Source organism: Arvicanthis niloticus, unplaced genomic scaffold (assembly GCF_011762505.2).
Source record: "Arvicanthis niloticus isolate mArvNil1 unplaced genomic scaffold, mArvNil1.pat.X pat_scaffold_78_arrow_ctg1, whole genome shotgun sequence".
Classification (NCBI taxonomy): Eukaryota; Metazoa; Chordata; class Mammalia; order Rodentia; family Muridae; genus Arvicanthis; species Arvicanthis niloticus.
In genome coordinates this window covers 72,906-144,994 of record NW_023046387.1, presented here as the reverse complement: position 1 = coordinate 144,994, position 72,089 = coordinate 72,906, and the positions used below count along the sequence as shown (strand labels likewise).

General features: G+C 41.6%; 1 protein-coding gene and 2 pseudogenes across 1 annotated transcript; 2 read left to right on the top strand and 1 right to left on the bottom strand.

The window, feature by feature from the left end:
* Positions 1–27,364: 27,364 nt before the first annotated feature.
* LOC117702429 (ribosome biogenesis regulatory protein homolog) lies at positions 27,365–28,415 on the top strand (annotated as a pseudogene).
* A 2,409-nt stretch (positions 28,416–30,824) lies between these two features.
* LOC117702426 (disks large homolog 5-like) lies at positions 30,825–54,911 on the top strand. The gene is made up of 7 exons (XM_076928199.1): positions 30,825–30,961; positions 31,794–31,956; positions 33,107–33,238; positions 33,925–34,111; positions 48,174–48,346; positions 48,753–48,828; positions 54,855–54,911. Exons 1-7 carry the CDS (start codon positions 30,844–30,846, stop codon positions 54,909–54,911), a joined length of 906 nt encoding a protein of 301 aa, XP_076784314.1. The 5' UTR covers positions 30,825–30,843.
* Positions 54,912–60,618: 5,707 nt separating this feature from the next.
* On the bottom strand, positions 60,619–70,377 carry LOC117702430 (uncharacterized; annotated as a pseudogene).
* Positions 70,378–72,089: the final 1,712 nt, after the last annotated feature.

The following is a 72,089-nucleotide window of genomic DNA, read 5'->3' as shown; positions in this document are numbered from 1 at the left end:
GCAGTGGTGTGGTGTGTAGTCAACCTATCTCCCTTAAGAAAATGCAGATTCTAACAGAACAGGAGTGTTTGCTTGCCACACATGCAGTTTTCTTGAAAAACGCTACCTCTACAGAAAGCCTTGTCAATGGTCACATAAATGAACATTTTGATGAGACCTAGGTGAGGGCCTAGAGAAATTGGTGCACAGTTACACTGGTTTGTCCATGTTTCTGGTTAGACATGAGGACAATCTGCCTCTGATGTTTCATCCTACCTTCTGATGCTTGGCACTTGGGACATAGATGTTCTTGTTGGCCTCTTCACAGAAGCTCTTCTCTTCCCCACAGAACAGTTGTGGCTCACTCTGCTCTACCAGCAGATTTCTCTCCTCTTTCTGCAGCATTATCCTGATATTGTCTTTAAGTTGAGAACATTCTCTAAGGAGGTGGCAGTGCCTGATGCTGAACCACAAACAAAAAAAATGATGATTCCCATTCAGCTTCCATTTGCCTGCCATTCTTCCCAATACCTACATCCCTGCACATGCTCTGGTCTATAGACAGCCTCAGACTGGAGTCCTAAGTATACATATCAGCACCAATTAAAGGAAGGTCACATTCAGAGACCAGCCACATTCCACCAGACTGAAAGTACTTCTGTAAACTCTGACAGCAAGAGGGTTTATGTTCATCATGGAAGAGGAAAAGTTCCTCAGGGTGCTTATATGTCCCCGGTACTATAAAACCATCAGCAGGTACAAGGCAAATCCCCTCTGAGAGAGAGAGAAGACCCAACAGGAATACACTCTTTCCATTTTTTGTCATGGATCCCAGATCTTTAAATCCTAGTCAGAGCCCTAGAGGTTCAGTGTTTCTTGATAGTCAAATCAAGGTGAAAATGTTTTCTATGTAGAGCATCCTGAATTTGGAAGAATAAAGATTGGAGGGTCTTACAAACTTATACACTTATATACTCTTCAGATTTAGGACACCTGAGTGCAAGATGTACAAATCCATGACTCTTGCCTCAAGGCAGGGTTCCTGTTAAGAAACAGATAGTATAGAACCAGAGCCCTTAAACTTTTGTTCAAAGTGCAAAAAGCACTGAAGCATAACCTGCCCAGTGCAGGTGTCTGAGCTGTCTCAGTCACTCACCTGTAGGAATAGTTTTCTTCTATGAGCTCCTTGTATTTCTCCATGGCATCACTTATTGACTCTGTAGTTTTCTGAATATTAATAACGGTCATTTTGTGTTGGCTTTTAATGATGTTGACCTTGTTCATCCTGTGTTAGGGCATGGCCCAAGGAGCAAATAATCCTCTGAAATAAGAATTTAAGGATCATGTGCAAAACGGCCGTATCCTGGACTACCCCAGCCAATATATGCCACCGACTTGCTCTTTGGACATGGGTCCTATTGGTGCTGATTAAACTCATAATCCTGGGTGCAGGACAGCAGAACCAGGGAACCAAATGGAAGGAGCAGACCTTCAAGAGCATTCCTTGTGAGCCTGAAGGAATAAACTGGCTCTTTGAGAAGTTTCTCCTAGTCTCTGCCACAAGCTTGGACCCAACAGATATCTGTGATGACTTTTATTTTATTTTTAAGGCAGGCATCTCAATCCTTGGTTCCTATTGTTACATGAATTCTCGGAGGACAAGAGTAGTATTTCCAGTGAGGGGCTTAATAACACTTCCTTTCCCAGGAGATTATTATGTGAAACCAGTGAAAACACAAGGAACAAAGTAGCCTGTGGATCGATTTGGGCCTCTATGGACTCAAAACTATCATGACCTGCAAACTGTGCATCCGACAAATCCTCAAGCCCCATCGAAGGTCCCAGAGCCTTGAATCCTGAACAGTACACACACACACACACACACACACACAGACACACACACACAAAAAAAAAAAAAAAAAAAAAAAAAAAAAAAAACTACATTCAGACACATAAACACTGTGGGGAAGAAATCTCGCGGGCTGGGGAAAAAGGGAGTCTGGAGGGGCTGGGTCTCATGGCGGTCTGGCACCAGGGTCCTGGGCTGGTTTCCCACATCACCAGCGGAGGGTCCCACATTGGTACATTGGTACAGCCGCAGCGGGCTGGCAGTGGGCAGCTCAAGTTTCCAAAGGCTGGGAACCTGGCGGTGGCAGATCAGGCAGATCAGGCAGATCAGGCAGATCAGGCAGATCAGGCAGATCAGGCAGATCAGGCAGATCAGGCAGATCAGGCAGATCAGGCAGATCAGGCAGATCAGGCGACATGTGGAGTCCAGTTTCCAAAGCTTTTATTGTTCATGGCATGTTAAATGGATGTAGGTGGCATGTGCTTCCCCCGTCAAAAGCCAGGGGAGCCTAATTTTATAGGAAAGGGAAAAGGGGAGGGAATAACTTAATTAGCTATGCCACTGGCCTTTTGATAATTCATTAATACTTAAATCTCTGGAGGTGGAGACTTGTTAATCAAGCCCTCTACCTATGTCCTACATGACTGAAGGTGGCAGGTTAAATGAAGTTACCTCGTCCAAGGCCCAACAAAACACCAACTCACATACAAACACAATTAGAATGCCCAATCTCAGGATCATTTCAATTTGCATTTCCCTGATGACTAAGGATTTTGAGCATTAATTTAAGTGCTTCTTAGCTTTTATATATTTTGAATATTAGCCATCTATTGAATTTGTGGTTAGTGAAGATTTTTCCCAATATGTAGGTTGAAAATTTGTCTTATTGGCTATGACCTTTGTCCTACAGATGGTTTTCAGTTTCATGAGGTCCCATTTATAAATTCTTGATATTAGAGCCTGAGCCATAGGAATTCTGTTCAGAAAATAAATCCCCCTTCCCACAAGTTTGAATCTCTTTCACACTTTCACTTCTATTAGATTCAGTGAATCTGGTTTATTTTTTAATATTTTTTTAAATTGGATATTTTTTTTTTGTTTTTTTTTTGTTTGCATTTTAAATGTTTTCCATTTCCAGATCTCTCTTTAGGAAACCCCCCTCTCCCATCCTGCTCCCCCTGCCTCTATGAGGGTGCTCCAAGAACCATCCACTCCTCCCATTTTCCCACCCTGGTATTCCTCTATACTGGGCACTGAACACCCTACCTGGGTTACATTCCAGGCCTGTAACTTCATTCATCTCTGACAACAGCTACAAGGCAAGAGACAAGATGAGACTCAGTAGTCAGTTTGGCTGCTACAAGATTGGTCCTTGAGAATGGCTGACAGAATGCTTTCAAGACTAGGGATGTCTATCTGAAAGAGAAAGAAAAAAGGTCTCAGTCCACACTGCATACTCAGGAAAGTTTAGTGGATGAAAGGCAGATGTCAAGCTGTTTTTCACCTACACAAATGGCAGTAGTAGAAGCCAGGTTAATGTACCTGGCTGATAGCATTTATCAAGAGTCAAGCACTGTACTAAGGACCTACAATTAAGTAAGCCCCAGGCTCCTTCCACAGAATGGACAGATGTACAAGAAGACTTATATCACATGATGGTGATTGGTTTCCTTTGTATTTACAGGTATCCCCTCTGTGTCTGTATGAGCTTAGAAAGAGTTGACCAACAACAGTGAGTAACTGAACCCCCTCCCTCAATACTTCCCAGGCTGTTGCTTAAAAGCCCTGGTTTCACAGCACCAGTTTGGGGAGTCAGGGGATTGTTTCCGTCACACATGAAATTTCTGACTCACTGTTAATCTCAGAAATCATATGTGTTCCAGCGGAACTTCACAAGACTGGAGTATCAACTCGAAGAAATACTTCCTCAATGCACTCTGAAATCTACTGTGGTTAAAGATCAACATCAACCATCTCTCGCTCTCCCTTCCTAGCTTTGCACAGTCATGCCCTCCATTAGAGGCATGTGACCTCGGCTTCAGGCTCCATCAAGGCAGGATAGACTGAAGCTTCATCTCAACACTGGTCAGCTGGCTTTAAATGGTGATTCCTTCCTCCACCTCTGCCCTCAAGAGAATCTTCTCAATTTGGCATTTCATCATTAGGCACTTCATGCCTAATCTGCATGGTTATCCTAAATGAGAGGTGACAGATCTCCTCCAAACCTGACAATTTGTGATTCTAGGACATAATCTTGAACCCACAAGAGTACTGCATGGGTGCCTTGTAACCTAAGAAAACAGGCATGCCATCATCACAACCTGTACCTAAAGGTCTCCAGTAACTTCTATCTTTGGTTTGGGATAATCTCTTTCAATGAAAACCCACAAAAGTCTGGAAGGACAAAGATTGAATGTAGGGACTGGAGAGAAGGCTCTTCCATTAAGAGCATTTGTCTATCCACAAGAGGACCCAGAGGGCAGTTAACAATCCCATGCCCTCTTCTGGCCTCGGGAGGAATTGCATGCATGTGGTGCACAGACATCCAGCAGGGAAAGATACATATAAATAAAAGAAAACAAACAACAACCCTCCAAAATCAAGCAACACCACAAAAGCTCCAAATGTGTCTCCACACTAATATTACCTAAAAATAAAGCCACATCTCAACATGTGTGGGAATTCTCAACATGGAAATTTGGGAAGTCTTTATCTAGGAAGTCATTATTTCAACTTTATAGTCATCCCGCGGCTGTGTTTCAAGGAAATGAGAGGCAAATAGCTCTTGATTTCTTTAAAAAAAAAAACCCTGAATGAATACTCTTTTACTAAGAGGCTTTAGAACAATACAATTGTGAATCTCATTAATTTTGTTTGCATGACTATTTCAGGACCATGTGAATACCTGCACCATATTTTAGGGGTATCTAAGTATATGACCTAAAAGATACAGTATGGATACATTTTTCATCATTAAGTGGGTATTCACAGAGAAGACCATGATGTACATGCCCCCTAAAAACTACTGTGTAGAACTGGCTGGCAGGCTGGGAATTCACAATGTAGTCTGAAGCTATAATTCACAGTATTGCCTGGAGCTCATAGAGATCCATCTGTGTCTGTGAATTCAGGGATACAGGAATGTGACAACACACATGGTGACAAGAGCTGTCAAAATGTGAAGGCTTTGCCACTGATTTTTTAAATTCACAAAATGCAGCCATTTCTCTTATAAGCTAGATCAGTATAGCCAATGCATATAGCCACAGCAAAATAGCAAAATAATGACCAGAACAAAAAAAAAAAAGAAAGAAAAATAAACTTCAAAACCCCAAACCAGTGGAACAAAAAGCCTAAACCTCAACCCCCCTCCCCCCCCAAAAAACCAAACCAAAATCAAACAAACAAGCAAATAAACACAAATCACTATGAGCAGTGTTCTCTTGCTGCAGTTTAGCAGTGGTGAACTAAACCATGTGGCCAGCCTTGAAGGCAGGGTATAAAGGCAGTTTCAGAGGTAATAGGCTATGGAGATATTCATTGCTATGTCTCTTTAGGGGCTTTTTAGGTGAAACCTTCCCAAGGCTAAGGATCAAACGTATTATAGGCTTTTGCTCAAAGACTTTTAACTTTAGTTAACTCATCTCCTTTAAAGATTTTCACACTGCAGATCAAAACTAGTATTAATTTTTACTCTTCAACTTTTTCTCCTGAATGCTGAGCAGCTATGGATGTGCTTCTGCTTTCTATGAAGCCCTGTGTGATCCAACCTCAGCAAGAGAGGTATCCTGCACACCTCTGTGTAGAAACACACTTGCCCTGCCAATCTGGACCCTCACGTTACCTCTTCTCAAATATTTCCATTCCTAAGAAGATGAACATCTTCTTGATGTACACCAATAATTTTGTAACATAATATATAATATATACCATATAACATAGAATATAATTTCTAGCATCCTATGTGTTCTTTATGCTTTGTCCTGGATAACTGTAGCTTTCCTCCTGCTTTTTCAGACACATCCAGCACACAGCAGCACTGACCTGGATATGCTATTGCTTCCTTGGCTGTGAAATGGTTGTTGAGCCTAATGCTCTGAAAGCTTTGTTCATTCCCAAGTAGGCACTTTTTACATTAGTTGCAAATCATGAAGTTTCTTAGGTTCTCGGCTTGAAGTATAATAGCAGCTCTTACTGTCCCCACACAGGTATGTCTAATAATGACTTGGTCCTGACCTATAACATTGAGAAATGAATAATGGCAGTTAAACAGTTGCAGCAGTAGAATTCTTTAAAATGCTATTTCACAGAAAGTTTTACAGTTACACTTTTCAGATGATCCCTCTGAAACTCTAATATGTCATCATTTATCAAAGGCGTTTTAAGAGTGGAGCAGAAATCCTAAGTTCTGTCTGTGACACTGGGTTTAACTTAATTGTGGATGATGCACTTCATATCCTGGACACATCCTTCATGCCACACACAATGGACAGCAAGTATGTAGAAGAGTCCACAGTATGTCATGCTCCATAAGTTTAGGAGCACCCATCTTGAAAGAGAGCATAACCTCCTCTGTTATACACTTTATTAGCACACCACATCACCCCAACTTAGACCATTTGCACACATCCTTGTGGTTCAGATTAACCACATACTACTGATCATTATTCTCTCCAGTGGGATTCATGACTGCATGGTCAATAATTTGTAGTGACATTAGGTTCTGTTTTCCACCAAGATTCAGCAATATTGATTAATCTGAGAAGTTGAATTTGTCTTTCACATTGATATTTTGGCCATCTGAGGCTCATGTATGAACCTCATCAGCTGCAGGTACAACACTGATTGAAAGCTCAGGTCGTTCTCCCTGAAGGTCATGTTTGTTGTTGTTGTCCAGTTGTACTGTCACATGATTCACAGCCGAATCCTTTATATGATCCTCTGTACGAATTTTTTTTATTCTTAGCTGGATCTCATCAGAATTTCTGGGTCTGGGAGGCAACAACTTTGCCCTGAATGTACTACATCATGCTGCCTCTGGATACTTTAAGAATGGTGCCTTGTGTGCACATGCCTTTAAGGTGATTACACATTATCTCACAATACGAAATATAAGTTCTTGAGTGTCAGGGAGTTACCTGAAATTTCCCAGCCAAATAATTGTTAGTTCCTACAGGGTTTAACTTTGTGTGATAATTCATTGAATACACTTTATTAACCTAAGGGTTGCTTTTTGATAATTTATTACTCTCTTTTGGCATAATATATAAAGCATTTTCTCACTGCTCTGTGAAGAAGAATTAAGTCTACAGCAGGCTATTCCAGTAATATGTTGACCACCATGTGATTCTTTCAGCCAATTCTTTCATGCCTGTGTGCTAATTCAAGATCAAAAAATTCCACAGGATTACCTTCTGTCCAAAGAGGTCAAATGTGACTCAGAAGTCCTCTCTAAATCCTTTTCAGGACCAGTGAATGCCAATGACTCTAGCTTGGGCATCCAAGTAATGGGTACATAGAAACAGGTAGCCGTTGGCTGTCAATGACAGAGCTGCTGACTAGGGTATCTTCAGGTACCAACAGGGTCTGCGGCCAAAGGCAGCCAGCGATTAAACAAGTTACTCAATAGACTTTTTTCCTAAGGTAACAAAATATAATCTACTGGGAATAACACCCCGTGGCCAGTGCATAAGCTATGAAATTTTTTACCTCCTTGGGACAAGTTAAAAAAAGGAAATAGAGAAAATTCACATGTACACACAAATACACACACATACCCTGAATGAATGAATGAATGAATGAATGAAGCAAATGGCAGAATCCAATTAGCTTATACATACAAACATACATGCATGTATACAGACACACACACATACATGTATACAGACCTACAGATAGACATATCCATATTCACACACTGAAACGTTAGATCAAAGCTCCAAAGGCAGGCTTCACGTATTCCACACATGGTACATATTCCACACATGATACATACATGAGTTGTAAACACAACTCATGGATAGTAGGAACAATGTTCTAACCCCCTTTAACACAACATTTACATGTACACACATAGTCCATGGATGGAAGACACAATTCTCCAGCCACACCACACCATGCTTTATTCTTTCATCCATGGTTTATAGATCCTGGCAAACTATTTCAAGCAGTATACAATTACAATGTGATTATGTTTCCGTTTCCTTCTGGTAAATGATTATGAAAAAGCAGTGTGTTGAAACATCATTAACATTAAAGGAAATAACTTTACATATTAAGGTAAAAAACCAAATTATTCTTTAAAAACCTATGTACATTCATAACCAAGCAACTTATTATAGATTAACAAAGTATAAGTAAGAAAGGTAAGTTTCTCAGCTAGTTTCTCTTACTGGAAGGCAGCAATTTGCTGTTATAAAGAAGTAATTATTTTACTATTTATCTTTAAAAGTAATCTTGTAAAATTCTTAAAAGAATCACAAATGTAAACATTTATATCAGTCATATCTACCTTAAATCCTTAAAATGCATATCTACTCATTAGCAGTTCTTAAAATGTCATATCAGGACGCTGAGGGTAAAATAAGGGTATAAGTAATCAATTAAGCCCCTTCCACCCTCAGTGAGAGTCTGTGGGGAAGAAATCTCACGGGCGGGGGGAAGGGAGTCCGGCGACAGAGTCTCAGGGTGGTCCGGCATCAGGGCTTCCCGCGACGCCAGCGGAAGATCCCACATTCATGTGGCTGTCGGTGGGGGGGCCGGCAGCTGCATTGGCAAGGTTCTAGGGTTCCAAAAGCTGGGAATCAGGCGGAGAGACCATGGACACGTGGAGTCCGGTTTTCCAAAGCTTTTATTGTTCATGGCATCGAGAATGGGCACAACTGGTACGTGCTTCCCCCCCCCCCCAAAAGCCAGGGGAGACCAGTCTTATAGAGAAGGGAAGAAGGGGAGGAAATAACTTAATTAGCTACGCCCCTGGCCTTTTGATAATTCATTAATATTTAAATCTCTGGAGGTGGAGACTTGTTAGTCACACCCTCTACCTGTCCTACGTGACTGAAGGTAACAGGTTAAATGGAGTTACCTCGTCCAAGGCCCAACAAGAGTCCTGTAAGCCAGTGCTACCATGGTTTTGTTCTCTGAACAACAAAATCTCCCTAGCTTTAGCTAATACAATTAAGCCTTTGTGATCTTCATAGTCTTCTCTAAGTTTTCTTTATATCAGAGCCAGTGGTAAAGAACATGGCTACATACCTTCACTAAAAACTTTATTGTTCCAAAGATTTTCTAAGTGTGGTGGTCATTGTCGACAATCTACATTTTCTTTAGGGTGGAGACTGAATCATGATGTGCTCCAACAACAATGACAGAAATACATCAAACATTAATATTGTGAATGCAAGAGACACCGTCAGGTGGGGGACAGGAAGCACCCCTAATGTTTTCAAATAACTCATAGATTCAGAGGGATGTGAGGGCAGGAAGCAGAGCAGTACTTCATAACAGCATACTGTCCTCAGGACACAGAGTCTTCATGGCCATGCCACACCAAGGCCTACCCCTGTGGCTGTGGTAACCCATGGGCTGCATTCCATAAGTTTTAAGTTATTTGTCATTTCTCTTGAATGGTTTTTGGCAAGTCACTTCGCTCAAGCTGTGAAACTGGAGAATCTCCAGTTGTTTGCCTTTGGAAGAGCAAACGACTAATACCATGAGAGAGGAACTGTCCTCACCTCTAACCTACATTATCTTCAGCAACACTTGTGAATAATATGGGAGCTACTTCAACACAGATCAGAAGAGATAGTATGATGTTATCGGGGTTTACTCTGTCAGGGTAGCATCATGATAGCATCACAGTATACCATGTTGGATTATCCACAACATATGGACAGCTGAGAACCAGGCAAATGTTAAGAAACTCAAAATGTTAAAAGATATAGGGGATCCACTTGGTTTTACCCCCTCCTCCCAGCCTGAGCTCTTAAGTTCTTTTGGAGGACACCAAGTGATGCTACAATTTTACTGCCAATAGGTGGCCAACTCCTTCTGCTTCAGCAGGTACTGCACTCTTTCCTCCAGTCTGTTATGCTCTTGTTCAGTCATTAATTGTGCTTTGATGGGGGATCATAAGCATGTGTGTGTGTGTGTTTGTGTGTGTGTGTGTGTTACAGTGTGATTGCACAGATACATGTACACTTGTGGACATACACAACTACATGTATGAACACATGAAAGCACAGTGCATTACAATCATGTGTTCAGTTTCCCATTAATGCTAATGCAAGTGGCTATAACCTGTATTACTGTAGAAAAGAAAGTTAACTTTTGTCGGATGGAGAAAGATCACAGTGTGCAGAGAGATAAAGAACTCTGGCAAAGTGCACAGACAAGGTGACACTTGGAAGTCCTTGTCCTTGTAGCAAAGCCCACTTAGTAAGTTCTCCAGGCTGTATAGTAAAGGCTTGGTTCCCCAGAAAGACCCAGCCCCTTGCTCTCACACACTGCTTCCCTCTGGCTTTAAGAGAAACAGTTTTCTCCAAAAGGAGCTCTCTTAACCACAGAGCAATGAGGTCAGGAAACTAGAAAATCTCCATAAACAGGAGGCAAAGTAAAATTTTAATCCCTGTAAGGTGATTTTTATCAGGGATTTGATTGGGTAACAGAACGCTGATGATCTCATGGCCAAATGATGTATGATTTCATACCGAAATATATTTCATGGAAGGGCTGGACCACACTGTACATTTTCTTTCTTTAACTGATGAACATTTAGATAGTCTCAATTTGGGGCTGCTCTGAGGAATGCTGCTAAAACCCAAATGTCCCCTAGTTTCTCTGTGGACACCCACTTCTCATTCTGGAATCACTGGGTCACCTGGAGACTGCAGTTCAACTTTCTGAAGAATGGTACATGACTTCTGGCAGGGCTCTATCATGAACTGCCAACAGCAATATCTGAAGGGTCCTCATCTCCCCCAAATTTCCATGAAGTCAATTTTAACACAGTGTGAACATGTTTGGGATAAAAGGAGCTACTGAGTGCTGCTGACACAGAGCTGTAGTGTATCAGGAGCCTAAGGGCTGCACTGAACTGAGACAGACCTATTCTCATACCTCACCATGGCTATGTGAATTCCCCTTGTGTTGGAAGCACCTGCAAGCACAGGGCTACTCTAATCTCTCAAAGAACAAAATCCAGGCCAAGTTCTAAAGACAAGGAGAACTGATTCAGTGTTAGGCAAAGGTGGAAAGAAAATGCTAGCTGGCATTGGGGATGAGAAGAAAACAGGCTGTAGGGGAGAAACAGTGAACCCCTGACCATCCAGTGAGCTGTTACCATTTACCCAGGATAGAGAAGGGACACAACTTCCCAGCTACCCTTTCTGCCTCCCCTGGACCTTGATTTGCCACAGCAGCCTCTTCCAAACCTTTGTGTACCCCATTCCTTTGGTTTCCTCCAAAAGATTTTATTGTAAATGAACATATTTCGTCTCTACAAACTCCTGAGAACTTTTATATTTACAATTACAGGTTTTGTTTGTTCCAGAGTGGACATGTAAAAAGTTGGGTGGCTTCATGCAATGTTTGATACAGGGTGGTAAAAACCTGAGTGGCGATACTCACCTAAGGTGGGTACAATCATTGTTAAAGATGTTCCTCTCATGAGCAAGTGAACATAAACGTGCAGAAAACCACAAACATGTGTATGAGAAAATACATGGAAACACAGACAGACAGACAGACAGACAGACAGACAGACAGACAGAAAGACAGACAGACAGGGAGAAACACACACATTCAAACATACAGAAGCAACCACAACCCAAAAAGCTCTTAAAGGCATCCACACCTACACATATACTTATCATGAGGACACAGATGCTCACCCATACCTGGGAAAGAACATATATGTGAATGCATGTGTGCTCATACACACAAACAATATTGCACAAAGACCTTCACACATGGCCATATGTGCACACACAGATACACACATTCACAAAAACACATAGAGAGAGGCTCCCATCTATACTCATATACCCACATGATCACCAATGGTAATGCACTAAGATCAAGAATTGAAAAATGAGACCTCATAAAATTGCAAAATTTCTGTAAGCCAAAGGAGACTGTTAATAGGGAAAAAATTGCAACCAACAGACTGGGAAAACATCTTTACTAACTCTGCATTTGAAAGAGGGCTAATAATACAATATAGACAAAGAACTCAAGAAGATGGAATTGAGAATCAAATAACCATATTAATAAATGGGATACAGAGTTAAAGAAAGAATTCTCAACTGAGGAATACCAGATGGCTGAGAAGCACCTAAAGAAATGTTCAATATCCACTACTGGGCATATACACAAAAAGATGCTCCAACATATAAGAAAGACACAGGCTCTACTATGTTCATAGCAGCCTTATTTATAAAAGCCAGAATCTGGAAAGAACCCAGATTCCTTTCGATAGATGAGTGGATACCGAAAATGTGGTACATTTACACAATGGAGTACTACTCAGCTATTAAAAACAATGACTTCACAAAATTCTTAGGCAAATGGATGGAACTAGAAAATGTCATCCTGAGAGATGTAACCCAATCACAAAGAATCACATGTGGTATTCACTCACTGATCAATGGATATTATCCCCAAAGCTGGAAATACCCAAGATTTAATTTGCATACAAGATGAAGTTCAAGAAGAAGGATGACCAAAATGTGGATACTTTGGTCCTTCTTAGAAAAGGGGACAAAACACCCATGGGAGAAGATACAGAGAAAAACTGTGGAACAGAGACTGAAGAAAAGGCCATCCAGAGACTGCCTCACCTGGAGATTCATCCCACATACAGTTACCCAACCCAGACAATATTATTGATGCTAAGATAGGGGATATAACTGTGAACAACACCCTGCCTCCTGCAGACTTTCTCTGCTGAACTAACTCTATGCCTAGCTACAAAAGGAAGGGCTTAGGTCTCCATCACATCTGGCTGGACTGTAGCTTCCCCTCCAGTTTAATGGAGCAGGGACCTTGAATGAGTCCTATTGTTTCTGACCATCCACTTAAGTGGAACTTAGGTCCTTTCTGATTATGGGCAGTGTGCTCTTTTCTGCATGGCTGATGGTCAATGTGATCTTGCTGGTGCTGCAGGTGCACTAAGGGTCTTGGTCCTATGGTCCTTCACCCCTGCATCACTCATATTTGTGCTCTAAGTGTGACTGTGTGGCATGGCAGTAAACAAGATGCTGGGCAAGTGTCAGTCAGTCCAGAGGTGCTGGATGCCTAGCAGCAAACCCAAAGTCTACAGGAACTGCTGCCTGACCCAGGCAATCATTTATGTGAAGCCTCTTACTTCATGCTCTTTTTTTGTGCTGGTCTAGACATGGTAGGTGCTGGCTATGGTACTGGAGTGCCAGCTGTCTTGAACACATCTCTTCTTCCACTCAAGCCACATTACCCTGTGCTTGGGGAAGTGCTGGCAGTGCTGGTTATGGATGCCTTCTGCTTGGATTTCTTCTGGCTCCAGTTTGCTGGCTTTGGGAAGTTCATACAGAACTATCTGGGAACTTGGTGCTTCATCCAGATGGTCCACAAAAATTAATGGGATGCTTATTTGGATTAAGACTATATTTTCATCAAATCTACCCTCATTAGTATCCTGAAAGAGAAAAAGAGAATGGGACACTAGGGATCTATTCCAGGACTTACCAGCTGGGCTCATAGCACCACTACAGAAGCCCACAAACATGACAAAGGTGAGGTCACACAGGGGTCATAAGAGCATCCTGCTCCTTTTGTAGAGTACTGCCTAGGGTCTTATCATACCCATACACCCACAGGATTTCTATAACCAGAGTCACAGGCAAGAAATAAAGAAAGACTTTCTATAATTCAATGAAAACAAAGATGCAGCATACCCAAACTTTTGGGACACAAGAAAAGCAGTGTTAAGGGGAAAAATCACAGTACTGAGTGCTTTCATAAGGAATCTGAGGTTATCTTAGCCCAGCAACTTAACAACACATCTTAGGTTTCTAGGACAAAAAGAGGCAAACCTATCTAAGAGGAGTAGATAGCAGGGAATACTCAAACTCTGGGCTGAAAACAACCAAATAGAAACAAAGAGCTAGATACAAAGTGTCAACAAGAGCAAGAGCTGGTTCTTTGAGAAAATCAACAGGATAGATTAACCCTTAGCCAAACTAAGTGAAGGGCACTGAGACAGTACCCAAATTAACAAAATCTGAAATGAAAATGAAGACATAACAACAAAAACAGGAAATTTAAAATTCATCATGTCTTAGTAGAAAAGCTTATACTCAACACATCTGGAAAATCTAGATGAAATGGATGATTTTATACAGAGATACCACATATCCAAATCAAATCAAGATAAGGTAAACTATCTAAACAATCCCATATCCCCTATAGGAGTAGAAAGAATCATTAAAAACCTCCCAATGAAAACTTCCCAGCACAAATGAGGCCATTGGTTCTCTAATCTGGAATGAGTCTGCACAAATCATCTTTGAGACTTTGAAGACAGGTGATTTTGGTTCTAACCATAGCACTTTAGGATACTTCCAAACTTTTTCGTCTATAAGCCCATTAAAAAAAAGTTACTGCAAAGGGTGTGGAACCACACATTGTAGGCCCATGGAATCACAGTGTACTAGACTTGTCCTAGCTATTGGACCCTGTATAGTCAGGCTGGTCTACTTGTTTAAGAGCTGTGGTGGCTACAAGGATTCTAGTGAAAGAAGCAGAGAAGTTAACTCTGTGTTAGCATCTTATACTTACATTCACCCCATGCAGTTGAGACTCTTCTCAAAGGAACATCAAAACCCCGGCTGTTTAATGCACATGTGAAACAGTAGCAGGTCCTATTTCCGAACCATCCTGGAGTCTGGTTTAAAAACCCCACTGGCATCAATCTTGCCAGATGATGACCCACAGATGCTCATCAGTAACTGTAAGAGGAAACAAACATGATGAAAGAGATCAGTTTAGAACTCATGGAAACCCCCAGATTTCATGTAAGAGTCTGATGCATCCCTCAGGATGGGTGGGAAATCTTCATTAAACATGGAACCAGGTACACAGGGGCTTCAGCATTTATTGCAACAGAAACGATTTGGACCTAAGACTTATAGCCCAAATATATGGTGAAAAAGAAGACCTGTTATCAAGTATCAGGATGCCACTATGCTTTAGTTACTGCATATGTGGATGTTATGATCTATAGGAAAGAGGGCTTATCACAGCTGGTGGGAAGGACATTCCCTTTCCCTGCATTGCAAAATGGTCTCTTAACCCAGTCTAGACCTTGGTTCACAGTGACAAAGCCTGAGAAGCAGCTTGTCAGTCCTGTTTCATGTCAGTGTTGCTAGGGTTCTTTCCTGGAGCTTCTATTCAGGAGCTGATTGGATGAACAGGGATGTGTGAAGAAAGGCTTCTCTTTGCCTGAGGGTTAGGGTCAATGATGTTAGGCTTCAAGAAAAAAATTTCTACAAATCTCTCAACCTAGTCTGCAGGAGAAGCTGCTCACTAAGCGCTTTTAGTCCCTAAGGGATGGATAGCACAGTCCTGGGTCTCACTTGAAACTTTAGCTTTTTTACATTCAATGGATCCTCCAGCATTGAGGTCTGCTTACTGTTTCCTGCTCACTTATGATTTCTGGTGTGTCTTGGGGAGGGGGATATGCATGTCTGTGCCAATATGTATATTGGTGGGTGTGCTGAGAGGCCAGTTAATTACATGTGGTTTTGCAGTCTTTCTGCAAAATAAGCCCAGATCTCTCACTGAATCTGAAACTTCCTGCTTTGGTTAAGCTATCTGACAAGCATCTTTGAATCATCTGTCACCTCCCAGCAGAGCTCCTGGTATTATTTGGTCTCAGGTCACTGCTACAAGGGTAAGCTACTCATAGAGAGGAAGAACATGGTAGCTCTCTCCACATTTTTACAGATGTTATTGTTTTCAGTTTGTTGTTATTGATGTAAAAAACTACTTTATTAACATGAACGAAGCCAATTCTGTCTGTTCCAGGTTCAGACACACAACTTGAACCACTGTGCTGTCTCATGAATTTCTTGTCATTAGGCTTAAATCCCTAGGGAGAGGGAGGAGGATGTTGGTGACCCAGGATAGGTCTTATCCTACAAACCTAGGCTCCACGTAAAGCACAGGTGAGTTTCCCAACCCAATAATACTTATCAAACAAACAGAACCCATATTGCCAAAACTTAAAAGTGAATAATTTCATTTTTAGCCCAGCCCACCCTTCCCAAATCTTACCATGTGACCTCAGAATCCCCTTTCCAGCCCTTCCCTCATTCATTACAAATTCCTATCCCTGGGTTGTTTGGCCCACCCATTTACGGAACAACCAGGAAGGAAACATGGTACTCATGGAACCAGAACAGGATATGGGGCACAAAGAGGTGCTCAACAACAGCTGCACATATGAGACAAAAGTTGTCTCCAAGGATTTGGTAGTCCTATTTAAATGACCCTTTGGAACCTGAACACCAGCCTCTCATTCTCAAAAGGGAGGATGAGGCTCTTACAGGGAAGAGGGCAAGAGTCCAGGAACCCCAGTGGCATATAGGGTGGTTACCTAGTCTAGTGGGAAAGCAGTGGGTTTGGTTGACTGACCACTGAGGCCATCTCACCTGGGTTCTTATAACTGGCCATCTGCTGGTCTTCAGAATCCAGTGGCCTCAGAGAGCAAGCTTCTTCCAGAATCTCCAAGTCTGGGTCCTTCCATGACCCAGGGACTTTCACACAGCACTCTTCCTCTCAATGCCTACCATATGGTGGCAGCAAGAGGAGCATCTGCATCTCCAACACTCAGGTCATGGGGAAAGGCACCCCGGCTGGTAGTGACATTCCTGGCTGTTTCTGTAAGGGCCTCTCCCTCTGCTCTACCTCCCAGGCTGCCAATGCTACCCTATCACTCTAGGCAGAGGAGCTCCTGGTTCTGTGACCACCACCCCTTCCAGCTTTATGGAATGAAGAGGTGTCTAAGGATGCCACTTCCGGAATTATCTAGGACCCAGATCATCCCTCCTGCTCTATGGTGCCTCACTCAGAGAGGCTCTGGTCCAGCCTTCTCCCAGGACAGAAAAAAAGGCACCCCATTTATTGTTTTGCAATTAGAGTCTTTTACAATAAAAAGTTTTAAAGTATACTTATTATAAATATAAAAAGCTAGACTTCTTTGCCTATCCTGTACTGAGATAACACCCTGGAAATTCATAGTGTGTCTTATTGGCTTCACCATGAGGATTCATGAAATCCTACAGTGAATCCCTCTGCTGACATTGTTTTGCTGAATATTTCATGGACATGACTTTGCTTCAGGACACTTCCCCCTCACAGTTTTGTAGATTGCTGCATTTCAGAGAAATCATTGCATGCTAATTCCCTAGCTTGCTTTGAACGTCATTAGGGATGTTTTAATATCACATGAACTGTAATGTGTTGTAAAGTTCATGGATAATAAACATGACTAACTGTCTTTTTAATGGTGCTACCAGGGTCTTCTGAGAGGGAGCCAAGGTAGGTTTAGAGAGCAGAATATGTTTCTACTTGAAGCTTCCTGGAGGATGTTCTTAAAACCCTCTTTCTTAGGATCTTGAATTGTGTGGACCAGCCTATCTGTATAGAGCTTATTAATTCTTGTAGGACCAGCAAGTATCTGCATCGGAAAAGTTCCTGAAACAGAAAGAAGTACAGGCCTGACCAGCTGAGCCTGGGTTTGTCTACGAGCCTACTACATAGCTTAGATCCAACTCCCTTCTCAAGTGTCAGAAAATGTGCTGAAGCATAGCAATCTTTGGATTGATGTGTTTGTCTCTGTGTGTTTCTGTGTGTGTCTGTGTGTGTGTGTATCTGTGTGCTTTTGTGCATGTGTGTTAGCAGTTGTATGTTGTGTATTTCTGTATTGGTAGGTGCTTGTTTTAGGTGTTTGTAGTATGGTTTCTTGTACATACAAGTGTGTATTTAGGTATGTCTCTGTGTGTGCATGTGTGTGTGTGCATGTACAAAGGCATGAACTGGTTTGTTTCTGAACATATATGTACATATTCATATGTATCTATACAAATATACACTTGGTCAGCAAACATCTTAAATGATAATACAGTCCAGCTTTAATGAGAAAGTACTCTATCAGTTCACTTTGCATCACAGAAACATCAAATACAGTAGCAGGTCATCATGCCTCTCCACCTAACTCAATAGAACCAAAGGAGACAGATAATGGTGTAAAGTCAGATATTCAACAGTTGGTAGAGAAAAACTATTCATCACTATTGAAACAGGTTGTAGAGCAAATCTATTTATCTATATTGAAATCATTTGTAGGAAAATAAAAGACTGTGGTACATGGAGGTGAGTAGGAGGCTGCCGTGTCAAATCCATGAGCCTGAGAGTCAACAAGGCTGGCTAAGGGTCCGTGTCCCATCTCTGCTCTTCTCTATTAGCAGTGGTATCACATCTTTTTTCATTAATATCCCTTTTACAGTTCAATGCTTTTCCCTTGGGAAGATTTGTATACCGCACATTCTTGCTGATTATAGTATCTCTTCAGTGAGCATGCATTCTGGGAGATGGATTCTCTGGGGATTCAGAGATGGAGGGGTTCACAAGAGGAACCCAGGCAGGTTCCTGCACTCTAGATATAATAACAGCCTTCACTTCAATGGTGGCTAGGCTCTCTAGAAGACCTCTGTACAGTGTTCTATTCAGACATTGTTATGCAGCTATTTTTCAATATAATATATATGGACTATTGGAGAAATGTGGTGTTTTATTTTAGCTCCAGAACAGTGTGTAGTTCACAGTTAACTTGTAAGCTGTTTATTAAATCTGAGAAAAAATTTTAGGCCCAGATGCTCTGTGGCACTGCTTCTTTGGGGATACAAGGAAAGACCTTAGCTCAAAGGTCATACTGGATTGTCCTGCTGAATAAGCCTGGTGTTTGCTGGATAGCTGACATGACAGGTCCTCACCAGGCTTTTATGTCTTGCTCCCCTATGTCTGAAATACTCCAACAGAAACTCAAACAGGGCACAGAATAGGTCAAGGTATCCCGCAGACACAATTCTTCACCAGAAGCACTGATTGTGCAAAGCAAGTGAACCACCATTGCATCTCATCCCTATAACCATGGAAATCATGGGCTGAATTTTCTTCCTTTCTTTGGGTAAGTATATATCATAAAGGCCTTTATTTTGTCTAGCCTCTGGTTCAGCAAGAGTGCATGTTTGGAAGGCTTCAGAGAAGTCCTGAGGGTCATTAAGATCTGCTGGTCATCCTGGAGGGGCCTGAGAATGCAAATTTTGCTTGTCCTCATGGGTCATCCTGAATAATTTCATGGAGATAAGTCAAGCGAAGTTTAAAGACTTTGAGGTATTGTCTGTAACATGACTCCTGCTTTGCCTTGCAAAGTCTTGTCCAACAGCACCCGACCCCAATTGGGGCATAGCTACATTCATCTTGAAGACATTATTACCATTAGTCACAGCCTTTGCACTATATTTCTAAGGCCATCAACAGAAGGTAGGTCTCTGTTGCAAAATCTACAGCACGAGAATGCTGCTTAGCTTAAGAACTGTGTTTTGGTTTTGGTTACTTTTGATTTCCTTGAGTATATGATTTTCTTTCTTTTCATTTGTCATTTATTTGTTTTTGTTACTATAATTAATTTGCTGTTTTGTTAAAGCTATGTACTACATACTTTGACTCTCCTACCTTAAGCTTGTATTGAATAAAAGTAATGTATTCTTATGAATAAAAACATAATCTCTAATTTTTATCTCATAAGAACCTTCTGTATTCATGTGTGGTTCACAGTCTTGTAACACTAGAAGTACCAGGTAGGAATGGACCTCTTCAAGTTTAATGTGGCTTAGCATTCATTATTCGTTCCCAAACAGTCACAGGTACACAGAGAATAGTGCTTTTGGTGTGGATAGTGTGTCAAAATCTGTGGACCTAACTTCATGATGAAAAACATATCCATGCTGTATCTTTGTGGTCATAAATTCAGCTATGTTAAAATGCACTACTCCATGGATGCTCATGATGAACAAACAGAGGAGAAACACAAGAGTGTTTCTAATACATCCCAAGAAATAAAATTCACTAAGGGAATATCAAACAAATTAGTAACCACAGAGCTGTATGCCTTTTATTTCCTTGAATGGTAGGATCACTTATACCTGCAAAGCAGAGATCATGAATTCCAAGATCTTCTGGCAGATGTTAGGATTTTTGTTTGTTTGTTTGTTTGTTTCGTTTTGGTGGTGGTGTTGTTCGACTGATGATGAATTTTGTTCTCTTGGCCTGGACAATGTATTTGATGATATTTTTTAATTTTGTTAGGGCATTGTTTCTGTTTTTGCATTATTTCATTTATGTGTATGGGTGTTTTTCCTGCTGTATGTCTGTACACTACATGCCTGCAATTCTCCTGAGGCCAGAAGAGGTCAATGGATTACACCTGGAGCAGAAGTGATGGAGGATTTTTTTTTTATTTTTATCTTATGTGCATTGGTGTTTTGCCTGCATGTATGTCTGTGAAAGTGCCAGATCATGTAGTTATAGATGGTTGTAAGTTGACATGTTGCTGCTGGGAATTGAACCTGGGTCCTCTGGAAGAACAGTCAGTGCTCTTACCTGCTGAGCTATCTCTCCAGCAACCGAGATGGAGGATTCTTAATGTCACTCTTTAGATCTTCTAAGAAACAAAGTCTCAAATGGATAAGCCATCTATCCAGCACCTGCCTGGACTTTTGTCTTTCCTTGTGTGGTGTATCAGCTGCACTGGATCTCACCCATCCAAAGATAGAAGATTCGTGAGACCTCTAGGGTCACATACTTGGGGTAGCCATGCTCGGTGTTTAAACTTTGAGGCCTGCATGTAGGGCATTAGAGTGTGTTCCTGATCATGCCTCAGGATCTCTTTTTGTCAGGGTTGGAGCAGATCTCTCCTGTCTCATCCTGCATGACAATGCAGATTAGGCTTTATTAGATGAATTACAGAATTGAAAACTCTCCTAAAGGTGGAGGTGGTAAATAAATCATGTTGAAGTACAATCAAAACAGTGTTTAGATTAAGCTTCAGACAAGCCCAGGAGGATGGAACCTGCAGCAGAGGATACAAGTCTGTGATGGTAAATATTTCAGTTCAAGGCTAGCAGGGAGAGGGATGGTAGATGTTGCCTGTATCTTTGCTCGCTCTACCTACTGCCTTTATTCTGGGTAGTGACTGTGCTACCCAGTCTAGGCCCCTCCTAGATTCCCTTAAATCTGAGGCTAACACAAACACAAACACATACCCACACAATTTTACAAAAATACTTTATCTCAAAAAGATTAGGGCATCACATACCCACCATGACCTTCTATTCTTGAGAGTATATTGATCTGTAAGTACAACCAGAAGTTAGAAATGTATAAGGCATTCAGTGATTAGTGACAGGCTTTGGTCCTGGCTGAACCCCAAGGCTGTACAAAGCATTCCTGATCTGCTTGCCATGCTATTTTCTTTCCCAGCAGTCACATCTGCTGCTCAGTGTCATCATGATTTTCTCCAATGCTGCACAGCAATTGTCCTGTCATCTCCTTAAAGTTGGAAGTCCTACTGAGATTTGTTGAAGGTTTCCTCTTATTTTGTATCAATAATCAAAGGAAGGTAGTCTAGAATAAAACCTGCAATGGGGTCATCTCCCGTTAGATCTCTTTTATGCCAGCTAGCAAAAGACAAAGTGACTTGCCCTTGATCTCCACTTATTGTCAACCCTGGTTATGCATGCTGACCTCTGCAGGTGTCTTTATACTAAAGGCTCACCCCTATATTCTACATTCATTGACTCAAAACTCCAAGAATGTGACTGAGGCATAGGTGTCTTCAACAAGACTCTAATGGTCATTCTAATGCTCAGGCATTGCTCTAAGCCACAGTATTACCTTCTCCCTCATTAGAGCAGTATTCTCTAATACCAAGAAATACAGTTTTGGTGCAAACTAATAAGAGGTCATCAGGACTTTGAGATAGTTGGTCTAGGGAGGAAATGGCAGGATTAGAAATTTTGTATCTGGCCCTCTTCTGGGGTGTTCATCTTTTAAAAAATTTTAAAAGCCCTTATACAAAGAGCAAAGACACAAATCTGGTGTATTTTAGAGGAAAAAAACAGATCCCCTGTCAGTGGAAGCTGACATCACTGGTAGTATGGTCAGCGAGCACCTCGCCATCAGATCCCATGGTCAAGGGGGTGAGTCCCGGGTCTCCTTTGCAGGCAACTTGCTCGTCTCATCCGCAGGCCTTGGGAATCTGCTCCGGGCCCAGGAGGGGTGAGGCAGGTCTCAGGAGTAGGCAATCAGGCAGTGGTACTCCAGGCAGCCCAGGTCTGATTGCCCCTTCAACTCCTCCAGGCTCTAGGCAAGTCCCTCAGGGAGCAGGTCTCTTGGTCCTGGTGCTAGAGCATAGGGTGCTGGTCAACTTTGCAGTCAAACTGGGTTCCACCACTAAAGTTTGCCAACTTGGCAGTTTCCAAAAGTTTGCCTACATGGATGAATGACTGGTACCTCATTGTGCCATTTGGGCTGGTTTCCTAAATTGTGGATTTTCTTTCATTTTAAATCCTTGGAACACCAGTCCTACTCTTTCGGGATCTGGGAAGGATTCAGGGTTTCTCCAAAATAGTTAATACTTTTAAAGAAGGCACTCTGGTGAAAGCAAATAACAGGCATTTGTAGTGGTGGAATTTAAGTCCACTTCAAATGTGGTTATGCTGTTGCCTTGGAGTGGGGCATGCATCCACATCTCGATATTAAATCAAGGCAATGTATTTAATATTAACATTAAACACATGGGGAATTAACGCTTTAAGAAACAGCACTTCTGTGAACAGCTTCCCATCTTCCAATACTTAATTGTGACAAAGCAAAAATACATTTGAAATACTCATGAGTCATGTGCTGCAAACCACTATGTATTCTAGTCATTGGGTTTCTTGGAATCTAAACTCCTGGCCATACACATGAGTCTGTGGGGCTGTGTCAACATTTAGTGGCAACAGCAAGCCAGCCATCCTATTCCAGCCAAACAGAATTCACTGTTTAACTTGGAAGGAGGCTGGTGCGTGTTGGTTCAACTCTGGGAATTCTTGACATCTCTGCACTATGATGTTTCCTGCTGGGTTTGCTGTGCAGACTGATGAAACCTTCTCTCCTGTAGAAGTTCAATTATAGGTTTAGCTAATGTCTGGTGAAAGAAGGCATGTTTCATTTAACTGGTACTTTGGTTTCTCAGTTGGGGGCACACAGTCAACAATCACCCTTACTGACATGGGTTCTTTTCCTTAGTGATGTCCCTCAGCATGGTACCATGCAGACATATGGCTGGGCATCTCTTCTGGGCCACTCTGGCCTTCCACCCACAATCTCTAGGCAGTGGCTCTCTGTCAGCAAGCACCAACAACTTGCTGCAGGTCACCACCTGTCTATAAAGTGTTATCCTTTAAGATGCATGGCATTACCACACAGTTCTTGCTGGACTGTTTGCCTGTCCTGCACCAAAAGGTTTTTGAGACCAGACATTTCATTTGACTTTGTATTTGCTGTGTCTCCCATCATTGTTCAGTTTTGTTAAGAAATTAACAGTGAACACCTATATATTTATGCATCACTGTCTGCCAGCTTGAACCACCAGACTTAAAATACACTCTAAACTTAGTGTAAACTGTTTCTTATACTTTAGTACAATGCATGCTAATCTATTCCTAGGTACCTCATGCCAAACCACTCACTTTATAATATTGGTTAAAGTCAGCAAATGACATGGAGTAATATATCCTGAAGACAGACTGTAAGCATCTCACAGGCAGGCTTGAACTCTCATTCTCTTTCTCCTCTTTAATGCCTATGTAATAATCAGCCTTCTAAGAACTTGTTGAATGGCATAGATTTTACCCAGAAGTATTTCAATGGCAATGGTCAATACACAACTCAACACAAGCAATCAGTCAAAGAAAAAAGAGGAAGGTATTAACTATGTAACTGAGTCAGAAGTGACCTGGCTTCCAGTGCTTAAACTATTGCCAGCAGGATTTCTCACTGCCCTTCTTTATTTCTTGTTTGGCTTTTCTGTGTTTGCTTTCTTGTGTTCACGTGAAGACATCTTTTGTCTTACATGGGTAGCGTTCTAACTTAGCAAACATGTTAAGGGTATCACTTCACTCATTTCCACTGGAGATGATATCAGAAGAGGACTGTAACTTACCAACTAGATTTGGCTGCCATCCCTAAGCATCTCAGTGTGATCACAGGAGTTAACTCTTGATGGCCAGGCCCGTGTCAGTTGCTTGTTTCTATAACCAGAGGATGGCTGTTATATGGGACAATCAAAACAGATTTGTGTATCTTACATTCCAAATCAGCACTTAGAACCACAAATATTTTGTGTGGTAGGGCTTTTTAAAATCTGTGGATTTTAATATGTAACATACAAATGTAATAATTTATATTATCAAAATAAGAGCCCTTGCAGATAAGATAAAAGTTTAAACAGGAAGCTCATACAGGCTTTGCTTACACTTTATATAAATATGCTTAGCCTGAAGATAATTTAATATACATATTATGACTTACTGTCAGATGTGGTGGTACACTCTTTTAATCCCAGCACTTGGAAGGCAGAGACAAGTGGATCTCTGAGTTGGAGGTCTGCTATCCCTAAAAAGTTTCAAGTCAGCAAGGACTATATACTGAGAAGCTACTATAGAAATGTACAATTAGAATATATTTATTATGCCTGAAATTTCTGTGCAAACCCTCATGTGAGGTCCACTTGTGATTCCATGAAGAGACTCCCATTTTGCACTTTGGAGCATTTCAACACTGTGAGTTTTCACGTGAGGGATGCTCAACCTATAGTCTCCTCCAGAATGTTCCAAGATAGGGAACTCTGGAATTCCCAGAGCACCTTAGTAAGAAAAGACACGAAACTGCTCTCAGGGAAAAAGCTGACCTTTAGATCTTGGAAACATTCTAAGTATTATAATCTACTCCTGAAAATAACTTTCCACTCAATAAGGCCTCACAGGTGGTCCAAAATCCCAAAGTATTTGGAATATTTTCCAACAACCTACCTATTGTGTGCTTAACTTGTTTTTCTTTCATTGGCCAAGGTACAGATTGGAGGTATAACCTTCTAGAAGTGAATTACAGCTCATTAAAAATGATGGAGACTATGATGTCCTGTTTGTCATGCATAAGATGTGCAAAGCAAAGACTGGATCAGGCTTCATGAAGCTCTTAAGGAATAATTTTCTTGGTTTGGGAAAATTTTAACAAGCTCCTCTCCACAGGGTTGACTGAGAAAGTGGGCTTGTCAGTGACTGAACACAACTTATTACCCATCGGAAATAGATGAGCAGCCACTTTTACCAACAGGGCTTGTCCAAAGGACACTCTGGCAGTGCAGCCTTTTGTGCCTTGAAGTAACTATTGGGATTCAGCTTCATGACTGTATCTTTTCTCTTTCCTACCTTCAGGAATGTTTCAGCATACAAAGCAGATCATTTTTGTTACAGATTCCATCATTAACGTGGAAGCCTAGAAAACATTATCTTCCTGCAGTTCTCTATCAACTTCCTCAAGCCTTGATGATAGAATCAATGCCAAAAGTGAAAAATGCATTCCTAATTCCATTTATCTTTAAGGGGAGCAGACTTTTGTCTAATTGAGAACTTGGAGTAAAATCTTCCTGTAGAAAAGAGAAACAGGCAATCCTATATGTTTCATATAAGTAACAGGTCACTCATTGAATGAATAATTGACATTAGTGAACTGGTTGAAGGCTAGTTAAATGTGTAGCTTATTTACTATTTCAATTTTAATTGTGTTGTTCTATTGTAGTTCTCAACTGAGTAAGTATTTTACATTGTTCCATCAAACAAAAGTATTGTTTTTGGACAATGGTGGTGTATGCCTTTAGTCCCAGCACTTGAGAGAGAGACACAGACATATCTCTGAGGCTGAAGCCAGCCTGGTCTACAGAGCAAGATCCAGGACAGCCAGGGATACACAGAGAAGAGAAGCCCTGTCTCAAATACAAACCAACAACAAAACAATAGTATCATAATGGGAACAGACTTCCATTTTCTTTCTTTATGTGGCTGAGGCCACACTATTTTATAGCATTCATGGGGGTCAGTAAAGATATTACAAACCCAGAACAATTGTGAAAAATGACGCCTCAGCAGAACCTGGAAGATGACAGTTACTTGGTAAAATAATGCCTTTAAAAGGTAATAAATAAAATTTATATACTTCAAGTGTATTCTGAATCTCCTAGTGTTGGGAAGGGCACTCCTTTTTAATCTACTGATCTCTGTGCTCAGGTGCCTGTAGCTGAAGATCTATAGTACAATTGAAGTGACTTGACCAATTATCAGTGCTTAGCTGTATAACCTCCATGGGTCCTGAAAACCCTGGGTCCTGCATTTCTATGAATCAACTGGACCAGAACATCCCCAGAGCCTTTGGGTCCTTTCTAATACCTGTGCTTCTGAGTTTCAAAGCAAAAGTCATGATGGCCTGTATAATAGTAGTTTTGTAAGCATTTTTATAGGTAGATTACTAGAGAGTTCACCATGTAATCAGTGACTGACTGCTTCATCCAAATAAACTGTTTTGTGTAAAGAATCAGTTCTCTCACTTTAGATCAATAGCAATGTTTCTTGCTACATCATTTAAAAGGTGGCAGGAATTTTTGGTGCTAAACAGTTGCCATTTGAAAATAGTCAATGTGCAATTCTAAAAGTCACAAGCATGTACGCCATAAAACAAAATTATTTTCATTTTTCCATTTAGCTCTCTTACTTGCTGTAATGTAATGTTTAGCCAGAAAACTCTTCTTGCTGGTTCACTCAGGCTATTTTAAAATGCAGGAATTACAGAACCATTTTCTTTCTGGGTGGCATGATTAGAAAGATATTGGATAGAAAAATGATTTATGTCAGGTGACAAGAGAACTCATCCTTAGACACTGGCAACTGTGGGTACTGTGGGGATGATTCTGTGTGAAATGAGGAGGAGAGCATGAACATCTGACACCAGTGGAAGCTTCTCCTCCACCACACTTGGAGCTATGAGAAAAGATTTAAATAAGCAAGCGGTTCAAAAAGAACATGATAGGAAAAACTCTGTGGTCTTCATTTGAGTCTTTAAGATTTTTATTTCTCATTAGTCCGTGTGGAAACAACAAATTGTTCAACACACTTTTTTTTTTTGAATTGCTGACTGGCACAAAACACAGTGGACAGAGAAGTATAATTTGTTGGAAAGCAGATTGTGTCTGCAGGAGTTCACTAGATAGTTAAATAGCTTTTTTAAACTTTCTGATCATTAATTCATCTCTTTTAGAAATATAAAACAGAGTGTTGCTGTAGTAGGGACACATTCTGCTGTTGCCCCAAAGTGAGCAAACACAGGTGTGCATCAAGAGCCATGGATGGCAAGACAGTGGAGGTGCTGCTGGCCAAGGCAGAGCAAGAGGAGGTGGAGAAGCTGCAGCTCATCAAGGTGCACAAGGAGCTAGAGCTGGAAATCGACCTGGGCAACTTGCTGGCTTAGGACCACAATCCCCCGACAGTGCTGCGCCAGGCCGGACCCTCACTGGAGGCTGAGCTGTGGGCACTGGCTCCAAACAACATGCAGCTTCTCATCAACCAGCTACTGGCGGCTGCAGACCATGGAGTACATTGAGGAGGCGGTGGTAGTGCACTTGCTGGAGCCTGCCACACGCCTGCCCTGCGAGAAGCTGCTGCCCTGGCCCCTGTCCTCTGGCCTTAAGGGCATCCAATCCATCCCCAAAAGAAGACTAACCTCCTGTGGGACAAGGTGAGTGGCCAGTGGCAGTGCCTTGGGGCTACAAGCGCGCAAAGGATGACACTAAGTAATGGCTCATCAAGGTGCCTGGGAGCGCCAACCCCATGGAAGACCAGTTCACCAAGAGGATTCAGGCCAAGAAAGAACGCATGGCCAAGAAAGAGATGAACCTTCTGTGGAACCTGGCCCGCGAGCACAAGATTCAGATGCCCAGCTCAGCTGGGCTGCACCCTAAGGGACACCAGAGTAAGGAGGAGCTTCAGTGGGAAGCTTCCAGGAGCGCCTGTCCAAGGAGAAAGCACCCCAACCTTCTGGCAAGAAGAGGAAGTTTCAGCCCCCCTTTGGAGACTTCCCAGCCAAGAAAAAGAACCAGTGGGAGCTACTTCGAATCATGAACAGTAATAAACCTCAGCTGGACGAGACAAGGGCCACCAACAAGCAGATGAGGGAAGAGGTCCAAGAGGAGCCTGCCAAGAAGAGGAAGATGAGCCAGAAAGGCAAGAGAAAAGGGGGCCGGCCAGTACCTTCCTGCAAGAGAAAGGGCAGCCTGCCTGCTAGGTCATGGAGAGAAAAGGAAAGGAGGCCTGGAGGCAAGAAGCATTCCAGGTCACCTGAGTCAGGGGGCAAGAAGACAGGAGTGCTGCGCCAAGGTGGGAAAAGGAGGAAGTAGTGTTCTCCCCTCTGGACCTGTTCTGAAAAGCAGGGACTGTACTAAAGGTTAAGTTGTGCATGCTGCAGGCTGGCTCAGGAGGTGGCTGCTGTCCTCAGTGAGATTGACATTGAAGTGACAGGTTTGCCTCCCCAGGAGAGTTAGTGCTGAACTATGAACTAATGTAGACACTGACTGGAAGTTAGTGTATTTTGGAACATGAGAATTATAGAAATGATATGGTCAGAACCAGGAGTAAGTTAAGGCCTGCCTTTTTTATCTTGACTTTGGATACTGAGTAAGAGTTGATCAGATTTCTGAGTTATAGTAGATTGGTTTCAATATTTTTGCATTATTTTTGTAACAAAGCTTATATATTTATCAAAGCAAAGGAGGATGGGGGAAAACTACATCCACCTGTAATTTACAAGTATTGTAAAGGTATGCTTTAACCTGATGTTGCTTTTAACTTTTACTGTTGGTAGTGGTTGTATGTGAAGTCAGTAACCTGGGTAACAGTAAGGAGTGTGCTTGAGAAAAACAAAGTAGTTACAATGGTTATAAAAAGACCCCTCCGTGGGCGGTGGTAGCCCATGCCTTTAATCCTAGCACTGGAAGGCAGAGGCAGGCTGATTTCTGAGTTCGAGGCCAGCCTGGACTACAGAGTGAGTTCCAGGACAGCCAGGGCTACACAGAGAAACCCTTTCTCAGAAAAAAAAAAACCAAAAATAAATAAATAAATAATAAATAATAAATAAATAATAAAAAGACCCCTTGTATTAGGAAAACTTTGCCACTAACTATTAATATTAAAAGTATAGTGCTTTTTGATGTTGGTTCAGGTTGTGCATTTGGCCAGTGAATTGCTTTAAGTGATATATTGGAACCACACTAAGTAATGGTAATTAACCTTGTAATGGTAATTAACTCCAGAAAATGGTTGTCATTTTGTTTGTAACTGATGGCTTTTGTTTAATTGGCTTGAGTTTACCAAGTGCTGGTCTGGAATTCAGTATGGAACCAAGGCTGAGGTTAAAGAGGAGCAGCCACACCCAGCAGAAGACTTCATGTTTATTTCTGTCCTGGATGTTTTTCCCTGTTTCATTGTTTTATTTTTGGTCTTAATTAACTTGTCTTTGCAAAATTAAATTATATATATATATATATATATATATATATATATATATATATATATATATGCAAAGAGTAAGACTATACAATGAAATTCATACTCTCATTTATTGAAATCACCCTGCTATTCCTGCTGTTCTCATAAAACCACAAGAACATAATGAAATTCATTTCTATACTAGGATTGACTATTATTCCAAATCCTTTTCATTTTACCTAATAAATCTCCTGCTGTTTCTCTGCAGAATTGCCACCTTTGATCATTGTCATAGTGATACTACCTGGCTGAAGGAAGTAGCCCAGGAAAACACAAACAATTTGGAAAGGACTTACATGATTTTTTCACTCTTACACCTGAGAGGTTAGGTCACATTGTACCATAGATTCAGAAGGCAGAAGCCACAGAAGACAGTGCCAAACACAGTCCTTCCTGAACTACTGGACACATTTAAATGGAGGTTTCACTGGATCTCAGTGAACTCTTGAGTTCTCACTGGAACTCAGAAAGGTAGATATTGGAGAAGTGATGGCTAATGGAACTACAGAGCAGCAATCCAATGTCCCTGTTGACCTTTGGTCAAGATGCCTACTATGTCTGGTTGTAATGGAGAAAAGGAGAAAGTGGGGTTTTATCTTCTGAAGAAGAGACATAAACTTTACAATTGGATATTCCCTTGGACTTGAACTCCTTCCTATATTGCCATGAACAAGGGAGTTTACATTGCAAAAATGGGATTGTGGAAACACATGTCTGAATATATTGAAACAATGTCTCCTCTCAAGGCATGTGCACAATAATTAGATATAATCCAACTTGCATACAATTAAAGGTGCAGGAGAACCATTGTTGCCTCTGGGAACCAGGACACCCTGGGGAACTGGACTGTGGTACATGAATGGTGCCTAAGGGTACATTTATCATGGAGAAGAATCTCCCTCAAGCAAGGACCCTAGACCTTTAGGTACTAACAAAGATGAGCTGCCCATGCCAAGGCCCTAACCAACTCTCCCGTCCAAAGTGCTTGCCTTGTAACGAAGCAGAGAGAAATCTCTAGCTTTGAAGGAAAAGTTGCCAAGGTGTATCCCCTGAGTCAAAAGAGAGACTCCAGGAAAGGGCACCTCAGGAACTGGTCAATGTGGGGTAAGCTGGTCAGCAGGTAGGCCATGGCAGTTTCCAGTGACATCATCAGTAGTCACTTCCCTGGACAATCTCTTGTATCCAGGAGAACCCTAGAAGCTTCTGTGATGTCACCAGTGTTGTGGTGACACCAACTGCCTGTGGGGTATTCCTTCAGAGCCTCTGGGTTTACAAGCAGTCATGTTGTCCATGCTGCTCAGGCTGTTTCATAGGGACAATACAATACAACCAGAGACCAGACCTAGGCAGAAGGCATTCTGTAAAGCAGGAAGAAGGAGATGGCCCTGGAGAAGACACAGTGAGTCCAGGGCAGTGCAAGGGGAAGCTTCCTGGAGGAGGGGTGCTTGAGCAGGTCCTTACAGGAGAAGGGCTTAGCATCTGGAGCCTCAATATTTCTCAATGGCAGACCCAGAGTCCAGAATTTCTGATGATTTCTTTCACAGAAATCCAGGAATTGACAAGCCTTCAGTTGCTTTGCAGAGAGATCTGAATTTCCTGCTGAGTGGCAAAGGATGCCAGGAGAAAGTTCTGTGAGAATAAAAAAGCCTTGCTCTCAGGATAGAGTGCTGAAGCATTTCATCCTCAATAGATTCCTGTAGGTTACATGAATATGTGATGCCAAGAACAGAGAGGGATAATCCCCTTGTTAAGTATCAAGGTCTCAGAGACTTTGGTTTGGAACACACATGATGTGGGCTGAATTACAGTCTGGGATAAGTGTAGTAGTGTGTGGTTTCTCATCATGCATTTAAGAAGCAAGGATAGGTGTTGGCTTGTGGGAGATGTTTGGTGCTGGTGTTTATGGTCAATTTTTTTTTGTGCTAAGCAGTACAGACTACATCTTCAGATATAAACTGACAATGCCCTCAATTTCTTCTTGACTGGGAAAGCTTAAGCACTTCAGGGTTAGTGGGACTGCAGTAGGGACTGAGCCCTATGTTTAGTGATGGTGGTTGGGAGCAGGGACATAGGTGAGGAGTCCAGCTTGAAGATAGCTTTCCTGCTCTTTCAGGAATTCACTGTGTCTCTAGAATTCCCTCTTCCTCAGGCTTCTCTGTGGGAGTAAGTATGGTTTCTCCTTTTCCTGTCATATTTTCCCTACAAGTTTCCTTGTGTTTCTCTACCTGAAGGGTCTGTTGGGAAAGAGTCCTCCCAAGCCTACACCATCAGTGAGCAGGAGCAGAGAGTGAAGAGGTTGGAGAAGCTCAAAAGGGACCTCGAAAGAATGAGTAATGAGAGAGATGAACTCCGGGGAATCCTGGCACATTATAATGTCAAAGATTTGAACAACAGGTAATCATTATGCCCAGTTCTCAGTTGACTATCTTGGGCCCTCTCTGTTGACCCTAGATTTCAACATATCACAGGAGGCTACAACTCCAGGCTGTCCTCATGTCAAAATGTATTTTGCTATTGGATATTCAACACAGAACTTGAAGTTCAGACAGGAGTGACATGGGGTCACAAGCTCTTTTGATTCCTTCAAAAGAAAACTATAGCCTGTGGCATGAATCATTCAGGAAATAGCAGTATTAGTGTGTGAGCTCTTATCATGCATTTTAAGATGCCTGGACTGGTATTGCTTTGTGGGAGATGGTAGCTGCTGTGTGTTTATGGTGAATCATTTTTGTAATTTTCTGGAGCTTCTTTGGGTCCATTTAGTCCTGTTAACAACTGGGAGGACCTGGTTCTATATGCTGCCCCTCAGTGTGAGTGGATTTCTGGTAAGTCATCACTGCTTTTTTCTAATACTGTTCATTTTACACTGAGATAATGTCACATCACTGTATGTACTTGACATTGTGATAGTCTATGTGTGTATGTGTGTGTGTGTGTGTGTGTATGTGTGTGTATTTATGTCTGTGTGTGTGTGTATTCCACTTATGATCCAGGGAGTCTGTGTAGTGTGATGGGGCTGGAGACTTTACCTGACTGACTTTTTAGGTAATGATAGTGATGAGGCCATGGAGGGTCACTTGTAGCATCACAGCACATGATCTCTGTGCGCACCTCTGATGGGCATTAGAAAATCCGGATATAGGCAGTAAAACCTTTTCCCTGTAAATACTGAAGTGTGGAATTTATGTAGTGATAGAACCAAAGATTGAGAAAACCTTGTCTACAAGGTGAAAAAGTGTCATCACAGGATTAATTTGGACTCAGAACTGTGTCATAGGCTCCTGGAAAGTTCTTGGAGACTTAATCTATTCCTTCAAGACCCCTCATGGAGCCAAAGCAGGTCAGTTCCCATTTTTTAGTTCCCTAGCTCTACTGTGCCCAGATCAAGTGTAACAAGTTTAATAAGCACCAAGAGGACCCAGTACAAAGGCATTAGGTTGTGGTATATATGGGCTTGGGTAGTTCACGATTCAACTTGAATTGATGTAATCCTTGAATCCTTAGTTCAGGGATTATTTGCTCCTTGGGCCACACCCTTCCACAGGTTCAACTTTGAGATGATCATGCTGGAGATGCAACATGACCAGGTGACTCGCGATCTCAAAAACATTCCAAAGCAGATCAGTGAGGCCTTGTATAAGTGCCAGGAGTTGACTAAAAATAATCAACTTTACAGGTGAGTGACTAACACTGTTGTTTCCCCAGCACTAGGCACAGAATGTGTCTGCCCATCATTTTCTTTAAAACAATGTGAGGACTCTGGTTCTATACTGTTTGCCTCTCAACAGGAAGCTTCCTCCCTCAAAGAAAGGCTCTGAGATTGTGATCTCTTGAAATCATTTTGATCAAGTGTGATGAGTCTGTGAGCCCCTCCAATCATTGTCCTTCCCAAGTCAGTATCCTCTAAATAGAAAAGGTGTGCACCTTGATGGAGACATCAATCAACCTTGAGTCTCTGGGGCACTGAAAACACATTTACAGATCTGGTTTGCATGAGACACATAGAATGATGTGTACCTGTTGGGTCTTCTCTCTTCTCCTAGAGAAGCTTTGACCTGTCTCTACCTAGAGGTGGTTCTCTAATACCAAAGACATATATGCAATCATGGGTCCCATGTCCTCTTCTGGGAGATACATGAGTCCCTGTTGGTGTCAGGGATTTCAGAAGTACCTTGAGTCTTTTGGAATGTTGCTTTCTTCTGGATTTGACTTTCCTATATATGAGGTCCCATGGCTACTCTGGTCTGTAGTCTGTTGCTGTCTGGGAATCAGGGCCCATGATGAGAAGGGATGGTACTTGGAGAAGTGGGAGGAAGATGGATGGTGCCTGGGAATAATCACCATTTCTTCTTTGTGGTTCAGCATCAGGAACTGTCACCTCCTGACCGAGTCTCTTCATATGAAGAGTGAAGTAAAAATGCTCTGGAATGAAAACAGGCAGCTGCTTAAGGAGCAGATTACACTGGAAGTGTGTTCTAAGGAAACAAGGAGGCTATGTGTGGAGGCCAGCATGAAGATCTATGACAAATTTTCCAAGCATATCCAACAGGTAAGATGCATGGAGGATGCTTAGGAGCAGGTTGCCCTCATGTCTAACCATAAACAATGTCAAGCCCAGATAACCATCCTCCACCTTGTCCAGGCACTCTCCTAATTCTTATCCAGTTGTTCTGTGATCATTTACAAGACTTTCTGTGGAGTTAGGCTCTCTCAAAAACTGGACGATTAGCAAGCACACCTTCCTGATCAACTACAAGCTGAATTTCATTAAGATAGATGGGGTGAACACACATTACACACCTACATGCCATTGTACTAGAGGGGTTCTATGTGGCTGCCTCCTTTGCAGTAGCACAGAACATTGAGTGAGGAAGTCAGGGCCTGTAGCTCGTTTGCTTTGGACCCATGGCTCCAGCTGCATATGTAGGGGAGGATGACCTTTTCAGACGTAGGTAGGAGAGGAGGTCCTTGGTCCCATGAAGGCTAGATGCCCCAGTGTAGGGGGGAATTCAAGTGCATGTAGCTGTATGGCAGGCTCAGTGGTGGTACATCCTCATTGAAGGAGGAGGAGGGGGGTGGGATAGGGGGTTTCTGGGTGGGGAAGATGAAGAATGGGGATAATATCTGAAATGTAATAAAATATCTAACAAAAATTATTTAAGAAAAAAAGGTGGGGGGAGAGGTCTTATATCTTTTCTCTTCCTCAACCCTGCATTGCAAGATGGTCTCCTAACTGAGCCTAGAACTTGGTTCATACTGACAAAGCCTGACAGATAGCTCACCCATCAGTCCTGCTTTGTGTCATTGTTGCTAGAGTTCTTTCCTGTAGCTTGTATTCAGGAGCTGACTGGATGAACAGGGATGTTTGAAAGACTTCTCTCAGGCTGAGGGTTGGGGTGAGAGATGTGAGGCTTCAAGAAAAAGATTTCTCAAACTCTCTCAACCTAGTCTGCAGAAGTTACTAATTTTTTTTAGTCCACACGGGATGGATTACAGAGTCCTGGGTCTCACATGTAACATCATATATTTACAGTCTACATTCAGTGGTTCCTCCTGCATTTTGGTCTCCTTACTGTTTCCTGCTAACTTATGATTTCTGGTATGTGTGTGTGGGGAGGGGGGAGTCATATGCATGTCTGTGACAATATGTATATAGATGTGTGTGTTGAGAGGCCAGTTAATTCCATGTGGTTTTGATCAGGCTTTCTGTTTTGGTTAAGCTGTCTGACCAGCATCTTTGAATCTTCTGTCACCTCCCAGGCAGAGCTCCTCCAATTGCTTTGTCTCAAGTAACTGCTACAAGGTTTCATAACTCACAGAGAGGAAGAACATGTTTATATGTTTCATTGTTTTTATTTTTCTTGTTGCTGTTGTAAGAAAACAATTTCTTAACTTAGAAGAAGCTAATGCTGTCTGCTCCACGTGTCAGATACACAACTTGGACACTGTGCCTTCTTGTGAACTTTCTTGTCATTTTGGTTGAAATCAACAGGGAAAGGAGGAGGGTGTTTGCCAGGATGGGTCTTACCCAAGACACCTAGGCTCCACATAACCCACAGTTGAGTTAATCAACCCTTTATCAAACAAACAGAACCCATGTTGCCAACACTTAAAAGTCAATAATTTCACATTTAGCCCAGCCCACCCTTCTGAAATCTTACCATGTGACTTCAGTTTCTACTTCCCAGTCCTTCCTTCATTCATTACAATTTCCTAGCCTGGGTTTGGAGGCCCACCCATGTAAGGAACAACCACAAAGCAGACATGTAACTCCTGTAACCACAGCAGAATATGGGGCACAAAGGGGTGCTCAGCAACAGCTGGGTGCACACATGAGACAAAAGGTGGCCCCAAGGTGGTCCTATTCAAAGGAAACTTATGGACATGAACACCAGGCTCTTGTTCTAAGATGGGAATGTGGGGCTCACCACATTGTCAGTGTCAGTTCACTTTGCATCAAGGAAATATGAAACAGAGCAGCAGGTCATCCTGCTGCTACACCTAGCTCAATAGAACAAAAGGAGACAAATAGTGGTGTAAAGTCTGATTGTCAGTCATTGGTAGTGGGAAATCTATTTATCACTATTGAAACTGGTTATAGAGGGAAATCTATTTACCCATATTGAAATCATTTATAAGAAAAAAAGCACTTTAGTACATGGAGGTGAGTAGAAGGCTGCTGTGTCAAATCCATGGGCCTGAGAGTCAACAAGGCTGGCTAAGGGTCTTTGTCCACCTCTCTGCTCTTGGTGGATAGTGACTGCCTGCTGGAAGGTCAGGTGGCTCATTGCATCTTCTCAGCATCCTAGTTTGTTTTCCTCATTACCTCCTACCATTTTTTCCAGCTTTGCCTAAGCTTGACTCAGTTATCTTTGGCCATGGAGTTTGTCCTGGGTATAACTCTGTGAAACACTGAGTTGCTTAGTGTTGCATCTGCATCAAGCAGAAGGCCCATACCTATGATGAGGTGGTAGAACAGGGCTGCCTCAGACAGCCCCTTAGGCTCCTGGTAGTCTAAAGCACTCACCCTGTGTTCTGTCTGTAGCACTCTGTAAAGGCTGTCATTAAAAAATGATCTCCTTTGAGTTAAAATCATTTTCAAGTAGAGCTAGAGTAAATGAGGAACTTCAGACATGGCTGATGATATAAAATGGGGCAGCCCAGTGAAAAGCCATGTCCAACTCTTCAGAAACTGTATAGTTTCTGTAGTCCCCATTGACCTACCGACTCCAGAACAAGATGTAGGTGTCCACAGAGAAGTTAGGGCAAATCATGGTTGTAGTGGTACTCCACAGAGCTGCCCTGAAGTAGAAACTATCCAGATGTTCTTCAGTCAAGGAGTGAACAAGTATACTGTAGTCCAGCCCTTCCATGAACTATTGCCTAGGGTGATCATACATACCACCTTTTGGTCTTGAAGTACTCAGACTTATTTTCCACAAAATATCCCTGACAGAATCTCCTTATGTGAAAAAAAGTCTCACTTTGCATCCTGGTTACAGAGATTTCCTAGTCGTCTGGGCTCATAGCTTTGGTTACAAAGCCACACAGGCTGTGGAAAATGGAGGGTCTGTTGGAAGATGCTGCTAACTTTAGAGTCCCGGAGAAACAGTGAGCAAGATGAAGGAACTGGCTTGTCCTCCCTGATCCCATATGCCTTTGCTGGGAACCAAGCCTACTGTGCACAGCCTTAGGAACTTCCTAAGCAGGCTTGCATACCAGGCCAAAACTCCATATTTCCATCCTTTGTTTATTATGAGATAGCATTTATTTTATTGAGCTGTCTATAGGCTATGACTACCATGTTCATGTCCCATTCAAGGTTTTCTTTTCTTTTTTCTTTTTTTTTTTTAATTTACTCAGATTATGTTTGTGAGTACACTGTCTCTCTCATCAGACACACCAGAAGAGGGCATCTGATTTTACTAAGATGGTTTGTAGGCTACCTTGAGGTTTTGGGGAATTCTACTGAAGACTTTCAGAAGACAAATCAGTACTCTAATGGCTGAGATATCTTTCCAGGATTTTGTCAATTCAAGGGTTTATTTCTTATGGCTTTATAGTGTCCTGGATGATGTCTTATATTAACATGATCAGGGCAAGTCAAAATGTTTCTGCAACTGTATGTATGAACATGTGCTTGTGTGTTCAGGAATGTGTGTGTCTGTTTTTGGGTATGATTCTGTGCATGTCTATGTATGTGTTGGTTTGTTTGTTTGTGTGTGTGTGTGTGTGTGTGTGTGTGTGTGTGTGTGTGTGTGTGTGTCCATTGCTGTGGTCAAACAATGCAGGATCATTTTTTCTGTCTCTGAGGTATGAGGTACTAGGATGGGATAGCAGGAGCCAAGAAGATTTCCTGTACCTGTATAACTGTATTTTTGGGTCTCAGGCCTTCCACATGATTCTCTGCCTCAGTCACCTAGGAGCAGCTCAGAATATTGTTCTGATCTAGTTTAAAAGAAATCCTGTGCATGATCATTCTTGTGATCCACAGAGTTTGTGTTGATTGTGTACTCTTTCTTCCCTTCTGATCTCTCTGGTATGACCTGAGCCTATTGTCCCTTAAGTCACCCCACAAATAATACTACAGTACCTATAAACATAGCAGGGGTATCCTTTGTCCTTCATGAATATTTGTTTTAAAGTTCAAGGCTTTCCCTTGGGAAGATTTGCATGCAGCACACTCTTGCTGATTATAGTATCTCTTCAGTGAGCATGGATTTCCTGTGAGATGGTTTCTCTGGGGATTCACAGATGGAGGGGTTCACAAGTAGAACCAGGCAGGTTCCTGCACTGCAGATATAATAAGAGCCTTCACTTCAATGGTGGCTAGGTTCCCCAGAAGGCCTCTGTATTGTGTTTGATTCAGACATTGCTACACAGTTATTTTTCAGTATAATATATATGGACCATTGGAGAAATGTGGTGTTTTATTTTAACTCCAGCACAGTGTGTAGTTCACTGTTCACTTTGAAGACATTTTTAAATCTGAGAAAAATCCCAGGCCCAGGTGCTCTGTGGCTCTTCTCCTTTGGGGATACAGGGAATCATCTTAGGCTGAAAGGTCATACTGGATTTTCCTGTTCAATAAAGCTGGTGTTTGCTGGATAGCTGACATGGCAGGTCCTCAACAGGCCTTTGTCTCTTCCTCCCCTAGGTCTGAAATACTCCTCCTGAAGCTCAAACAGGCAGACCAGGTCAAGATTTCCCTCAGACACAACTCTTCACAAGGAGTGCACATGTTGAAGAGATTATTACCATCGTTGGCAGCCTTTGGACAATATTTTCAAGGCCAGTAACAGGCTGTATGTCTGTTCTGTAAAATCTGCAGCTAAAGAATGCTTCTTAGTTTAATTATAATGTTTTGGATTTGGTTAGAATTTTGATTGTTTTGAGTATATGGTTTCTTTGTTTTCATTTGTAGTTTTGTTGTTTTTTTATTTTTTTGTTATGTTACTAATTTGTTGTTTTACTAATTTTATATACTATATATATTGAATCCCCCCACTTTAAGTTGGTATTCAATAAATTTAATGTATTTTCGTGGATAAAAATGTAATCACTAATTTTTCCCTCATGAGACCTTCTGTATTCACATGTTTTTCACTGTCCTATAACACTGTAAGTATCAGGCAGGAATGGACATCTTCAATTAGCATGTGGCTTTGGCTTCATTATTAGTTCCCACCCAGTCACAGCTACACAGAAAATTGTGCTTTGGATATGGATAGTGTGTCAAAGTCTGTGGATCTCAACTTCATGATAAAAAATGTATCCATGCTGTATCTTTGTTGTTATAAATTTAGCTATTTAAAAATGTACTACTATGTGGATGTTTAAGTTGAACAAAGTATAAACACAAATGTATTTCTTTAATACATCCCAAGAAATAAAAATATTCAATAAAGGAGTATAAAAGAAATCAGTAAACATGGAGCTGTATGCCTCTTGTTTTCTTGAAATATAGCATCACTTATGAATCACCAACAGAGATAATGAATTTCAAGACCCTTTTGGAGATGTTGGTTATTTTTTTCCAGGTTTTATTTTTTTATCCTTTGTTTTTTTATTGTTGTTCTAATGATAATGATGGTTTCTTTTTCTTTTGGCTCTTGGTCTGGACAATGTATTTGATGCTTTTATAAAAAAATTTTTTTTATAAAGAAATTTTGGAGGCATTGTTTCTGTTTTTGAGTTCTTTTATATGTATGGGTGTTTTTCCTGCTGTAGGTTTTTGCACTACATGCTTGCAAGTCCCCACAGGCCAGGCCAGAAGAGGTCAGTGGATTCCACCTGGAACTGAAGTGACAGGGGATTGTTAATCATTGCTCTTTAGGTCCTCTGAGAAACAAATTCTCAAGCGGATAAGCCATCTGTCAAACCACTGCCTGGACTTTTGTCCTTCCTTGAGTGGTGTATTATCATGCCCAACCAAAGAGAGAAGATTCTCGATACCTGTAGGGTCACATTCTTGAGGTAGGCATGCTCAGAGTTTAAACTTTGAGCCCTCCATGTAGGGCATTAGAGTGGCTTCCTGATCTCTTATTGTCAGGGTTGGAGTTGATCTCTCATGTCTCACTTCCTGCATGACAATGCAGATTGGGTTTATCAGATGAACTGCAGAATTGAGAACTCTCCTAAAGGTGGTAAATAAATCATGTTGAAGTACCATCAAATCAGTGTTTAGAGTAAGCTTCATACAAACCCAGGGGATGGTGCCTCCTCTCTTATACACTTCATTAGCACACCACATCACCCCCAACTTAGACCATTTACAAACATCCTTGTGGTTCAGATTAACCACATACTCTCTATCATTATTCTCTCCAGTGGAATTCATGACTGCATGGTAAATAATTTGTAGTGTCCTTAGGTTCTGTTTTCCACCAAGATTCAGCAAATGTTGATTAATCTGAGAAGTTGAATTTGTCTTTCACATTGATATTTTGGCCATCTGAGGCTCATGTATGAATCTCATCAGCTGCAGGTACAACACTGGTTGAAAGCTCAGGTCGTTCTCCCTGAAGGTCATGTTTGTTGTTTTTAACCGGTTGTACTGTCACGAGATTCACAAGTGAATCCCATAGATGATTCCTTTATTCTTAGCTGGATCTCATCAGAATTTCTGGGTCTGGGAGGCACCAACTTTGCCCTGAATGTAGTACATCATGCTGCTTCTGGATACTTTTGGAATGGTGTCTGCTGTGCACATGCCTTTAAGCTGATTTCACATTATCTCACAATACTCAATATAGCCCATGAGTGTCAGGGAGTTACCTGAAATTTCCCAGCCAAATAATTGTTTGTTCCTACAGGGTTTATCATTGAATATACTTTATTGACCTAAGGGATGCTTTTTGATAATTTATTGATAATTTATTTCTTCTGGCATAATATATAAAGCATTTGCTAGCTGCTCTGTGAGGAAGGATTATATCTTCTGCAGGGTATTCCTGTAAATATGTTGACCATTGTGTGATTTTTCAGCCAATACTTTCATGTCTGTGTGCTAATTCAAGTTCCAAAATTTCCATTGGATTACCTTTTGTCCAAAGAGGTCAAATGTGAGTCTGAAGTACTCTCTAAATACTTTCCAGGACCAGTCAATGCCAATGACTCTAGCTTTAGCATCCTAGTAATGGGTAAATAGAAACAGGCAGCCATTAGCTGTAAATGATAGTAGTGCTGACTAGGGTAGCTTCAGATACTAATGGGGTCTGCTGCCAAAGGCAACCAGTGATAAAACATGTTACTCAACAGACTTTTTTCCTGAGGTCAGAAAATCTAATTTACTGGTAATAACACTCTGTGACAAGTGCATAATCTATGATGTTTTTTAACTCCTTGGGGCAAGTGAAAAAAGGAAATAGAGAAAATTCATATATATGCACAAATACACACATACACACTCGCACACACACACTGAATGAATGAATGAATGAATGAAGCAAAGGGCAGAATCTAATACGTTTATACATACAAATATACATGCATGGATACACATGCACACACACACACACACACACACACACATATGTATACAGACCTACAGATAGACATGTCTATATTCACACACTGAAATATTAGAGCAAAGCTCCAAAAGCAGGTTCCAAGTATTCCACACATGTATACATATATCAGTAAACACAACTGGTGGAGAGTAGAAACAATGTTCTAATTCCCTTTAACACAACCTTTACATGGACACACATGTCTATATTCACACACTGAAATATTAAAGCAAAGCTCCAAAAGCAGGTTCCAAGTATTCCACACATGTATACATATATCAGTAAACACAACTGGTGGAGAGTAGGAACAATGTTCTAATTCCCTTTAACACAACCTTTACATGGACACACATAGTCGATGGATGGAAGACACAGTTCTCCAGCCACACCACACCATGCTTTATTCTTTCATCCATCATTTATATATCCCAGCAAACTCTTTCAAGCAGTATACAATTAAATGTGAATATGTTTCAGTTTCCTTGCAATAAATGATTATGATAAAAAACAATGTGTTAATACATCATTAGCATTAAAGGAAATAATATAGATTCACAATATGTAAGCAAGAACAGTGAGTTTCTCAGCTAGTTTCCCTTACTGGAAGGGAGCAATTGGCATTTATAAAGAAAGAAGTAATTGTTTTATTATTTATCTTTAAAAGTAATCTTGTAAAATTCTTAAAAGAATCACAAATCTAAACGTTTATATAATAATAAGTCATATCTACCTTAAATCCTCAAAATGCATATCTACTCATTAGCAATTCTTAGTAAACCATATCAGGAAGCTGAAGTCAAAATAAGGGTATAAGTAATCAATTAACCCCCTTCCACCCTCAGTGAGGGTCCTGTAAGCCAGTGCTACCATGGTTTTGTTCTCTGAACACAGAAAGGTCCAGAGCTTTAACTAATAACAGTACGGCTTTGTGATCTTCATAGTGTTCCCTAAGGTTTTTTACATTAGAGCCAGTAGTAAAAAACATGGCTACAGACCTTCACTAAAAACTTTACTGTTCCAAAGGTTTTCTAAGTGTGGTGGTCATTGTTGACAATCTACATTTTCTTTAGGGTGGGGACTGAATCATGATGTGCTCCACCAGCAATGTCTGATAGAAATCAAGCATTAATATTGTGAATGCCAGAGACACTGTCAGGTGGGGGACAGGAAGCACCCCTAATGTTTTCAAATAACTCATAGATTAAGAGGGAATGTAAGGGCAGGAAGCAGAGCAGTACTTCATAACAGCATACTGTCCTCAGGACACAGAGTCTTCATGGCCATGCCACACCAATCCTACCCCTGTGGCTGTGGTAACCCATGGGCTGCATTCCATAAGTTTTAAGTCTTTTATCCTTCCTCCTTCATGGTTCTTGGCAAGTCACTTCACACAAGCTGTGAAACTGGAGAATCTCCAGTTGTTTGCCTTTGGCAGAGCAAACGACTAATCCAATTAGAGAGGAACTGTCCTCACCTCTAACCTACATTATCTTCAGCAACACTTGTGAATAATATGGGAACCACTTCAACACAGATCAGAAGAGATAATATGATGCTACTGGTGTTTACTCTGTCAGGGTAGCATCATGATAGCATCACAGTATACCATGCTGGATTATCCACAACAGATGCACAGCTGAGAACCATGCAAATGATAAAAAACCCCCAAAGTTTAAAAATACCAGGGACCTAATTGGCTTTACCCCTCCTCCCAGCCTGAGCTCTTAAGTTCATTTGGAAGACATTGAAGAGATGCTGCAGTTCTACTGCCAAGTCTTTTGAGTAGGTGACCAACTCCTTCAGCTTCAGCAAGAACTATAGGCATTCCTCAAGTCTTTCCTGCTCTTGTTCAATAGATAATTGTGATTTGGTGGAGGGTTATAAGCATTTGTGTGTTTTTGTGTGCACATACACACATGTGCACAGATACATACACACTCATGAATATACACACACAAGTACATGTGTGAACACATGCAAGCACACTGTCACCTGTTTAGTTTCCCAATTAATGCAAATGCAAGTGGCAATAACCTGTACTACTGTAGAAAAGAAAGTTAACTTCTGTTGCATGGAGAAAGAACATAGTGTGCAGAGAGACAAAGAACTCTGGCAAAGTGCACAGATAAGGTGACGCTTGGAAGTCCTTGTTCTTGTAGCAAAGCCCACTTAGTAAGTTCTCCAGGCTGTATAGTAAAGGCTTGGTTCCCTAGAAAGACCCAGCCCCTTGCTCTCACCCACTGCTTACCTTTTGCTTTAAGATAAACATTTTTCTCCAAAACGAGCTCTCTTAACCATGGAATGCCTTACTTCATGCACAAAGCAATGATGTCAGGAAACTAGAAAATCTTCATACAAAATCTTTAATTCCTATAAGGTGATTGTATCAGGGATTTGATTGGCTAACAGAAGGCTGATGATCTCATGGCCAAATGATGTATGATTTCATACCACAATATATCACATGGAAGGGCTGGACCACACTGTACATTTTCATTCTTTGACTGATGAACATTTAGATAGTCTCAATTTGGGGCTGCTCTAAGGAATAATGTTAAAACCCCAATGTCCTCTAGTTTTTCTGTGGACAGCCAATTCACATTCTGGAATCACTGAGTAACCCAGAGACTGCAGTTCAACTTTCTGAAGAATTGTACATGACTTCTGGCAGGGCTCTATCATGCACTGCCAACAGCAATATCTGAAGGGTCCTCATCTCCCCCAAATTTCCAGGAAGTCAATTTTAACACAGTGTGAACAAGTTTGGGATAAAAGGAGCTACTGAGTGCTACAGAAACAGAGCTGCAGAGTATCATGAGCATAAGTGGGCTGCACTGCACTGAAACAGACCTGTTCTCACACCTCACCATGGCTGTGGGAATTCTGCTTCTGTTGGAAGCAGCTGCAAGCACACTGCTTTTCAGAATATCTCAAAGAACAAAATCCAGGCCAAGTTCCACAACCAAGGATAACTGAGCCAGTGTTAGCAAAGGTGGAAAGAAAATGCTAGCTAGCATTGATGATGAGAAGAAAACAGGCTGTAGGGGAGAAACAGTAAACCCCTGACCTTCCAGTGAGCTGTTACCATTCACCCTGGACAGAGAAGGGACACAAATGCCCAGCCAGCCTTTCTGTCTCCCTGGCACCTTGATTTGCCACAGCAGCCTACTAAACTTCATGTACCCCATTCCTTTGGTTTCCACCAAATGATTTTATTGTGGATGAATAGTTTTTTGCCTCTATAAACTCTGAGAACTTTTATATTTACAACTACAGACATTTTGCTCCTTTGTTCCAAGATGGACATGCAAAAAGTTGGGAGGCTTCATGCAATGTTTGATGGATACAGAGTGGTAAGGACCTGAGTGACCATAGCACTTTCTTATCTATGTTGGGTGCAATCTTTTTAAAGATGTTCCTTCCATGAGCAAGTGACCATACACCACGCCTTCACATATGCTCAGCATGAGTACAGATGTTCAACCATACCTAGGTAAGCACATATATATGAATGTATGTGTGCTAATAAACACAGACAATATTGTACAGAGGTCTACTCACATGGCCATATGTGCACATGCAGATATACACATACATTTACAAACATACAGACACACACACTGCGAGGCTCATATCCATACTCATACACTCACATGAATACATAAAATCACACCACAAATACAAGCACAAACAAACACACACACAAAGAAAAAACACTTGCACACACACACACAAACACAGAAACACACACATACACACACAAATGCAGACACATACATCCCTTCATTACCCAGAGAGGCAAAAGAGAAGACTGGTTTGTTTCAGCAATCTTTCAGCTTCAGGAAGAGTTATTGGGTTTTCCATGCTGTCTACAAGGTTCTTAGATTCAGCCAGGCTCTCCTGCCCTGGCTGACACATTATTTCCCCTTTCAAAACTTTTTGATCTTGAGATATGTAATTCTAAATGGAAGTTACAATCTCTGCACAGCAAAGCTGGACCATGCAACTGTAATCATTCATGAATGCCTCCTAACAAAACCTCTAGCTAACTTCAAGTTGATCCATCATAATCTGCTCACAAAACCTGCCACAGATGAGTTTGATTTGAACAGAAGGAAAGAAATGTGACCCACAGTCATTATCCAGCATCTTTGAATGGATTGCATTGTAAAAAATATGAAAAGAGCACCCAGGTCAGTCAGTAGGTGACTAGGAAGTCCGAAAACAGTGATCAAATTCTACTACAAAATCCTGTAATCAACAACACTGGAAAATATGGATGGGATGGACCTAAACCTCACAAAGATCCAACCAAGAAAGAGAACTTCAGACCAATTTCACTTATGAATATCAATGCAAACATATTCAATAAAATTCTTGCAAGCCAAATCCAAAAACACATCAAAACAACTTGATCCATCAAGATCAAGTAGGCTTCATACCAGAGATGCAGGGATGGTTCAATATATGGAAATCCATCAATATAATCCTTTTTAAACAAACTCAAAGAATAAAAATCACATGATCATTTCATTAGATGCTGAGAAAGCATGTGACAAAGCCAAAACTCCTTCATGATAAAAGTCTTGGAAAAATCAGGAATCAAGGCCCATACCTAAACCGACTAAAAGCACTATACAGCAAACCAGTAGCCAACATTAAACTACATGAAGAGAACCTTGAAGCAATACCACTAAAATCAGAGACTTGACAAAGCTGCCCTCTCTTCCTACCTATTCAATATAGTACACAAGTCCTGAACAGAACACCACTGGTAATGCACTAAGATCAAGAATTGAAAAATGAGACCTCATAAAATTGCAAAACTTCTGTAAGCCAAAGGACACTGTTAATAGGAAAAAATGCAACGAACTGATGGGGAAAAGATCTTTGCTAGCTCAACATTTGAAAAGAAGGCTAATATCCAATAAATACAAGGAACTCAAGAAGCTAGAATCAAGAACCAAATAACCATATTAATAAATGGGGTACAGAGTTAAACAAAGAATTCTCAACTGAGGAATACCAGATGACTGAGAACCACAAAAGAATGTCAAATGTCCTTAGTCCTCAGGGAATTGCTAATCGAAACAACCCGCAGATTCCACCTCAAACCAGTCAAAATGGCTAAGATCAAAAACTTAGGTAATAGCAGATGCTGGCAAGGATGTAGAGAAAGAGGAACATTCCTCCATTTTTGGTGAGTTTATAAGCAGCTACAACAACCCTGGAAATCAGTGTGGCAGTTCCTCTGGAAAATTGGACATAGTAGTACCTGAGGATCCATCTTTACCACTACTGGGCATATAGCAAAAAGATGCTCCAACACAGAAGAAGGACACAGGCTCCACTGTGGTCATAGCAGCCTTATTTATAAAATCCAGAATCTGGAAAGAACCCAGATGCCCTTCAAAGAGGAATGGATAATGAAAATGTGGTACATTGATACAATGAAGTACTACTCAGCTATTAAAAACAATGACTTCATGAAATTCTTGGAACTAGATAATACCATGCTGAGCAAGGTGACCCAGTCACAAAGGAACACACATGGTATTCACACACTGATCAATGGATATTATCCCCAAATCTCAGAACACCCAATATATAATTTGAATACCAGATGAAGCTCAAGAAGAAGGAAAACCAAAATGTGGATATTTTGGTCCTTCTTAGAAGGGGTAACAAAATACTTATGAAGGAGAGACACAGAAATATTGTGGAGCGGAGACTGAAGAAAAGGCCATCCAGGAACTGCCCCACCTGAGGATTCATCCCACATACAGTTCCCCACCCAGACACTATTGTTGATGCCAAGAACACTTTCTAACAGGAGTCTGATATAGCTGTCTCCTGAGAGGATCTGCCAGAGCCTGACAAATACAGAGGAGGATACTTGCAGCCAACCATTGCACTGAGAATGGGGTCACAAATGGAGGTGTTAGGGAAAGTACCCAGGCAACTGAAGGGTATTGCAGCCCCATTGCAGAGGCAAAAATATAAACCAACCAGAAGCCATAGCTCCCAGACACTAAACCACAAACCTGTGTACACATGGAGGGAGCCATGACTCCAGCTGCATATGTAGCAGAGGATGGCCTTGTAGAACACCAATGGGAGCACAGGTCCTTGGTCCTGTGAAAGCTCAATGCCCCATTGGAGGGGAATAACAGTATGGTAAGTAGAAATGAGTGGGTGGGTGGGTGGAGGGGACACACACTTAAAAGCAGGGGATGGGAAAATGGTATAGGGGGTGTTCAGAGGGGAATCCAGGAAAAAGGATAGCATGTGAAATGTAAATAAATGATCAAATTTAAAATAACAGAAGAGAAGACATCATTGATGTTATTACAGAAACTTGTGGCACAGACTCATGAAAACTTCTTAAAGAACTATTCTGTTCTGTGAGGTCCACTGTGAGATCACTTGAATGTCAGCTACCTCCATCTGTTCCCCATCTGTTCTCTGCTGTTCCTTGCCCAGCATTATAAGTTTACTATGGAGCAAGAGAACCCAGTTCAAAGTAGCAAGGATATGCCATATACCAGGCTGGGGTAGTCCAGGATACAGCCTGAATTCATGTAATTCTTGAATCCTTAGTTCATAGAGATATTTTCTCCTTGGTCCAAACCCTATGACAGGGTGAATATTAAATTCAGGATGCTTCATTTACAACATGAGAAGACAACGATGAACATGCAGAAAATGACCAGCAGGATGTGTGATGCCATAGAGAATTGCAAGAAGCTTATTGAAGAGAACTATTCCTACAGGTGAGTCACTGACACAGTTGAGACCACACCACTAGGCAGGGGATGTTCTGCCCTTCTAAGACTTTAAACAAATGTCAGGGCTCTGATTCTATACTGTCTGCCTTTAACAGGAGGCCTGCCTCTAGGCAAGGGTCTTGGATTTGTACCCTTTGAACTCAGTTGTCCTAGGTTTGAACAGTGTCTCAGACAATCCAATCATTATTCTTCCCAACTCAGGATTCTGTAGATAGAAAAGATTTGCACCACGATGGGAATATTAATCAAACCTCAGCCTCTAGAGCTCAGACAGGAAATGTATAGTTCTGGTTTCCATGAGACACATGGAAAGTTTGCATATATTTGAAACTCCTATCCACTCTCAGAGGGGATTTGTCCTCTAACTGCTGATGGTTTTCTAATACCACAGACATATAAGCACCCATGTGGACGATGGTCTCTTCCTTGAAGTACATGAAACCCTCTTGGTTTCAGGGTTTTCAGAAGTACTTTGAGCCTTGTGGAATGTGGCTGGTCTCTGGATTTGACAGGCTTCTATTTGGTGTCGACAAGTAAACTGTGGCCCCTAGTCTGCAGCTGTCTGTGCATCAGGGTCCTTGCAGGGAGGATGGTACTTGGAGGAGTGTTGGGCAAATTGAAGTTGGCAGGAAATCATGGTTTTGGGTTGTTTGTTCACCAGCAGGCACTGCCGTCTGCTGAGTGAGTGTACTCAGGTGAAGCACAAAGTAAAGATGTAGTGGAACAAGAACAGAAAGCTACTGGGGGAGCAGACTGAACTGAAAGTGCGCTGTGAGGAAACAATGTAGCTCTGTGCGGAGGCCAACAAGAAAATCTATGATCTTCTGCCAATCAGCAGCAGGTAGGATGTGGCATCAGGGTCCAACTGCCCTCATGTCTAACCAGAAACATGGACAAACCCATGTATCTGTCCACAGACTTATACTGCTACTCACCTATGTCTCATTTAATTCTTCACTTATTTAATCATTTACATTCTATGCAAGTAGCCTCTTTCATGAGGTTTGGTAAGCAAATGCTCCTGCTCTGCATGAATCTGCAGTTCATGAGGGAGATAGATTGATCACACTTCAAGCACCTACGTGCCACTAAGTTACAGGAATGCCATGTGGTATACTCTCTTTACAGTAGCATGGATCTTACAAGGAGGAAATAAAGGGCCATTGCTCACTTGCTTTATAGGAATCTCAGGCAGGAAGCAATTTTCAAGGTTGAGAGACAAGGGAAAATGCCAAATGAATAGTTCTAATTATTGTCTTTGGAGGTCTTTGGTTCTTTTTCCTTTTCCTTGTATCCCAAGATGGTCAGTCACTTCTACACAATGTAGGTCTAGGGACACAATGACAGAGCCTGAATAGCAGCTTGTCAGTCATGTTTTTTGTGAGTGCTGCTGGAGAGTTCATTCCTGGCTCTTGAATTCTGAAGCTGGCTGCATGAATTGGAGTTTAGTGCTGTGAGCTGAAACCCTGACCAAGGTAATTCTTTCAAGGACATTTAATTGGGGGCTAGCTTAAAGGTTAGAGTCTTAGTATTTTATCATCAAGGCTGGGACATGGAAGCATCAAGGGAGGCATGATGTGGGAGTAGCTGACAGTTCTACATCTGCTTCTGAAGGCTGCAATTCGAATATTGACTTTCAGGTAGCTAAGAGGAGGGTCTTAAAGCCCACAACCACAGTGACACACTTACTCCATCAGGGCCACACCTTGTAATAGTGCAACTCCCTATGAATATCATACAAAAACCATCACACCGGGATATGGGAAAGGGTTTTCACAAGCTGAGGGTTGCTGTGAGAGATTTGACGCTACAAGACAAAAACAATTACTCCAATCATATCAACCAAATCTGAACAAGAAATGTGCTTCCTAATCCTTCCTAAGTCACCAGAAAGGATGACTGAGAGGGTGGTGGTCTCACTTGGCACATTTGCATTGGACAGCCTAAATTCAATTGCTCCCCCTGCATGATGAATGCCACATTGCTTTCTGAAGGATTGCTATAACCAGCATCACTGTGAAGAAATAAAGGAAATCTTTCTATAATTCAAGGAAAACAAAGACGCAGCACACCCAAAATTTTGGGACACAAGAAAAGCAGTGTTAAGGGGGAATTCACAGCACTGTGTGCTTTCATAATCTATCTGGAGTCATCTTCTCCCAGCAACTTAACAGCACACCTGAGGTCTCTAGTACAAAAAGAGGCAAACCTATCTAAGAGGAGTAGATAGCAGGAAATACTCAAACTCAGAGCTGAAATCAACCACATAGAAACAAAGAGCTAGATACAAAGTGTCAACAAGAGCAAGAGCTGTTTCTTGGAGAAAATCAACAGGATAGATTAACCCTTAGCCACACTAAGTAAAGGGCACTGAGACAGTACCCAAGCTAACAAAATCTGAAATGAAAATGGAGACATAACAACAAAAACAAAAAATTAAAACTTCATCATGTCTTACTAGAAAAGCTTATACTCAACACATCTGGAAAATCTAGATGAAATGGATGGTTTTATAGACAGATACCACATACCCAATTAAATCAAGATAAGGTAAACTATCTAAACAGTCCAATAACCCCTATAGAAGTAGAAGGAATCATAAATGACCTCCTAACAAAAACTTCCCAGCACAAATGAGGCCATTGGTTCTCTAATCTGGAATGAGTCTGCACAAATCATCTTTGAGGCTTTGAAGACAGGTGATTTTGGTTCCAACACTAGCACTTCCAGAAACCTCCAAACGTTTTCATCTACAGGCCCATGAAACAAAAGCTACTGCAAAGGGTGTGGAACCACACATTTTAGGCCATGGAATCATAGTGTACTACACCTGTCCAAGCTATTGGACCATGTACTATCTGGCTTATCCACTTGTCTAAGAGCTGTGGTGGCTACCAGTATTCTAGTGAAAGAAGCAGAGAAGTTAACTCCGGGTTATCATCTTATACTTACATTCACTCCATGCAGTTGAGGCTCTTCTCAAAGGAACATGGGAACCCCGGCTGTTTAATGCACATGTGAAAAAGTAGCAGGTAGCAATTATGATTGGCAGTTCATTAAGATAGACAGGCTGAACACACATTACATACCCACATGCCATTATGTTACAGGGGTTCCTTTTGTGTGCGTCCTTGACTGGAGCACAGAGCTTTGAGTGATGTAGTCAGGGACTGCAGCTCATTTGCTTTGTAGGGGTCATGTGAGGTCACAGGTAGGAAGCATTTGTAATTCTTGGAGACCAGTGAAATTGCAAAATGAGTGGTTCTCATTGTCTTTTGGGGGTTGTGTGTTTTGTACATTTTCTCTCCCTTTTCCCCTGCATTGCAAAATGGTCTTTTAACCCAGCCTAGAACTTGGTTCACATTGACAGAGCCTGAGAAGCAGCTTGTCAGTCCTGTTTCATGTCAGTGTTGCTAGGGTTCTTTCCTGGAGCTTCTATCCAGGAGCTGACTGGATGAACAGGGATGTGTGAAGAAAGGCTTCTCTCTGGCTCAGGGTTAGTGGGAGAGATGTGAGGCTTCAAGAGAAAAATTTCTCCAACTCTCTCAACCTTGTGTGCAGAAGAAGTTGCTCACTAAGCAATTTTAGTCCCCAAGGGATGGATAGCAGACTCCTGGGTCTCACTTGAAACATCAGCTATTCTACATTCAATGGTTTCTCCAATCTTGAGGTCTTCTTATTGTTTCCTGCTCACTTATGATTTCTGGTGTGTCTGGGGAAGGGGGATATGCATGTCTGTGCCAATATGTATATTGGTGGGTGTGCTGAGAGGCCAATTAACTACATGTGGTTTTGCAGTCCTTCTGTGACACAGTTTCTTTAGCCCAGGTCTCTCACTGAATCTGAAACTTCCTGTTTTGGTTAAGCTGTCTGACCAGCATCTTTGAATCTTCTGTTACCTCCCAGCAGAGCTCCTGGTATTTTCTGGTCTCAAGTCACTGCTACAAAGGTAAGTAACTCATAGAGAGGAAGAACATGGTGGCTGTCTCCAGACTTTTACATATTTTATTGTTTTGGGTTTTGTTGTTGTAAAAAACAGTTTATTAACATGGATGAAGGCAATGCTGTCTATTCCAGGTGTCAGACACACAACTTGGCCCACTGTACTTTCTCATGAGCTTTCTTGTCATTAGGCTGAAATCCCTAGGGAGAGGGAGGAATGTGTTGGTGGCCCAGGATGGGTCTTATCCTGCAAACCTAGTCTCCATGTAACCCACAGATGAGCTTTCCAACCCAATAAACCTTTATTAAACAAACAGAACCCATGTTTCCAACACTTAAAAGTAAATAATTTCATATTTAGCCCAGCCCACCCTTCCCAAATCTTGCCATGTGACCTCAGATTCCCCTTCCTAGTCCTTCCCTCATTCATTACAACTTCCTAACCCTGGGTTTAGAGGCCCACCCATGTGCGGAACAACCATGAAGCAGACATGGTACTCTTGGAACCAGAGTGAGATATGGGGTATAAAGGGGTGCTCAACAACAGCTAGCTGCACACGTGAGACCAACGTTGTCTCCAAGGATTTGGTGTCCTATTTAAACGACCCTTAGGAACCTGAACACCAGCCTCTCATTCTCAAAAGGGAGTATGAGGCTCTTAGAGGGAAGACGGCAAGAGTCCAGAAACCCCAGAATCACATAGGATGGTTCCCTAGTCTGGTGGGAAAGCAATGGGTTTGGTTGACTGACCACTGAGGCCATCTCACCTGGGTTCTTATAACTGGCCATCTGCTGGTCTTAAGAATCCAGTGGCCTCAGAGAGCAAGCTTCATCCAGAATGTCCAGGTCTGTGTCCCTCCATGGCTCAGGGACTTTCACACAGCACTCTTCCTCTCACCTGCCTACCATATAGTGGCAGCAAGTGGAGCAGCTGCATCTCAAACACTCAGGTCAGGGGGACAGGCGCCCAGGCTGGAAGTGACCTTCCTGGCTGCTTCTTCATGGGCCTCTCCCTCTGCTCTACCTCCCAGGCCATCAATGCTACCCTATCACTGTAGGCAGAGGAGCTCCTGGTCCTGTGACCACCACCCCTTCCAGCACTATGGTATGGAGAGGTGTCTAAGGATGTCACTTTTGGAATTATGTAGGACCCAGGTCCTACTGCCTGCTCTATGGTGCCTCACTCAGAGAGGCTCCGGTCCAGCCCTCTCACAGGATAGAAAGCAAGGCTTCCATTTTACTGTTTTGTAATTAGAGTCTTTCAGAATAAAGACTAGAGATTGACGTCATTAATCTGTAGAAATCCCTCGTTTTGCTGTCTGAAGTGATCCTCCAAAAATGCAAAGGACATTATTGGACTTGATTTACTCTTTTACAATAGAAAAGACTGTGAAGTGGTCTAGACTTTGTACAGCCCTTAAAGAAGAATGTTGCTTTTACATAGATGAAGACAGGGATGGTTAAAGAGAACATGAGGGACAAAGATGAGAGCTGGTACAAGAATTGGTTTTCAACCCCTTCATGATTGTTAACCCTACTTCCTTTCATTTTAAGACCATTAGTTGGGATATTTTTACTTGTTCCTTTTGGTTTCTGGGTCTTACATAGGCTGACTAACTTTGTGAAACAAAAGGTAGATAATTTGATAGCAAAATCTATTCAGATACATTATCATAAGTTAGCTATGGAAGACCATGAGACACAGGACCAGGTTGTTGCACTATCCAGGGTATTCACTACTCAACCTAAAAGAGGGGACTCCCACCTATAGACCAAGCAGAGAGGAGCCACCCAGAACTCCCTCTGACTGGCTATCTAAATTCTTGCTTAGGCTCTGAGGCTAAGCACTGCAAGGGAATATAAATAAAAATTAAAAATATCTTTCTGTGTTTCCTGAGGGACAAGCCTGATTGCATAGGGGTTAATGTTAAAAGCATCTCATCTCCAGGAAAAAGACATCTGGATAGGTCTGGCCCTCATGCCTCACTGGACAATGACAAGAGGATCAGAGCCATTACAGGGTCCCCTTTAATTACTGGAGGTCAGGCTTCTATTCCTGTCTTTGCAAGATTAGAATTGCCATGGTCTTTCTATACTTGGAGAAGGAAGGAGATGTCAGGGGCAGCCTTGCTTATACACTGAAGGCCTAAAATCAGCCATAGGTCTAAGTCAGCCTGCTAACACAAAGTCCTGGTTTCTGTGAAAAAACAATGAGCAGATGGCTATAAGATCTTGTAAACAAGTAGTCTTCGTGGAAATTTATCAGCCTGGATAGTCATAGACCTTGTGGATAGGTAGCCTTGGTAGATAGTACCAACTTAGATAAGGACAAGTGAATCATCGACAATCATAGTGGCCTGTTCCCTGAACCTTCGCCCAGGTGATACCCTGTATTTCCCCTGAAAAACTACAGTCCTGCGCCTTCCCCTTTCCCACATTCTACCTTTATGTATTTATAACACCTGTGTGAAAAAGTAAAAATTAGGATTTGATCAGACTTTAGGCAAATCATCCTTTGCATTTGGCTGTTTTTGTCAATTCTCTCTTTCAGGTTATCTCCCAGACACTGTTTACTGCCCTGCAGGACAAGCCACAGAACAAGAAGTAGGAGTTCACAGGCTCTCCACAAATAATACTAGAGTAGCTATAAGCATAGTGGTGTCCTTTCTTTTTTTATTAATATCCCTTTTAAAGTTCAATGCTTTCCCTTGGGAAGATTTGCAAGCCGCACACTCTTGCTGATTATAGTATCTCTTCAGTGAGCATGGATTTCCTGAGAGATGGTTTCTCTGGGGATTCACAGATGGAGATTTGCACAAGTGGAACCCAAGCAGATTCCTGCACTCCAGCTATAATAACAGCCTTCAATTAAATGGTGGTTAGGCTCCCTTGAAGGCCTCTGTATAGTGCCTCATTCAGACATTGCTACACAGTTATTTTTCAATACATTATATATGGATTATTGGAGACATGTGGCCTTTTATTTAGCACAGTGTGTAGTTCACAGTTCACTTTCAAGCCATTTATTAAATCTGAGAAAAAATTCCAGTTCCAGGTGCTCTCTGGCCCTTCTTCTTTGGGAATACAGGGAATGACCTTAGCTCAAAGATCATAATGGATTGTCCTGCTGAATAAGCCTGGTGTTTGCTGGAAAACTGACATGGCAGGCTCTCACAAGGCCTTTGTCTCTTCCTCCTCTAGGTCCAAAATGTTCCACCAGAAGCTCAAATAGGGCCCAGTACAGGTCAAGATCTCCCTCAGACACAACTCTTCACCAGGAGCACTGAGTGTGCAAAGCAATGAACCACCATTGCATCTCATCCCTATATCCATGGCAAACTTGGGCTGCATTTTCTTCCTTTCATTGGGTTCCTATATGTCAGAAGGCCTTTATTTTGTCTAGCCTCTGGTCCAGCAAGAGTGCATGTATGGAAGGCTTCAGAAGTGCTGAGGGACATCAAGATCTGTTGGTCATCCAGGAGGAACCCAAGAATGTAAATTTTCACTTGTCCTCATGGATCATCAACAATAATTTCAGAGAGATCAGTCAAGCAAATGTTAAAGACTTTGAGGTATTGTCTGTAACATGACTCATGCTTTGCACTGGAAGAAATTGCCCAACAGCAAACCCCCACCCCAATGGGACATACCTACATTCATCTTGAAGAGATTGTTACCATTGCTGACTGCCTTTGCACTATATTTCCAAGGCCAGCAACAGGCTATAGGTTAGTGCAGCAAATTCTACAGCAAGGGAATGCTGTTTAGCTTAATTATTGTGTTTTGATTTTGGTTAGAGTTTTGATTGCCTTGAGTACATGGTTTTCTTTCTTTTCATTTGAAGTTTTGTTATTATTTTTTGTTACTGTAATTTGCTGTTTTGCTAAGGCTGTGTACAGTATACTTTGACTCCTCCACTTTAAGCTGGTATTGAAAAAAATTAATGTATTTTTATGAATAAAAAGGCAATCTCTAATTTTTATCTCATAAAAACCATCAGTCTTCATGTGTGTTTCACAGTCTTGTAACAGTAGAAGTATCAGGTAGGAATGGACCTCTTCAAGTGTAATGTGCCTTACGCTTCGTTACTGGTTCCCAACCAGTCAGAGCTACACAAAGAATTGTGTTTATGATGTGGGTAGTGTGACACACTTTGTGGATCCCAAATTCCTGCTGAAAAACACATCCATGCTGTATCTTTGTGGTCATAAATTCAGCTATGTTAAAATGTACTACTCCTTAGATGCTCATGATGAAAAAACAGAGGAGAAACATAGGAGTGTTTCTCTAATACATCCCAAGAAAGAAAATTATTTACTAAGGGAGTATCAAAGAAATTCGTAACCACAGAGCTGTATGCCTCTTGTTTCCTTGAAAGGTAGCATCACTTATAACTGCACAGCAGAGATCATGAATTCCAAGACCTATTGGGAGATGTTGTGTTTTTGTTCGTTTGTTTGTTTTGTTTTGTTTTGGTGGTGGTGTTGTTCTACTGATGATGATTTTGTTCTCTTGGCCTGGACAATGTATTTGATGTTTTTTTTTTTTTTTTTTTTTTTTTTTTAAATTTGGTTAGGGTGTTGTTTCTGTTTTTGCATTATTTCTTTTATATGTATGGGTGTTTTACCTGCTGTGTGTCTGTACACTACATGCATGCAATTCTCTCAAGGCCAGAAGAGGCCAGTGGATTCCACCTGGAACTAAAGTGACAGAGGATTGTTAATCATCACTCTTAAGGTCCTCTGAAAAACAAATTATCAAATGAAGCAGCCATCTATCCAGCCCCTGCCTGGACTTTTCTCCTTATTTGTGTGCTGTATCAGCTGCACTGGATCACACCCAACCAAAGAGAGAAGATTCTTGAGACTTATAGGTTCACATACTTGGGGCAGGCACGTTCAATGTTTAAACTCTGAGGCCTCCAGGTAGGGTATTAGAGTGGGTTTTTTTTATCATGCCTCAGGATCTCTTATTGTCAGGGTTGGAGCAGATCTCTCATGTCTCATCCTGCATGACAGTGCAGATTAGGCTTTATCAAATGAAATGCAGAATTGAGAACACTCTGAGTGGTAGAAGTGGTAACTAAATCATGTTGAAGTGCCATCAAAACAGTTTAGATTAAGCTTCCGACAAACCCAGAGGGACGGAGCCTGCAGCAGAGGACACAGGACTGTGAGGTGAATATTTCCATTAAAGGCTAGCAAGTGAGAGGGATGGTAGATGTTGCCTGTATCTTTGCTCTACCTTCTGCCTTTACTCTGGGAAGTGACTCTGATACCAGGACCCTCCCAGCTTCCCTTAAATCTGAGTCTAAAACACAGACAGACAGACAGACAGACAGAAACACACACACACACACACACACACACACACACACACACACACACACAATGTTGTTCATTTTCTACTTGTCTCCAGGGGTTTTACTATCTTCAGATTGGAAAAGGGTGTCTTTGTCAATTTATTTCTACCTCTTCCACCTCCCTTACATTTTAGCCTTTCAGTCACATCTGTTCCCTGCTAAATGCCCCTGACCACCTGCCTGTAGGAGCAGACTCTGTGGCCATTTTTTTGATACCTCACACTGTTGCGTTGTTCTACTTTCTCCAATTCTCATGCCCCTTCTTTTGGTCTGCATTTCTTCCAATGACCTGTACCTTCTGCTCTGCAATTAGCCCATGGCATTTTTTACTGACAGGTCAACAAACAATTGAGAACAGGACCTTAACATCAGAACTGTCCCCTACAAATAGATGTTGCACTTTTACCATAGTAGATCCCACAGTATATTAGAAAATGTTTCTTCAGATGAGTAACTGATTCTGGTGAATCTCCCCTAAATCATGTGACTTCTAAGACTGAGGAGGAAGTAATCCTGTGCATCTCAAGACTGGTATTGTCAAAACCGAGAGTAAAAAGAATCACCTCTTTATGAGTGATGGACAGATATACACATGAACTTCAGTATAGGTTCAGAGCTTCTTCAGTTCTGTGACTGAGGTGATCAGGTGGTTTGTTGGCTCAACAAGTAAAGTTGTTTTTGCCAACTCTCTAGAGTTTTTTCCCTTATACCTACATGGTGGAAGGAAAGAGCAAACCACCTACAAATTGTCCTCTGATTTTAATGTTGGGGGTGCAGTGAGTTACCCACCACTCCAAACTTTCAGGGGTTTGCTGTTAGGTTTCTTAACTGCACTTGTTTCTTTAATAATTATCACTTAGTCTTAATCCTTACATTTTCTCACACACTTTTCGACGTCTATTTGCTCTACATTTTACTTCTAATTCTCACTGTAAACCTCATTAAATGTGGTCAATACAGATCATTTCATGCAGTCTTAGAATTTATTTTGCCATATTAATTCATCTTTTATTTTTACCTTATTTTAGTTCTTACCTGAGGAATCCACAGACATAAGTCTTTAATGAAATAAAAAAATGACAACAAATGCTGAATTTCACCCTTACTCCTTTCGTCTTTAAAGCATTTCTCATCTGTTCCACATATAGGTCATGCTGACTTATTTCTTGCCCCATTTTCATACTATGACTTACCAGTGTCAGTGCAGCAGGTTCCAGCAGAGACCACCTTTGTTACATTTTTGAATTTCCTGTCAAAGACCCTTCTTTCAATAATGTCCCTCAAGGAGCCTCTTGTTCTCACTGCCCCATATTGCCTGCCTGGTGACCTGCCATGAGGGTCAATCAATGGGTTCTACAAGGGAGAAAGTGGGGATTCAGGGGCAATAGATGCAAAGAATGAAGACAAGCCAGTTTTCTGATCAAGTCTCTTTTATTGAAACACAATTATGGGTATATAAGCACAAGCAGGGGAGTGCAGCTGGAGACACTTAACCACAAGTACCTAGTAGCTGGGGACACTAAACAACAAGTCCAGGCTATGTCTGAGGAAAACAACATGATTCTCAGAGTGTGCTCAGTGGTTGTGGGCTGCTTGCAAAAATATCAGCCTAGAAAAACAAGTCTTTATTTAGGGTGGACAAGGATCAACCTACATATATACATGGCCCAAGAAGGCTGCAAAGAGAATAGCTGCTTTCTGCTAGGGGTGGGCTCCCAACACCTTTGTAGCTCAGTCTGGCTGGAAATTTGTTGGGAGCCAACTACTAGCAGGAAGTGGCTACCCTCTTTGCAGCCATCTGAGCAATATACCAACACAAGAGACTTGTTTTGCAAACAGCCTACAACAGCTGAGCACACTCTGATAAACATCTTGTTTTGCTTACATATCTTGTTTTGCTGTTTATTGTCCCCAGCTGCAAGGCTCACATGGAAAGCACCTTCAGCTGTGTTCCTCTGCTTGTCCATGGCTGTAAGTCACCTGGTAAAGGATATAAGTACCCAGAATTTCCTTGCAATAAATGGGACTTCATCAGAGTCTCAGTCTTGTCTCCATTCTCTGTGCCTCTTGCCCCTCCATCCCAACACTCTCACTCTTGCTAGATAGACCCTGTTCACTGACCTGGACGAACCAGATCAGGAAGTAATTAAGAAGCCCAAGCCCTGGGAGAATTTAGACATCCATCTCTGTCTAATAGGTGTGGAATTTCAACATGGTGACACCACACCTGAATAAAGAAAGTTCTTATAAGTGAAGAGTTAAAAGATCACTTTTTCATTCATAAGACTACATTCAATTTACTCAAAAGTGACTGAAACCAAGCAGTCAATATGTACAGTGTATAGGCTTATCAAAATATCAAATCAATTACAAGAACAAAACAACAATAAATCAATAACAAACTTCAAATGAAAACAAGATAAAACAAATAACCAAAGTTAGAAAAACTCAAACCAAAATCTAAACTCTAGAACTGTGGGAAGCAGCATTCTTTGGCTGCTCATTTTGCAGCACAGACTTACAGCCTGTGGCTGGCCTTGGCAACATAGTAGGAAAGCAGTTATTGATGGAAATAATCTTTTCAAGAGAAATGTAAGCAGGTCTTCTCTTTTTGGAGTCTGTGTTTGAAGAATATGTCCTCCCAAGACTGAGCATAAGACATGTTACAGTTTTTGGCTTAAAGTCTGCAAGTTTGTTAACAGATATCCATGAAGTTATTCTTCATCAGGGCAAGAAAAATGTCCACTCTGACTCTTCCCTGATGCCCAGCAGCTCTTGATGTGCCTCAGCACTGCCCTGAATTCCTCCAAATGTGCACTCTTGCTGGGCTAGTGGCCAGATGAAATTAAGGCCTATTCATGCCAAAGAAAGCAATATAAAGAAGAAATCGCAGCCCATGATTGCCATGGTGATCAGGGATGAGATGCCATAGTGGTGCATTTGCTGCACACACTCAGTGCACCTCATACAGCAGTTCTCTTGGTGGGAGATCTTGTCCTGGTCTGAACGATGTTTGAGTTTCTGCAGGAACATTTTAGACCTATGGAAGGAAGGGCCAAAGACCTGGTAAGGATTTGTCAGTTCAGCTCTCCCTCCAACACCAGTTCTATTCAGCTGGACAATCCAGCATGACCCATCAGCTGAGGCCATTTCTTGATGCCCAAGTGTCATAGAGTACCCAGGCTTTATCGTTTTCTCAGCTTTTAAAAACTGCTAGAAACTGAACTGTGAACTACACACTCTACTGGTGTAAAAAAAATTATATTTTTCCAGTAGTCCACGTATATTATATTGAGTAGTAATATTGTAGCAATGTCTGAATCTGAGTTCAAGAAAGATGAGAGTTACCTAGAAAACCATGTAGATGTCTTATAAAAAAACCTACCAAGAATTGAAGACTATGATTATTTCTCCAGTGCAGGCACCTGCCTGTGTTCCACTTGTCAGTCCCTTTATCTGAAAATACCCAGAGAAACCATCTCCCATGAAATCCATGGGCACTGCTCTGGTCCTATAATCAGCGAGAGTGTGTTAAAGAAAATTACTCCACTGAACTATAAGGTGATGGTCATGAAGAAACAGAACATACACCTGTATGTCTATGGGTTTTGTAGGGCACACTCTCAAACACACAAAATATATGTGTTCACACAATACGAGCATGGTATATTGCAGTGACCAGTTTAGTTTCCCAGTTATGGCTAATATAAAAATTGCCCAGTATATTTTTCAGGTATAAAAATATCAAATATTGCATGGGATAGGTACATAGTGGCATAGCATATGGACAATGCAGTCAATGATATGCTTTCCTCTCTTAAACCTAACTTGGAATCAGGCTTCTTGGCTTATTATCTAATCTGCCTTAGCAAGTTTCCAAGGCTGTGTAGAGTAGGCTTGTTTCCCAGCTAAGGATCACATGTTGGTGGTATATTAGCTTCTTGTTCTTCTTCACTGTTTCAGACTTGTCCCCAAGTAAACAGCTTCTTCCAATAGGAGCTCCCTTTACCATAGCCTGACTGACTTGGTGTTCAAAGCTATGAACCCAGAATAATAAGAATTCCCCATAACTAGGAAAAAATGTAAAACTTTTCCTCATCATTTGACTGTGTCAAGGATATTTTGAGTAAGATAAGGCTGACTAGTTGAAATGCCAAATGCTTGTTTGGAGTATCTCACACTGAGCAATAGTCCATGGAAGGGCTGCACCAAATGGTGCATTTTCACTCTTTAGCTAATGGACATCTGGATAGTTTCTCCTTCAGGGCTGCTCTGCAGACCACTACAACCCTGATGTGCCCTATTTACTCTGTGTACATCTACTACTTGTTCTAATTCGCTGGGTAAAAGGGGACTTCTTTTCCACTTTCTGAAAAAGGCTTCTCACAGACCTACCCGATTTTATACTACCAGACCTGTCTGAAGGTCTTCATTATTCTCAACCGCCATTGAGGCTGATTTTATCTGAGAGGAAATTATTTTGAATACCAGTAGTTGCAGAATGCTACACAGATAACACACAGTGAGTGCTTTAGAGATCTTGAGCTTCAAGGGGCTCCTGAAACACCCCTGTTCTTGCACCACATCCCTGGGATTTCTGCTAGATGCAGATACAGCTCCAAGCAACTCAATCTCTCAAGAAATAAAATCCAAGACAGACTTGAAGGCAAACTTTTACTGAGCAGAAGTAGCTGGAAAGGAAATGGTAGCAAGCGATGAGGAAAGCAACTTGGAATGCTAAGAAGACACAACGAGCAACCTAACATTCCAGTGAGCCTTGACAATTCACCAAGAGCAGAAAAGAGACATAAACACATGGATTTTATACAACAATCTTTCCCTTACCTCCATGGACCATATTCCTTTGATTTGCTCCAAAGGACTTCAGTGAGAATCAATAGTTTTGCCCCTAATCATTTGAAAATCTGACTTTACAAGAATATTTTGTGTCCTGTTTCTCTTGAGAGCTAGGTGGAGGTGCAGAATAATTTGACTGCTGTATTTGATGTTTCATGGAAACAAACTGAAATCTCAGAGTGTTTTTCTCATTAAACTTGGCATCTCAACACACACACAGCTGCATGTCTGAAGAAACACACTAACACCACACTAACACCACACACACACATACACACACACACACACACACACACACACACACACACACACACTAACACCAAAAATCATAAGTGAGCAGAAAACAATGAGGAATCTGTCATGTTTGAAGAAAAGGTCTTTTGTCTAGGCAAAGCAGATGTTTCAAGTGAGACCTACATCACTGCTATTCTTCCTAGAGAAATAAAAAGCCCTAGAGAAAACTTTTCATGGTCAGAATGGGGGTGGGTATATATGCAGAAATTTTCTTTGAAGACTCAGATCTCTCAAAAGAAACCTCAGCTTGTGAGAATCTGTTCCCACATCCCTGCTCATCCAGCCAGCTTTAGACTTTGAGGCCCAGGAACAATGACCTCTATAGCAGCACTCAGAGAAAACAAGACTGACAAGCTGAGGATCTGTCACTGTGGATCAAGATCTACGAAGCCTGAAGAGACCAACCTGAGATAGAGGGAAAAGGGCAGAGGGAGAAGAATAACAACATCTGCCAAAGGCAACAGTGAGATCCACTTACTTGTCATTTCCACTATGCTCTCATCCCCGAAAACTACCTCCTACCTGGAATGAGATACAGGTCTTTTCTTCATCTTTCCTAGCCCTGTGCTATGATAAAGAAGGGCTCCACCTAGCACCCTTCAAACTTAATGGCAGGCAGTGGTGTGGTGTGTAGCCAACCCATTGCCCTTAAAAATGCAGACTCAAGCAGAGCAAGAGCATTTGCTTTCCTTTTTTAATTTTTAAAAATTTTTTTATTTTATATTTTATTTCAGATGCCATCCCCTTTCCCCATTTCCCCTCCCTAGAAAACCCCTATCCCATGCCCCCTTTTCCTTTTTGCTTTTATAGAATTTTAAAATGTTAATTAAAGGCTTAATAAGTTTGGTAATGTTCAATCAGAAGTGTAACCCAATACCCAACCTAGATATATGAACTATCTTTGACTGGTGGAGACATGTGAACATCTGCCTCCATGCCCCCCCTTTCTCTCTCTTTCTCTCTCTCATCACCTAGCTTCTCCTCTCCTTCATCTTCTCCTCTCCTTGCTCCATCTCTTCTTCTCGGTACTCCTTCCCCTTCTCCTCCTACATATCACCCTTCCTGTTTAAATAAAACTTTTCTCTCAAATTACAATTAGTGCATAATCATTCCTAATTGTACCAGTGAGGTAAAAGATCGCCCTAATACCCAGTCCATCATTTTGTTGAATAACCAGAACCTCTGTCATCTCTCCTAACTAAAACACTTAATTTTGAATCTGGCTTTTTTCTTGGTTTTAGAATGAATGTCAGCTGAAAACCATCCACTCAGATCTTTTCTCTCATAGTAAGAAGTTAAAGAAGAGTCAGTGTCCCTATTCCCTGGGCTTGGGGACTAAGGTGGTTGATATTGCTCTGTGTTGGGAGCCGATTTTAGTAGAAAGCGGCTAGATCAACTTTGCAGCCATCTGGAACCATATACCATGATGAAAGACTTGGTTGTCAAAAGCCTCTAACAGCTGAAGCACACTCTGATAAATATCTTGTTTATCCCACATAGCTTGTTTTGCTGTTTAGTGACCTCAGCTGTATGGTGCACGTGGTAAAGTGTTTTCACCTGTGTTCTCCTGCTTGTGTATATAAATACCTCAGAGTTCACTTCAATAAGAGAGACATAAGAGAGACTTGAGAAAATTGAAGAGAGACTTGATAAAGAGAGACTTGATAAAGGAGAGACTTGATAAAATAGAAGAGACTTGATCATACCCTGTCTTGTCTCCTGCCCCTGCAGCCCCACTCTCTCTCTTGACCAGAGCACTTAGCCCCAAAGCGTTGAGGCAAAGTGTTGAGGCAGAGTGCAAGTCCTCAACATTTGTGGCGCCCAACGTGGGGCTCCAGTAAGCAGGATACAGTGGAAGACACCCTGCACTGGAGAACCAGTCGACTGACGGAGCTGGGTGAATTCGGAAGTGAAACAAAGGTGATTGCATAGTAACAAAAATGGGGCAAAAAATAAGCAGAAACAGATGAAAAAAGTTTTAAAGATGCAAGGAGTAAATTGCAGGCTGCTCTGAGTCAAGAGAGCCAAACAGACAGATAAAGGTTATAGTAACAAAAACGGGGCAAGAAATAAGTAAGCAGAAACAGATGAAAAAGGTTTTAAAGAAGCAAGGAGTAAATTACAGGCTGCTCTGAGTCAAGAGAGCCAAACAGAAAAATAAATAAAGGTTATAGTAACGAAAATGGGGCAAGAAATAAGTGAGTAAAAACAGATGAAAAAGGCTTTAAAGACACGAGGAATAAATAGAAGGCTGCTCTAGACAGAGAGCTAAGCAGAATGATAACGTTAATTGATTTAACTTTCAAAATGGGTGTAATTTTGAGTTATATAGTTATATTTTTCTGGATAAAAACTCAATGTAAAGGTTTTTCTGGTTACTGGCTTAAGGAAAGGCTAATTTGGAAAAAAAGGTTTTTCTGTGAGTTTTCTGATGAGGTCATTAAGGTAGTAGTTATGTCTTCCAGAATTATATGGATCAGACATGACAGAGGTAGGCCTTCAGAATACTAGATTTCAGGGAATCAAAATAATTATCTTGATACTAAGACTTGTTTTGAGATTTGTATATTGCAGAATACACAGCTTTGGAGAATGAATCTTATCACCTGCATGTTCACTGATGCCCTGGACTTCCAGCTGGATGCAGTTAAGACAGACTTCAGATGTTTATCAATTTACCCTTCCCCTCATTCCTCTTCTAAAAGTCAACGCCCATGTTCAGCTTGAAGAAGTTAATGAAGAGTCGGCGCCCCAATTCCCTGGACTTGGGGACTGAGGTGGTTAATATTAGACTGTCTTTATCTGTATAATTGTTACTAAGCTGATGCAAAATTCAAGGATTTCATTGGCATAAATTTGTGGGTACAAGGCTTAGACCTTTCACTTCTCCAACAGGGGAAGTTGTGTGTTGCCTTAAAGAGTGTTGCTTTTATATCAACAGTTTAGATATTAAGTCTCTTGTCTCTCGGTTTCATGCTGTTCAACAAACTGATGGCTTTGGTAAACCCATACAGGTCCGATATTACAGGCTGGAAGTAGGGGACTCTGACAGGCACGGTTTCCGTAAGTTTTCCCAGCCTCCCCTTTTGAAAAAATTTAAAAAGGGGGACCTGTTGGGAGCCAACTTTAGTAGAAAGTGGCTAGATCAACTTTGCAGCCATCTGGAACCATATACCCTGATGAAAGACTTGATTTTCAAAAGCCTATAACAGCTGAAGCACACTCTGATTTTATCCCACATAGCTTGTTTTGCTGTTTAGTGACCTCAGCTGTATGGTGCACATGGTAAAGTGTTTTCACCTGTGTTCTCCTGCTTGTGTATATAAATACCTCAGAATTCACTTCAAGAAGAGAGACTTGAGAAAATAGAAAGAGACTTGATCACACCCTGTCTTATCTCCATTCTTCGAGTCTCCTGCCCCTGCAGCCCCACTCTCTCTCTTGACCAGAGCACTTAGCCCCAAAGCGCTGAGGCAAAGTGTTGAGGCAGAGTGTGGGCCTCAACAGCTCTGCCTCTCTAGGGAAAAGTAGTGGTTTTGTTGGAACAGGGAGGATTAGCTAGGACTTATTGCATAGCCATAACCTATTGGTAGCAATCTGTATAATTAATATCAAGATGAAGTTATAATTTCTTAAGTGGTACAAAATTAACTTTGATTTCAAATTTAAGGATTTCATTGGCATTGACCTTCATATTGATATAAAATTGAGATGAATATTGATACTGTCATGGGCTTGTGCCTGTATAACACATTTAGGAATACAAGGCTTAGAACCAGTCCTTCTTTAACTTTTTAAACTGATTTGGGATGGTTAGCCTATGAGTTAAGGGACTATAGCAAATTCATGGTTTGAGTTTAATGTTAGGGTGTTTTCCGTATTTTAGTTAGAAATAGCTGAGAGGAGTTAACAGACAACAGTCCAGGTTACCTTACATGGATAGTTGGTTTTCAAAACGTCAGAAGTCCATAGAATTGACATTACAAATATTTCTATATTAATGTTCATTTTGATTAGAGACCTGTCTGCTCCTGACAGATTCCTGTCGTGGATTCTAAGAAGAAATTGAGCATCCTTGGAGTTACTCTAGTTGTGCGGTGACAGCCACTAGGCAAGAATTGCCTCTTTCCATCTACAGACAAATTACTGTCCAGAAAAGGACACACTTGCAGAATAGTCGACTGATTATATCTGCCTAGACAGAGTAATCATCCCTTAATAATTCTGCATCACTAAGGTTTGTCAGATAACTCTGGGCCAGAAGGCTGAAGATTTGATGCTCCAAAGTTCGGTAGTATAGGGGCTTTTCAGGTGTTCAGTGGTCTCTATAAATTGGCTAAGTTTTAGAAGCTATGCTTAGTCTTCCCATAATTTCAGTTAACTCAGTCATTCTGGACTTCTGACAGGGTTGAAGACCTATAGAGCATTTAGTTTCTAAACATGGAGTTTTTGAAAAAGGCTACATCCACACAAAGCCTTTTAAATGATCACATAAATGATCACTTGGATGAGACATAGGTGAGGGCCTAGATAAGTTGGTGGACAGTGACACTGGTTTGTCTATGTTTCTGGTTAGACATGAGGACACTCTGCCTCTGATGTTTCATGCTACCTGCTGATGCTTGGCACCCGGGACATAGATGTTCTTGTTGGCCTCATCACAGAAGCTCTTATCTTCTCCATAGGACACTTGTGGTTCACTCTGCTCCACCAGCAGATTTCTGTTCCCATTCTGCAGCAATACCCTGACATTGTCTTTCAGTTGAGAACATTCTCTAAGGAGTTGGCAGTGCCTGGTGCTGAACCACAAACAAACAAAATGGTGATTCCCAGCCAGCTTCCATTTGCCTGTCACTTCTCCCAGTACCATCATCCCTGCAAGTGTCCTAGTCCCTAGACAGCATCAGACTAGAGTCCCCAGTATACATATCAGCACCAATTAGAGGCAGGTCACATCCAGAGACCAGCCACATTCACCCAGACTGAAATTACTTCTGTAAGAGTTGACAGCAAGTGGGTTTATGTCCATCAAGGAAGATGAAATGTTCCTCATGGGTGCTTATATGTCCCTGGTACTAGAAAACCATCAGCAGGTAGAGGGCAATTCCCCTCTGACAGAGGAGAGAAGACCCAACAGGAATACACTCTTTCCATTTTTGTCATGGATCTCAGATCTTTAAATCTATTGTCAGAGTCATAGAGGTTCAGTGTTGCTTGATATTCCCATCGAGGTGAAAATATTTTCTATGTAGAGGATCCTGAATTTGGTAGAATAAAGACTGAAAGGTCTTACAAACTTATACACTTCTACACTCTTCAGACTTAGGACACCTGAGTGCAAGAGGTACAAATCCATAACCCTTGCCTCAAGGCAGAGTTCCTGTTAAGAAAGAGTATAGAATCAGAGCCCTTACTTTTGTTCAAAGTCCTAGGAGGACAGAAGCATTCCCTGTCTAGAGCTGGGGTCTCAGCTTTGTCAGTCACTTACCTGTAGGAATAGTTTTCTTCAATGAGGTCCTTGTATTTCTCCATGGCATCAATTACTGACTCTGTCATTTTCTGGATATTCATAATGGTCTTTTCGTGGTTTCTTTTAATGATGTTGAATTCGATGTTCATCCTGTGTTAGGGCATGGCACACAGAGCAAATATTTCTGTAAGGGTCATGTGCAGAACGGCTGTATCCTGGACTACCCCAGCCAATAATATATGCCACAGCCTTGCTCTTTGGACATGGGGCCTGTTGGTGCTGATTAAACTTATAATCCTTGGCACAGGACAGCAGAGCCAGGGGAGCAAATGGAGGGAGGAGACCTCCAAGAGCATCTCCTGTGAGCCTGAAGGAATACACTAGTTCTGTGAGAAGTTTCTCCTAGTCTCTGCCACAGCTTGGGCCCAACAGATATCTCTGATTACTTTTATTTTTAAAGTAGGAATATCAATACTTAGTTCCTATTGTTACATGAATTCTCAGAGGACAAGATTAGTGTTTACAGGGGAGATTCTTAATAACACTTCCTCCCCCAGGAGATTCCTATGTGACACCAGTGCAAACACAAGGAGCAAAGTACCCTGTGGATCCATTTGGGCTTCTATGGACTCAACACTATCCTGACCTGCAAATTGTGCATCACACAAATCCTCAAACCCCATCAAAGATTCCAGAGCCTGAGATCCTGAACAGCACAACTACATTCACACACATACACACCAACCCACCCACAAACACAATTAGAATGCCAGCTAAATCCAGGGAGGTGCCATAGTCTCAGAGTATAAGGACCAAACTCAGAGGAAAGCAGTGATGACCTGCAGGCATTTCATTTACACACTGAGAGGCAGCAAATCTGACAAGGGACTTCCAGCTGTGGACAGAACCAATCAAACTCCAAGCACTGTAAGGTCACGTATCCTACTACTCAACACCTGTCACGGCTTTCTAACATGCATGATTAGAGGTGACACACTCTTTTGATGAGAGGAAATCTTGGGTTAATAGAGAGGGCACAATACAGTCAACAGGGGACTGAGCATAATTACTACCTGTAGTTCAAATCATTATAATTGTACAGGTTCAGCATTTGACTAATTTCTTCCTCCTCAAAGCTCATCTTCTTGATCTTCAATTTCAGTTCTTCCAATCTTGTCATCTCTTTCCAGTTACTGATGCTGGAATTCTGGGATGATGTTTGCCTAGCAGAGCCTGGAGTTAGATAAACACAAATGAATTTGCAGAGTGGATGGCCCAGGGGCAGCAGAGACAATTCTGAGTTTCAAAAAGAATGGTGAGGGAGAGGAAAAGCTAGAGACAGGGTGAATCCCAGAAGGAGCAGAAAAGCAATCTTTGAGCTGTTCTGCTCAGCTATATCCCTCTTCCCAACCACCATCATCATACATATGCCACACTCCCTATTACAGAGAGTATTATGCACTGAAATCCATAATATGCCTCAGACATACAGACTTAGGGATCTTTGTCAGCTCATATCAGATGTGATGCAGGTAAATCCTGGAGTTCATATTGCTTAGCACCATCAAGGTCTAATCATGTGTGTTGAAACCCAAAGTGTCTGAGACTCGACACATGAACAGGGTCACATCCTTCTCTGTTTTTGTCCTCAGAGACTCCTTTAACCTGTAGTAATCTAGAGGATGAAGGGCTTCAACTCCTACCATGAACAGACACACTGTTAATCTCATAGTTCCTACTCATGGCATTCTTTGCCACTCAAAATGAAATTAAATAGCTCCCAGAAAAGTAGCTGCAGGCTTGTCAGTACCTGGCTCTCTGTCAAACTAATAATCAGAAATTCTTGACTCTTGTTCTACCATTGAGAAATCCCAAGGCTCCAGCTTGTAAGGCATACTCCTGGAAGGCCCAGCTCAAGACTATTTCTTCCAGAAAGTTCCCCAACTCTACCCAGGACTCACTGTGCCTTCCCCAGAATGATTTCAGTCTTCCTTTCTTACAAGACAGGAGGCCAGCTTCTTTCTTACTCGGAGAGGTCTCTCCTTGATCACCATTCTCTTTCCGAAAAAGCCTAAGCAGCCTGGAAAACATGCCTGTTTGTGAACCCAAAAGGCACTGAAGAAATATCCCACAGGCAGTTGTTGTCACCACAACACAGGTGACATCACAGAAGATTCTACTTCTTTCCTAGATACAAGAGAATGTCCAAGGAAGGCATTCCTGATGATGTCACTGGATACTGCCATGACCTACCTGCTAAATAGCTGTCCCCAAATTGTGCAGTTTCTGGGGTGCTCTTTCCTGGAACCTCCCATATGACCCAGGGAATACCCTTTGGCAACTTCTCCATCCAAAGTTAGAGTTTTCTCTCTGCTTCATGACAAGTGAAGTGCTTCAGATGGAAAGAGTTGGTTAGGACCCTGACATGGGTACAAAAAAATTCTTTAGCACCCAAATCTCTAGAGACCATGAATGTGGGAAATTGTTCTCAATAATAAATATACCACCTGAGCCAATTCATGTGAAATATAGGCCACTTCCCGGGTTTTCCCTGTTTCCCAGAGGCCAATATCTTTCTCCTATACCTTTAACTGTATAAAACATGGATAGTATTTTCTTAATGTCCATTCCTTCATAGTGGGCATTGTTTCCATATACACATGCATGTGTTTCACAAAATCTCTGGTTTACAATCCTATCTTTTGCAAGGAAAGCTCCCATTTCTTTGGAACATAGGGGCTCAACTACAGGGCAAATGTAAAATTGTAAACTTTTTCTTCTTCCAAGTATTAAGGTGCACATCCTTCCTTTCTCAAATACAAACAGACAATTGTATAAGTGGCCGTCAGTGAGCAAAGGTCAACCTGGATGGTGCACTACTACATTGTAGCCTCATAGCTGTCACTTCTCCAATAACTGTCTTCCTCAATTCCCAAGTCCAGGCATGAGGATGTTGGGGGTTGTACCATGACACTGTACTCATAGCACACATAAGAATCAGGATGCTAGGCAGGGAGTGGGATGGCCTGAGGTCAGGTTGAACCTCAATTGTAATGGGCCCATAAGTTCAGGAGGGAGTCCCTTTGGCATTGTGGCTTCTGCATTCTTATCCTGGATGTGCTGAATCTGTGCTATAATGCCACATAACTTCACAGATGTAACAGTGTAGTCATGTATGGCTTTTGCAGGGTGACATGTGCCTTTGACTACTACCTTGAGCCACATAATATCACCATGCAAAGCTCAACAGAAGAGGGGAAGATTGTTGATGCATTAGAAGTTTGAGGGCCTTTTCTTCCCATTAGGGCACATGTTTTCCCAATGTGATTTCTCTTTTGAAATTTCACTGATGGTGTCTTGGTAGTTTCCTGCCCTGAAGGTTCCTGGATGCCCCAACAATGGGCCAACTGGATTCAGACACCTGTTTACCAAAAGAAGGGTTGCTGCAGAATTATGCCATGGCAGCAGGCAGGTCAACTAGGCTACTCTTATGTCCAGCACACCTGGTACAGGACTGGAGGCCTGAGCTATCTGGGGAAAGGAAGCAGCACACAATATCACACAGCAATCTCTGCTGCAACTGCTACAACTGCAATAGGAGTGTATGTCTGTTTGTTTTATATTATGAATACCTACAAAGCTGTTCATTGTTAATACATGCCTTTCATCCCAGCACTCAACAGTTTGTATTTAAAATTGTTGTGGTTAGTATTCCTGTTGTTCGGTTTGGTTTTTGTTTTTAATTCCCGCAACTAATTGCACGGCACCTAGAATGTTAAACCCATGTATGTAAAGCTGTATTA

Bases quoted from the DNA above. Each gene is read 5' to 3' on its own strand.
- LOC117702426 (XM_076928199.1), top strand. From the start codon at position 30,844: ATGTTGTCCATGCTGCTCAGGCTGTTTCATAGGGACAATACAATACAA. The intron at 31,957-33,106 runs GTAATCATTATG...ACCCTTCCACAG, and splicing joins GTCAAAGATTTGAACAACAG to GTTCAACTTTGAGATGATCA. The intron at 34,112-48,173 runs GTAAGATGCATG...TTGAATCCTTAG, and splicing joins TTTCCAAGCATATCCAACAG to TTCATAGAGATATTTTCTCC.